At 45.2% G+C, this 72,089-nt stretch overlaps 1 pseudogene; it reads right to left on the minus strand.

Annotated features, from left to right (window-relative positions):
- Positions 1 to 2,184: 2,184 nt before the first annotated feature.
- Positions 2,185 to 34,877, minus strand: LOC125523088 (annotated as a pseudogene).
- Between the last annotated feature and the right edge of the window lie 37,212 nt (positions 34,878 to 72,089).

Genomic DNA, 72,089 nt, shown 5'->3' on the forward strand with positions numbered 1-72,089 from the left:
AAACACTCGCTGAGTCCTATAAAATGGGGAGAAGGAATGCCTGCCTCTGCACTTCAGCAAAGCCGGCCAGACTTGAAGTTCATTTCACCACCATCATTGTTGGGTGCCTGCAGTAGTACTAGACTGGAGAGGCATCAGAGAAGCCAGCGTCTCCTATATTTCAAGAAGTAGACTTCAATACAACTGAGAATCACAGCTGCAGCCCTTGTCCATGAATCACAGCTCTGCTGGGCCTGGAGCCCTGGACCTCGATCAACATATGCCAAGATTGACCCAAACAGCTTCGACCACAGCCACAGCCTATGTTGCCGGGGCCTTCCACGCCCAAAGATGTGCTCCTGAAATCAGTTGTCTCTCGGGCGTCCTTTCTTCTGGCTACCCCAGTTGTGTACTTATCATCAGTGAAAGCTGGTGGTCGGAAAACTGACATCTCTCCACCGAAGTAAGCGGCTGGCAGCGAAGGCAGGAAGCCGCCCAGTATCTTGCTACTGGGGCCGCTCTCGAATCTTACTCAAGAAGATGTGCATTTGCTACTGGGGATATTACACATGCTGAGTTCTAGCAGATTGATCGACATCTTCCTCATACCCACCAACACCTTCCACAAACTGATAAGCCACCAACACCTTCCACAAACTGATAATCAAGGGGACTGAACTAAATAGTAGTAGTATTTATGTTAAATTTCACGCACACATTCCTTTTCTTTGGGTTATTATTCAGAAAAGATGTACTGACTTCTGAATATGACTCAGTGGAGCAGTGCATATGCATACAATCAGTAAATAAAAAAAGATAACTTCTATTGCTGGCGGCAACACAGTAAATTTTCTGTTGTTCACAATGTATCTGTGTAAAATTAGCTAACATCATACTAATACTCTGCTCTCCTGCTCTTTGTTACCATGAGCATGCAAAATGGTAGGTAGTAGCAACGGACCTTTTTTCTCAAGTTGCATCTGTGGATTCTACTCACAAGAAGGAATATACTGAGATAGACGATTGGTAAAGTTGATCTACAGTATTAGGTGAATGGTGTTGGTGGGATCAAACTGATTTTCTAACTATCAGGCTCATGTGATAGTTACATACCAACTCTTTAATATACAACATTAACAATATCAACTTCTGCCCAAGGAAGGCCCAAAGAAGCGGATCTTGGACACTGCCCATGTTGCCCGTCCTTACAACAGATTCATTGCTTATTTGTAAATGAACTACATGTGTTCATCTCCGTATTGACCTGATTAACATTTGTGACTGAATTAATTGTGTTCATATCAATTGATACCCATGTCTTAGTCTCTCGAATATAAATAAAGCAGATCTTTGTCTGTCACAGGTTCTCCTGCTGCTGCAAGTTGATCAGACTGGAATTTGATCCTGCGCAGATAATCTTGAGCAGTCTGGGATCCTTTCTTGGTCGTTTGGATCTGAATACGCAGCTCAATTATTTGAGCATTTGTCATACAGCCAAGACTTCCGGTTTTTTTCAGCCACCGAGTTTGAGATCACCGAAACAAAATAGTCTCCTGAGGCATCAACACAGGCACGTCCAAAGAAAGCATAAGAGAAAGATAGAAAAAAGACCACCAAGTGACCACATCATCAGGGGGCTCGTCGCAAAGAGTGGAACCAAGCGGTGACATGTAGCGCGTCCAACATCTGCCCCAGCCGGCTGCGGTTCCAGTGCTGCAATAACGAAAGGAATTTGAGGGAGTCAGAATGCCCATGTCTTACTTCCAATTAAAGAAATTAATATACGGGATTAGGAATACCTACTCATGCCTTCTCTGCTTGCACTTGTAATCGAAGTCACGAGCCTTGTCTAAACTTGTGGTACCCTCCAGTGCAGTTCGATGACACACCTTGCCTTATACCAGTATAATTGAGCATCAGTGTGGGCCCAACCCTGTCTAGGATGCATGCATGGCTACAGCGGCAGCAGCAGCACAAGCGGTCACTTAGCTAGCATGCACAATGTGCAGGTCGGCAACAACAGCTTTTGCATTCCTTACTAGTTAAGGCAGTAGTAGTAGTAGAAACGAAGCTTACTGGATAAGCTAGTATGTGACGCAAGTGCTTACTTCATAGCTAGCAGATATTTTGCTTAGGTCGGTTCGTGACCACTATATAAGGAGCTGTGCTCCATCGATGTAACTCATTCCACTCCAATCACTTCAATACAAGGCATTTTCAGTTCCTCCTAGTACCACCGTGTGTGATCGATCAGCTCAAGTAGTACTCCAACTCTAGTCTATAGTGTGTGTGCATTACACTAGTCCGTGGCGCAGCTAGTGAGTGTGCGGCCGCTGGTTGTAGTGTTCCTCCGCTAGATTGTACCCCGAGAGAGAGCTAGCTACTCGCTAGTATTCTGGGCTAACAATCAGAATGCAAAAAAAAAAGTATAATTGAGCATAAGAGAACTTTTTCGATGGATGTGACCTCTCTCTTCAATAGTCCACAGGTAGAAGGTCAATATGATAGCCGGGCTAGAAGTCTTGACAACATGATAGGCGGCAAAAGCTCTTCTTTGTCTCCTGAGATCTTTTCCTGAAGAGGATTGGATTTGTCACATCCACGGATGGAAGACCGTAGATTTCTGCTTGATTAGCTTGCAAACAATTAACTGTCAGCAAGTGCTCGTAGTGTCACGTTTTATTCAATTATATGTCAAACAAGTGCTTCTGAACAATTAAAGGAACACAAAAACAAGACAATCATTTATCTAAGTTAATTCGATAACACAGTACCATTTTGCTCTAAGGCTTTTCACCATCAGTTTTCAGGTCGACGTGGTGAGCTTTATTTGTGCAGAGAAATCTGCAGCATGCAGATTCTTCTTATCAACCCCGTCAGAAGTTTCACCAAACAATAATCAATGCAGGCTTGAATATAATTGAGAGTCGACTAAATGGGTGGTCTTATCTGGCTGCCAGGTTGTGGAATCAGATAAAACAGAGTACATTTCCTTTGCTCTTTCTATAAAGAGGGGAGAAGGAATGCTTGCCTACTCTATACTCAAGAGAAGCTAACTGACCTGAAGTTAATTTCACCAAGGTTAATTTCGAGTGCCTTCACTAGGACTAGGCCTGGGAGACATCCGAGAATGCAGGCCTTCATGCTCTTCATGTGTCACGACGACGCTGTTTGTTCATCTAGAGACAACCGTATTACAAGGCTCCCAATGGCATTCCATTTCACTTCCTCTCTGCGAAATACGTGCAGTTTCGTTCTAGTCCTTCCTCTCAGAAAAATATGGTGAACAAAACTGTGTCATTTCTACTACACACCGATGATGTCCTGGAGCTTGGCGGTACAACTCTAGAAATCTGGTCAAACTGGCTGAGAATATAGGACAGATAGTAAGCTGCAGCCCAAATGAATCTTCCCAGTAAACTTGCCATCTCTTATAAATTTGAGAGAAGAGTATGCTATGGCATGATATCCAAAATCAATGCAAATTGATATGAGGTTTCTTTAAAAGTAACATCCAAAGCTTACATTCATTATCTTCCAGCATATGTAGTTATGTACTATGAACAGGGAGACATGTAAATATAGCAGCATGTATTCAAATGTTGCAACTGACTGATCATACCATGACCTTCAAGGAGGCTTCCAGTTGCCAAGCTACAGAGGCAGAGAACTTCTATTATCATCTCAATGCCTTTTTAGCTTTCTTTTCGTCATGTTACTAATACTATGGTTTTGTTCATGAAACAATTCTGTGTTGTTTAGCAGATCAATTTTTTTAGAGCTTGAATAGACTGACCAGCTTGTTGGTCAAGTCGGATCTACTATATGATGGGGAACAGGCCGCAATAAAGCTAGGAAGAATATTGCCATTTACTTTTATATATACTTTATTTACAGTATAATTATGGTTTATATGCGAGTGGTAGATCCTTTCAAGGTGCCTCGGCATCTTCTGTTCCTGTTGAACCGCTCACAACTCTTTGCAAAACCGAGCCGCTCTTCTTGTTGAAGGGGGGAGCCCCTCATGTTTTGCACCTTCTCTTTTTCTCTGGAGAAGCACCGGAATTGTCATCAGTAGGCTTGAATATTTCTTCCATCACTTTATGCCTCATGCCTTCCCTGTCAGCTGGCAGGCACTCTCTTCCCGATGGCAGTCTTCGGCTTCTCGGCAGCTGCCTTTCGACCTATAGTTTCCTTCTCAACTTCCATGGAAAATTCCCCATCTTCGCCATCCATGTCTTCCTCTGAAAACTCAGTCAAGGATGACAAGGCCTTCTTTGTCACGTGTCTTCTGCTTGGTTCGTTCTTTCCTTTCTCCAATTCTTTGGTCTCAGCTTCCATGGCACTCGGTTCCGTAAGGATAGAAGCAGCAAGATAGTCTCTCAGCGCAGGCAATCCCTCGTCATCATCTCTGACGGATGCACTTGCCTTCTTGGGTGGTTTCTTGTTTTGTGCTGCAGTCAGAAACGTTGATGCATGTTCTTCATTGTCACCCACAGACAAATTTGCCTTCTGAGATTTGGCCGTAGCCTTCTCAGGTTGTTGTTGAAAATATGAGCAATTTGAATGATTTTATTAACAGAAATACTAGATAAAACATGACTAATATAGTAGAGATAAAACAAGTCATGCGTTCGGACAGAGAGAAGGTAAAGAGCATTTGCATATATGAACTTGAACTAAACACATTTAGAACAGACACTAGATGAAGTTGCATATATGAAGTAGAACCTAACACATGTAGGACGGAAAGTAGAGCAAAGAACTGTGTCATGACATCTAACAGAAAGAGCAAGAACACGTGCGGGACAGCAGCAGTGGAAGTGCTGGACTTGGGGTCGGTGTCCTCGCCTGCCATGTCGTCGAGGAGATCATGGACGTCGGGGAAGAAGTCGTCGGCGACCGGATCGTCCGTGATGAAGCAGCCAGTAGTCGCGCTGAGCGCTCCCCAAAAACCTTATCACCCTTCTCCCGTACAGGACTCAAAAGGTGCGATTTCGGAGGCCTACTGTCCCGACCTGCGGTGCACGCCGCAAGCCGGGATGGGGAAGATCGTAGCAGCAGCGTAGTGGTCAGGAACTTGTGGCGAGAGGAGGAAGAGGTTCTGGTGCGTCTCTTTGGGAGGAGCTACCTCCCTTTTATAGGCGCAAAAGAAGGGGGCGAGAGGGCAACGACGGGAGGCAAAACGAACAGCCAACGCAAAAATCTTTTCAGCTTCCGTGTGACCTTTTGTATACCCGTAGTGCGTGGCAAAAATTTAGATATCAGCTCGGCTCATTCCCGCAACCCGCGGCGCGGCGCGGCCTGGCGAGGCGGGCGGCGGAGGAGGAGTGCGCGTGGATATCCCTCTTGTTCTCATGCTCGTACAAGTGGGGAAAGAACCTCCCTTATAAGGAGGTCCAACTCCCACTCAACTAGCAATGTGGGACTAAACTTTAGTAGTATCCCTTGCCTTGCACAAATGGGCTAAGTGGGCCTCTAGAATTTATTAGGAATTTTTGAAACTGCTATTGGGCTAGGCCCAAAATAGACAAAATTCCAGCAATCCCTCACCAGATCCCAGAGGCACACAGAAATTGCCTTTGGTTCCAAAACACTGTTTTATATACCGGTACTGAAGTGGAGACCGTTAAGTTAAACTTCCACCTAGAATTCTATGTTACACTAGTAAGCAACTTGAACAGTGGACTGGGCCTTGAACTGCAAGTTTTCTGCGAATCTAACTTCACATAAAGCCTTGACCGATACGTGGCTACCGTGGGTCTTCCCCGCGGGTGGAGCTTATACGTCATACTCCGTGACCTTTCTTGAGTTTACTAGAGAGAACCCTACTCTCATAGATTGCGACGTTTGACAATCAAACTCATATAGGCGTGTTCTTCAAAAGATGTTCTGCAGGATAACATCTCTACTTTAATGAGCCACATAGAACACATTAAGATACATATCAACCTGCCATGCAGATTAGGAGAGTATTGCATCTTCATGGAGTGGTATTGTGAATAGTAAGGATACTCTCCTCTCAGTTGACCAACAGCTTGTCTTCCACATCTAATTCACGGGATTTCCGATCACAAAGAATAGGTTAGCACTGTGAACAACTCATATTGTGGGTCTCATAGCCATCTCCCTCGATGCATTATCTATCACATTACGTGAAAGACCCTTAGTAAAAGGATCTGCCAGATTTTTAGACATTTGGATATAATCTAATGCGATTACTCTGGAGTTTTTCATTTTCCTGACAGACTTTAACCTTCTCTGAACATGTCTTGATAACTGCATGTTATCCTTTGAGCTGCTCACTTTCGTGATCACAGTTTGATTGTCGCAGTTCATAAGGACACCCGATACAGGTTTCTCAACAACCGGCAAGTCATTCAAGACCCGATGAAGCCAATCTGCTTCAACCGTAGCTGTATCTAGTGCTGTGCGTTCTGCTTCCATTATTGACCTCGTTAAGATGGTCTGCTTGAGAGACTTCCAAGAAACAGTGCCACCTCCATTAGTGAATACATAACCGCTCATGGCCTTTATCTCATCAGTATCTGAGATCCAGTTTGAGTCACTATACCCTTCAAGCACCTTTGGATGCCCGGTGTAGTGAATTCCATAATTTGCAGTGCCTTTCAAATAACGCAAAACTCTCTCTAGAGCTTTCTAATGCACATCTCCTGGTTTTGAGACAAACCGACTCAGTTTGCTAAAGAGATGTCAGGTCTTGTATCACTTTCTACGTACATAACCGAGCCAATAATCTGAGAATATTTCAATTGATCTCTAGCAATTCTTCGATTCTTTCAAAGTAACACACTCGCATCATATGGTGTTGGAGAGGGCTTGCAGTCATTATAGCCAAAGCGGCTCAAGATCTTTTCCACATAGTGAGATTGAAGCAATGTAATTCCACCATCATCGTCTCTCAACAACTTGATGTTCAGAATGACATCAGCCACTCCTAAATCCTTCATCTCAAAACAACGAGATAGGAAATCCTTGACCTCCTTAATAACATTCAGATTTGTTCCGAAAATCATTATGTCATCAACATACAAGCAAAGGATAACTCCCTCGCCCCCACCATGGCGATAGTACACACATTTGTCAGCTTCGTTTACAACAAAGCCTGGAGCTGTTAAAGTTCTTTCAAACTTCTCATGCCACTGCTTGGGTGCTTGCTTGATTCCATACAAAGACTTCAACAACTTGCACACTTTTCCTTCCTGACCATCTAGTACAAACCCATCTGGTTGTTCCATACAAATTTCCTCGTCCAACTCTCCATTTAGGAAAGCAGTCTTAACATCCATTTGATGAACGAGAAGACCATGTGAGGCTGCTAGTGAAAGTAGAACTCGAATGGTGGTCAGTCGAGGCACATGTGAGTAAGTATCAAAGAAGTCTTCACCTTTCTTTTGGGTATAACCCTTAGCCACGAGCCGAGCCTTGTACTTTTCAATAGTACCATCAGGCCTAAGCTTCTTCTTGAATACCCATTTGCATCCTATAGGTTTGCACCCATAAGGACGATCAGTTATCTCCCAGATTTCATTCGCCAAGATGGAATCCATCTCGCTACGAACCCCTTCCTTCCAGTAGTCAGCATCTTCAGATGCACAGGCCTCTGAAATAGAACTGAGAGTGTCATCTATGAGATACACAAGAAAATCATCACCAAAAGACTTTGCAGTCCTCTGTCTCTTGCTCCTAGTAGGAACTTCATTGTTCTCCTCCACAGGACTTTCAAAGTGTTCCATCGAAATGGCAGGTTCGGTAATTGTAACTGGTTCCTGATTCGATGAACTAGGAATCTCCTGATTAGATGAGGTAGCCATATCCTTCATGGGAAAGATATCTTCAAAGAAAGTCGCATCATTCGACTCCGTGATCGTACCGACATGCATGTCAAGTACCTCAGATTTTACAACCAAGAATCTATAGCCAATGCTATGAAAAGCATATCCCAGGAAAACACAATCCCACAGTCTTTGGTCCAAGCTTCCGCTTCTTTGAATTGGCATTGACTTTCGCCAAACAACCCCATGTTCGCAGATAAGAGAGTTTTAACCTTTTCTTCTCCCATTCCTCGAATGGAGTTATCTCTTTGTTCTTTGTGGGGACTCGGTTCAGGACATGACATGCTGTCAATATCGCCTCCCCCCACCATGCCTTGGAGAGACCCGATGTGTCTAACATGGCGTTAACCAAATCAGTTAGAGTATGGTTCTTTCTTTCGGCCACCCCATTTGACTGAGGTGAGTAGGGAGGCGTCCTCTCATGGATTATACCATGTTCCGCACAAAAAGCATCAAACTCATTGGAAAAATACTCTCCACCACGGTCGGACCTAAGCCTCTTGATTTTCCGATCAAGTTGGTTTTCCACTTCAGCTTTATAGATCTTGAAAAGGTTCAAAGCCTCATCCTTAGATTTCAAAAGATACACACGGCAATATCTAGTGGAGTCGTCAATTAACGTCATGAAATATTTCTTTCCACCTTTTGTCAATACACCATTCATTTCACAAAGATCTGAATGTATGAGCTCTAGTGGTGCAAGATTTCTCATTTCCACAGTCTTGTGAGACTTACGAGGTTGTTTAGCTTGCACACACACTTGACACTTAGATCCCTTGAAAGTGGTGAAACTAGGGATTAAGTTCAACTTTGCCAGTCGCGACATGCAACCAAATTTAACATGACAAAGACGTGAATGCCACACATTTGATTCATTATTGTTGTAAACATGATTAACAACTTTATTGCAAACGTCTGACAAGGAAACACGAAACAAGCCTCCTGACTCATAGCCTTTACCAACAAAGGTTCCATACTTGGATATTACAAATTTATTCGACTCAAAGACAAGCTTGTAGCCATATCTACACAGAAGAGATCCGCTAACAAGATTTTTATTGACGGAGGGGACATAATGCACGTTCTTCAGCCGCTCGATCTTCCCCGAAGTAAACTTCAGATCGACCGTGCCAACACCACGAACAGAAGCACTTGAACCGTTGCCCATCAGCACGGTTGAAGTCCCTGCGGTCTGATAAGACGAAAACATGGAAATATCACCGCATACATGCACATTAGCACCCGTGTCAATCAACCAATCAGGAGAATGACATACTGAAAGAATAGTGGGAAATATACCATACCCAGCATCCTTCATGTCAGTGTCTCCAATGACAACATTAGCGGTCTTGCCACCTTTCCCAGGATGACGCTTGTCATAGCGATTAGGGCAACTAGGAGCCCAATGATCAGGATCCCCACACACATGACAAGCACATTTCTTCTTGCCATTCTTCTTCTTGAAGTTCGTGTGTTGCACAGCCTTGTTCTTCCCATCAAACTTTGCTTTTCCATCAAACTTTCCCTTGTTCTTGAACTTGTGGGGCTGCAAGTTCTGCTTCTGTACCACATTGGCACTAGATCCTCCCTCAATACCTCGAGCACGTGTGTCCTTTGCTCTCGCCTTTTCTTCCACATCAAGAGTGCCAATGAGATCCGGGACGGAAAACTCCTGCCTCTTTTGCTTCAGCAAGGTAGCAAAGTTCCTCCATGAAGGAGGAAGCTTAGTGATGATACCTCCGGCAACAAACTTGTCCGGTAGCATACAACTGAAGTGCTCAAGTTCTCTAGCAAATTACTGTATCTCATGAGCTTGCTCAACCACGGAGCGCTCTTCAGTCATCCTGTAATCATAGAATTGCTCCATGATGTACAGCTCAGTGCCAGCATACGAGACCCCAAACTTGGCCTCGAGTGCATCCCACATATCTTTTCCATTATCAATTGACGCATAATCATCAACTATGTTCTCACCAAGAAAACTCAAGAGAGCAGCCTTAAACAGAGTATCCATTTTCTGAAAAGCTTGTGCCTATTGAGCATCAAGCTCTCCGTCAGGTTTGCCGAGAGTGGCGTCATAGCAACTCATGGTTTGAAACCATAAGACTGCTCTCACATGCCCCCTCTTATAGTGGATACCCTCAAACATAGGAGGTCTCATGGAAGCAGCAAAACCACTCGGGGTAAATTGCCTATAATAAGGTTTTTGGATTGTTGGAAATATGAGCAATTTACCGAATGATTTTATTAACAGAAATACTAGATAAAGCATGACTAATATAGTAGAGATAAAACAAGTCATGCGTTCGGACAGAGAGAAGGTAAAGAGCATCTGCATATATGAACTTGAACTAAACACATCTTGAACAGACACTAGATGAAGTTGCATATATGAAGTAGAAGCTAATGCATGTAGGACGGAAAGTAGAGCAAAGAACTGTGTCATGACATCTAACAGAAAGATCAAGAACACGTACGGGATAGCAGTAGTGGAAGTGCTGGACTTGGGGTCGGTGTCCTCGCCTGCCATGTTGTCGAGGAGATTGTGGACGTCGGGGAAGAAGTCGTCGTCGGGGAAGTAGTCGTCGGTGACCGGATCGTCCGTGATGAAGCAGCCAGTAGTCGCTCTGAGTGCTCCCCAAAAACCTTATCACCCTTCTCCCGTACAGGACTCAAAAGGTGCGATTTCGGAGGCCTACTGTCCTGACCTGCGGTGCATGCCGCAAGCCGGGATGGGGAAGATCGTAGCAGCAGCGTAGTGCTCAGGAACTTGTGGCGAGAGGAGGAAGAGGTTCTGGTGCGTATCTTTGGGAGGAGCGACCTCCCTTTAATAGGCGCAAGAGAAGGAGGCGAGAGGGCAATGACGGGAGGCGAAACGAATAGCCAGCAGCCGAAGGGCTGCACCGTTTGCATTCGAACCCCACTTTTGCAAAAATCTTTTCAGCTTCCGTGTGACCTTTCATATACCCGTAGTGCGTGGCAAAAATTTAGATATCGTCTTGGCTCATTCCCGCAACCCGCGGCGCATAATGACGAGCGTGGCATGGCGAGGCGGGCGGCAGAGGAGGAGCGCGCGTGGATATCCCTCTTGTTCTCATGCTCGTACAAGTGGGGAAAGAACCTCCCTTATAAGGAGGTCCAACACCCACTCAACTAGCAATGTGGGACTAAAGTTTAGTAGTATCCCTTGCCTTGCACAAATGGGCTAAGTGGGCCTCTAGGATTTATTAGGAATTTCTGAAACTGCTATTGGGCTAGGCCCAAAATAGACAAAATTCCAGCAATCCCCCACCAGATCCCAAAGGCACACAGAAATTGCCTTTGGTTCCAAAACACTATTTTATATACCGGTACTACAGTGGAGACTGTTAAGTTGAACTTCCACCTAGAACTCTATGCTACACTAGTAAGGAACTTGAACAGTGGACTGGGCCTTGAACTGCAAGTTTTCTACGAATCTAGCTTCACATAAAGCCATGACCGATACGTGGCTACCGTGGGTCTTCCCCATGGGTGGAGCTTAATTATACGTCATACTCCGTGACCTTTCATGAGTTTACTAGAGTGAACCCTACTCTCATAGATTGCGACGTTTGACAATCAGACTCATATAGGTGTGTTCTTCAAAAGATGTTCTACAGGATAACATCTCTACTTTAATGAGCCACTTAGAACACATTAAGATATATATGAACCTGCCATGCAGATTAGGAGAGTATTGCATCTTCATGGAGTGGTATTGTGAATAGTAAGGATACTCTCCTCTCAGTTGACCAACAGCTTGTCTTCCACATCTAATTCACGGGATCTCCGATCACAAAGAATAGGTTACCACTGTGAACAACTCATATTGTGGGTCTCATACCCATCTCCCTCGATGCATTATCTATCACATTACGTGATAGACCCTTAGTAAAAGGATCTGCCAGATTTTTAGACATTTGGATATAATCCAATGCAATAACTCCGGAGTTTTTCATTTTCCTCACAGACTTTAACCTTCTCTGAACGTGTCTTGACGACTTCATGTTATCCTTTGAACTGCTCACTTTCGTGATCATAGTTTGATTGTCGCAGTTCATAAGGAGACCCGGTACAGGTTTCTCAACAACCGGAAAGTCATTCAAGAGCCGACGAAGCCAATCTGCTTCAACCGTAGCTTATCTAGTGCTGTGAGTTCTGCTTCCATTTTTGACCTCGCTAAGATGGTCTGCTTGCAAGACTTCCAAGAAACAGCGTCACCTCCATGAGTGAATACATAACCGCTCGTGGCCTTTATCTCATCAGCACCTGAGATCCATTTGAGTCACTATACCCTTCAAGCACCTTTGGATGCCCGGTGTAGTGAATTCCATAATTTGCAGTGCCTTTCAAATAACGCAAAACTCTCTCTAGAGCTTTCCAATGCACATCTCCTGGTTTTGAGACAAACCGACTCAGTTTGCTAACAGCAAAAGAGATGTCAGGTCTTGTAGCGCTTGCTAAGTACATAAGTGTAACACCCCGGATGTAATTTACCTTTTATGTATCCCAACTCTTGCCGTTTCCGGCACTAAGTTATTTTATTTCCTCATTGTTGGCTTTTTGCCTTCGTGTGTTTTTGTCTTTGTCATGCATCTCATACCATATCATCATGTGCATTGCATTTGCATATGTGTTCGTCTCTAGCATCCGAGCATTTTCCCCGTTGTCCGTTTTGCATTCCGGTGCTCCTATGTCCTCCGGTGTCCCTTTCCACCTCTTTTCGTGTGTGGGTGTTAAACGTTTTCGGATTGGACCGAGACTTGTCATGCGACCATGGTTTACTATCGGTACACCGCCTGCCAAGTTTCATACCATTTATTTGGACTTCGTTTGATACTCCAACGGTTAACCGAGGGACCAAAAAGGCCTCGTGTGTGTTGCAGCCCAACACCCTTCCAAACTGGCCCAAAACCCACCTAAAACTCTTCTATCATCCAGAGCGTTCGATCATGATCGCATGGCCGAAAACCGCACTCCATTTGGAGCTTCCTAGCCTCCTCTACCCCTATTTAAAGACCTTCCCCGAAATTTCCGGATCAAAACACCCCTAACCCTAGCCCCGCTCCTCTCCGCGTGGGCGGACATGTCCGCCGCCGCCAGACATTCCCGCCGCCGCCACTCACGTCGCGCCACGTGGCACCGCCGCCCCACATCGCCGCCTCCTCCGCGCGGGCCCGCCGAGCCCGTGGCCGGCCCCCGCGTCCCATCGCGTCCGCCGCTGCCTGCCTCTTCTCCTCGCCCGAGCCGGCGAGCTCCCGCTGCTGCACCGCCGCGATCGCCATTGCCGGCGACCTCGCCGCCCCGGGTGCCACCGCTCTCCTCCGGCGCCGCCCCGCCTCGCTCCGGCCGGCCTCCTCCGACCTCCGGCCGAGCCCCGCCGCCGTCCTCCTCCACGCAGCCAAGGCCGACGCGCCTCCTCTCCTCCAAGTCCGGCGATGTCTCGCAGCTCCGGCGAATAGTAGCTCCCCGGTGAACCTCGGGTCACTTGCACCCCGGATCTGGATCTGGATCATCATGAGGGTTGACTTTTTCCCCTCCAACCCTAATTTTCTTGCATACTTTGACATGCCATAACTCTGCATCCATAGCTCCGATTTGTGCGTGTAGCAGATCAAAATGTTTGTCTCGACGAGTATATCATTTCATCTCATTGCATCATTTTCATTTGAGTTCATCTTGATGCCCGAAATGCTGTTGGAAGAGGGCTATGTGATGAATATGTCGGATCTGTTTCAGCAAATAGCCTTTTGTCATTTTTGCCATGATTAATGTGTGCATGCTATCCTGAGCTCTACATGTGTTTTGATGTATGCCTTGCCATCTTTACAAGGGTGTATGCCATGTATTTTTGTGATCTTTGTGGTGACTAGCACAAGCATGCAAAGTAGCTTACTCAATGATGCTGATTTCAGGGACTTAGAATTTCACAAAGTCCTTGTCCTGTTATTGTTTTTATGCCATATGTTCATGTTGTTTCCTAGTGATCCGTGCCTCTTTTGAGCATGATCAGTAAGGATGTTTTGTAGATAATGTTGAGCTCTTTCCATCAATGTCTTTGTTTGCATTTATGGAGCACCTTAGCTTGAGTCAATCGAGCTCTACTTTTTCTATAAAATGTTCCTGGCAGATTGTTAACATGTTTAGCGATTTTGCCGAGCTTGTTGTTGTTGATCCGTGCATGCTATGTTGTTGTTCTTGCCATGTCTTCTTGCTGGGTGTATTCTTAGATTATCATGCAATGCCTCGTAGTGAGTGCATCGGGCTCGTAAACATGCCTACTTGTTAATCTGTTTTGCATGCTCTAGTTTTTCACTAAGTCTGAATCTGTTTGTGTTTTTGCTATATTCACATGCTTGCAAATGTATTTTCTGACCCCTTTTGGCTCAAGGTCACTAAGGGACTTTTGTTATATGCTTTGAGTGGCTTCATGCCATGCCTTTCTTTGCCATGATATGTTCCTGTAGCATGTAGTTATTATGCTCTAAAGTTTGCTTCCTGGTGATAAATGCCTGATTTGTTGTTATTTCACTAAGTCTGAAACCTGTTATCTTTTGCACTTTTGCCATGCTTGTTTGAACTTGTTAATGGATGAATTAGCCATAGCTCAGTGTTCATATTTTGTCAAGCATCATGGGTGAATCCCTGCCATGTATTTTTTTGCTATGTTTGGGTGTTGTAGCATATTTATCTTGATGCATTTAGAGGGCTACTTGCTGATTATCGCAGACCGGTGCCACATTTGTTTTGCTTGCCATTTCCAGACCGTGCATCCGGTTCCGGTGATCTTTATATTGATTTCAACCGAAATCATCTCCTCTTTCCAGTGGCACTCTTGGTTTTCCAAGTTGAGGCCAGGTTCATTCATTCCTTTCCAAATCATGCATATGCATTACATACTGCATCCCGCATATCATACCATGTTTGCATCATGATTGATCGAGCATTGCACATGGTTGATTGTGTTCCCTTGTGCTTGTTGTTCTTGTTTGGGTAGAGCCGGGAGACGAGTACGTGATCGAGGAGCCCGTTGAGTACGCTTACGAGGATCAAGGCAACTCTGAGAACTTTGCAGGCAAGATGACCATACCCTCGAAATCACTTCTATCTTTGCTTGCTAGATGCTCGCTCTTTTGCTTTGCCTATGCTACGATACCTACCACTTGCTTATCATGCCTCCCATATTGCCATGTCAAACTTCTAACCCACCATGTCCTAGCAAGCCGTTGTTTGGCTATGTTACCGCTTTCCTCAGCCCCTCTTATAGCGTTGCTAGTTGCAGGTGAAGATTGGAGTTTGTTCCTTGTTGGAACTTGTTTATTGTTGGGATATCACAATAATATCTTGTTTATCTTAATGCACCTATATACTTGGTAAAGGGTGGAAGGCTCAGCCTTATGCCTGGTGTTTTGTTCCACTCTTGCCGCCCAAGTTTCCGTCATATCGGTGTTATGTTCCCAGATTTTGCGTTCCATACGCGATTGGGTTATAATGTGAACCCCTTGACAATTCACCTTGAATAAAACTCCTCCAGCAATGCCCAACATTGGTTTTACCATTCGCCAGCTAGCCTTTTTCCCTTGGGTTTCGCGGACTCAAGGGTCATCTTATTTTAACCCCCCCCCCCCCCCCGAGCCATTGCTTCTCTAAGTGTTGGTCCAATTGAGCGATGTCCGGGGCTACCAGGGGCAACTCTGGGCTAGCCTACCCGACGTCTGGCTCATCCGGTGTGCCCTGAGAACGAGATATGTGCAGCTCCTATCGGGATTTGTCGGCACATCTGGGTGGTGTTGCTGGTTTAGTTTTACCATTGTCGAGATGTCTTGTAACCGGGATTCCGAGTCTGATCGGTTTGTCTTGGGAGAAGGAATATCCATCGTTGACCGTGAGAGCTTGTGATGGGCTAAGTTGGGACCCCCCTGCAGGGATTTGAACTTTCGAAAGCCGTGCCCGCGGTTATGGGCAGATGGGAATTTGTTAATGTCCGGTTGTAGAAAACCTGAAACTTAACTTAATTAAAAGGCATCAACCGCGTGTGTAACCGTGATGGTCTCTTCTCGGCGGAGTCCGGAAAGTGAACACGGTGTTGGAGTAATGCTTGACGTAGGTTGTTCTAGGATCACTTCTTGATCATAGTTGTTCGACCATGCCTTTGTCTTCTCTTCTCGCTCTCATTTGCGTATGTTAGCCACCATATATGCTAGTTGCTTGCTGAAGCTACACATCATACCTTTGCCTTTCCTATAAGCTTAAATAGTCTTGATCGCGAGGGTGTGAGATTGCTGAGTCCCCGTGACTCACAGATTCCTTCCAAAACCAGATGTAGGGCCCGATGATTCCGCTCCAGGTGACGCGTTTGAGCTCAAGTGGGAGTTCGATGAAGACTCTCGTCGTTACTACGTTTCTTTCCCAGATGATCAGTAGTGGTGCCTAGTTGGGGCGATCGGGGACTTTGTCGCATTTGGGGGTTGATCTTTATTTTGGTTCCGTAGTCAGACCCTGAGTGTATTGGATGAATGTAATGACTTATTTATGTATTTGTGTGACGTGGCGAGTGTAAGCCAACTATGTACCTTTCCCCTTTATTTATTTACATGGGTTGTTGTGAAGATTACCTCACTTGCGACATTGCTTTCAATGCGGTTATGCCTCTAAGTCGTGCTTCGACACGTAGGAGATATAGCCGCATCGAGGGTGTTACAATAAGCGAGCCAATAATCTGAGAATATTTCAATTGATCTCTAGCAATTCTTCGATTCTTTCGAAGTAACACACTCGCATCATATGGTGTTGGAGAGGGCTTGCAGTCACTATAGCCAAAGCGACTCAAGATCTTTTCCATGTAGTGAGATTGAAGCAATGTAATTCCACCATCATCGTCTCTCAATAACTTGATGTTTAGAATGACATCAGCCACTCCTAAATCCTTCATGTCAAAACAACAAGATAGGAAATCCTTGACCTCCTTAATAACATTCACATTTGTTCCGAAAATCAGTATGTCATCAACATACAAGCAAAGGATAACTCCCTTGCCCCCACCATGGTGATAGTACACACATTTGTCAGCTTCGTTTACAACAAAGCCTGTAGCTGTTAAAGTTCTTTCAAACTTCTCATGCCACTGTTTGGGTGCTTGCTTGAGTCCATACAAAGACTTCAGCAACTTGCACACTTTTCCTTCCTGACCATCTAGTACAAAGCCATCTGGTTGTTCCATATAAATTTCCTCGTCCAAGTCTCCATTTAGGAAAGCAGTCTTAACATCCATTTGATGAACGAGAAGACCATGTGAGGCAGCTAGTGAAAGTAGAACTCGGATAGTGGTCAGTCGAGCCACAGGTGAGTATGTTGGGGAACGTAGTAATTTAAATAAAATTCCTACGCACACGCAATCTCATGGTGATGCATAGCAACGAGGGAAGAATGTGATCTACGTACCCTTTTAGACCGAAAGCGGAAGCGTTATGACAACGCGGTTGATATAGTCGTACGTCTTCACGGCCCGACCGATCAAGCACCGAAACTACGGCACCTCCGAGTTCTAGCACACGTGCAGCTCGATGACGATCCCCGGACTCCGATCCAGCAAAGTGTCGGGGAAGAGTTCCGTCAGCACGATGGTGTGGTGACGATCTTGATGTACTACCGTCGCAGGGCTTCGCCCAAGCACCGCTACAATATTATCGAGGATTATGGTGGAAGGGGGCACCGCACACGGCTAAGAATATGATCACGTGGATCAACTTGTGTGTCTAGGGGTGCCCCCTGCCCCCGTATATAAAGGATCAAGGGGAGGAGGCCGGCCGGCCCCTATGGCGCGCCAAGGAGGAGTCCTCCTCCTAGTAGGAGTAGGACTCCTACTAGGAGGGGGAAAGAAGTGGGGAGGGAGAAGGAAAGGGGGGCGCCGCCCCCCTCTCCTAGTCCAATTCGGACCAGGGGGAGGAGGCGCGCGGCCCACCTATGGCTGCCTCTCTCTCTCTCTCTCCACTAAGGCCCATATGGCCCACCTATGGTTCTCCGGTTTTCTCCGAAATCACCCGGAACACTTCCGGTGTCCGAATATAGCCGTCCAATATATTAATCTTTATGTCTCGACCATTTCGAGACTCCTCGTCATGTCCGTGATCACATCCAGGACTCTGAACTAACTTCGGCACATCAAAACTCATAAACTCATAATATAACTGTCATCGAAACCTTAAGCGTGCGGACCCTACGGGTTCGAGAACAATGTAGACATGACCGAGACACGTCTCCAGTCAATAACCAATAGCGGAACCTGGATGATCATATTGGCTCCTACATATTCTACGACGATCTTTATCGGTCAAACCGCATAACAACATACGTTGTTCCCTTTGTCATCGGTATGTTACTTGCCCGAGATTCGATCGCCGGTATCTCAATACCTAGTTCAATCTCGTTACCGGCAAGTCTCTTTACTCGTTTCGTAATACATCATCTTGCAACTAAGTCATTAGTTGTAATGCTTGCAAGGCTTATGTGATGTGCATTACCGAGAGGGCCCAAAGATACCTCTCCGACAATCGGAGTGACAAATCCTAATCTCGAAATACGCCAACCCAACATTCACCTTTGGAGACACCTGTAGAGCTCCTTTATAATCACCCAGTTACGTTGTGACGTTTGGTAGCACACAAAGTGTTCCTCCGGTAAACGGGAGTGGCATAATCTCATAGTCATAGGAACATGTATAAGTCATGAAGAAAGCAATAGCAACATACTAAACGATCGGGTGCTAAGCTAATGGAATGGGTCATGTCAATCACATCATTATCCTAATGATGTGATCCCATTAATAAAATGACAACACATGTCTACGGTTAGGAAACATAACCATCTTCGATTAACGAGCTAGTCAAGTAGAGGCATACTAGTGACGTTTGGTTTGTCTATGTATTCACACAAGTATTATGTTTCCGGATAATACAATTCTAGCATGAATAATAAACATTTATCATGATATAAGGAAATAAAATAATAACATTATTATTGCCTCTAGGGCATATTTCCTTTAGAGTAAGTATCAAAGAAGTCTTCACCTTCCTTCTGGGTATAACCCTTAGCCACGAGCCGAGCCTTGTACTTTTCAATACTACCATCAGGCCTAAGCTTCTTCTTGAATACCCATTTGCATCCTATAGGTTTGCACCCATAAGGACGATCAATTATCTCCCAGGTTTCATTCGCTAAGATGGAATCCATCTCGCTACGAACCGCTTCCTTCCAGTAGTCAGCATCTTCAGATGCATAGTCCTCTGAAATAGAACCGGGAGTGTCATCTATGAGATACACAAGAAAATCATCACCAAAAGACTTTGCAGTCCTCTGTCTCTTGCTCCTAGTAGGAACTTCATTGTTCTCCTCCACAGGACTTTCAAAGTGTTCCATCGAAATGGCAGGTTCGGTAATTGTAACTGGTTCCTGATTCGATGAACTAGCCATCTCCTGATTAGATGAGGTAGCCATATCCTTCATGGGAAAGATATCTTCAAAGAAAGTCGCATCATTCGACTCCGTGATCGTACCGACATGCATGTCAAGTACCTCAGATTTTACAACCAAGAATCTATAGCCAATGCTATGAAAAGCATATCCCAGGAAAACACAATCCACAGTCTTTGGTCCAAGCTTCCGCTTCTTTGAAATTGGAGCATTGACTTTCGCCAAACAACCTCATGTTCGCAGATAAGAGAGTTTTAACCTTTTCTTCTCCCATTCCTCGAAGGGAGTTATCTCTTTGTTCTTTGTGGGGACTCGGTTCAGGACATGACATGTTGTCAATATCGCCTCCCCCCACCATGCCTTGGAGAGACCCGATGTGTCTAACATGGCGTTAACCAAATCAGTTAGAGTATGGTTCTTTCTTTCGGCCACCCCATTTGACTGAGGTGAGTAGGGAGGCGTCCTCTCATGGATTATACCATGTTCCGCACAAAAAGCATCAAACTCATTGGAAAAATACTCTCCACACGGTCGGACCTAAGCCTCTTGATTTTCCGATCAAGTTGGTTTTCCACTTCAGCTTTATAGATCTTGAAAAGGTTCAAAGCCTCATCCTTAGATTTCAAAAGATACACACGGCAATATCTAGTGGAGTCGTCAATTAACGTCATGAAATATTTCTTTCCACCTTTTGTCAATACACCATTCATTTCACAAAGATCTGAATGTATGAGCTCTAGTGGTGCAAGATTTCTCATTTCCACAGTCTTGTGAGACTTACGAGGTTGTTTAGCTTGCACACACACTTGACACTTAGATCCCTTGAAAGTGGTGAAACTAGGGATTAAGTTCAACTTTGCCAGTCGCGACATGCAACCAAATTTAACATGACAAAGACGTGAATGCCACACATTTGATTCATTATTGTTGTAAACATGATTAACAACTTTATTGCAAACGTCTGACAAGGAAACACGAAACAAGCCTCCTGACTCATAGCCTTTACCAACAAAGGTTCCATACTTGGATATTACAAATTTATTCGACTCAAAGACAAGCTTGTAGCCATATCTACACAGAAGAGATCCGCTAACAAGATTTTTATTGACGGAGGGGACATAATGCACGTTCTTCAGCCGCTCGATCTTCCCCGAAGTAAACTTCAGATCGACCGTGCCAACACCACGAACAGAAGCACTTGAACCGTTGCCCATCAGCACGGTTGAAGTCCCTGCGGTCTGATAAGACGAAAACATGGAAATATCACCGAATACATGCACATTAGCACCCATGTCAATCAACCAATCAGGAGAATGACATACTGAAAGAATAGTGGGAAATATACCATACCCAGCATCCTTCATGTCAGTGTCTCCAATGACAACATTAGCGGTCTTGCCGCCTTTCCCAGATGACGCTTGTCATAGCGATTAGGGCAACTAGGAGCCCAATGATCAGGATCCCCACACACATGACAAGCACCTTTCTTCTTGCCATTCTTCTTCTTGAAGTTCGTGTGTTGCACAGCCTTGTTCTTCCCATCAAACTTTGCTTTTCCATCAAACTTGCCCTTGTTCTTGAACTTGTGGGGCTGGAAGTTCTGCTTCTGTACCACATTGGCACTAGATCCTCCCTCAATACCTCGAGCACGTGTGTCCTTTGCTCTCGCCTTTTCTTCCACATCAAGAGTGCCAATGAGATCCGGGATGGAAAACTCCTACCTCTTATGCTTCAGCAAGGTAGCAAAGTTCCTCCATGAAGGAGGAAGCTTAGTGATGATACCTCCGGCAACAAACTATTGGAAATATGCCCTAGAGGCAATAATAAAAGGTTTATTATTATGTGTTATCCGGAAATCGTAATACATGTGTGAATAACAGACACCAACATGTCCCTAGTAAGCCTCTAGTTGACTACCTCGTTGATCAACAGATAGTCATGGTTTCCTGACAATGGACATTGGATGTCATTGATAACGAGATCACATCATTAGGAGAATGATGTGATGGACAAGACCCAATCCTAAACATAGCACAAGATCGTATAGTTCGTTTGCTAGAGTTTTCCAATGTCAAGTATCCTTTCCTTAGACCATGAGATCGTGTAACTCCCGGACACCGTAGGAGTGCTTTGGGTGTACCAAACGTCACAACATAACTGGGTGACCATAAAGGTATACTACGGGTATCTCCGAAAGTGTCTGTTGGGTAGACACGGATCAAGACTGGGATTTGTCACTCCGTATGACGGAGAGGTATCACTGGGCCCACTCGGTAATGCATCATCATTATGAGCTCAAAGTGACCAAGTGTCTGGTCACGGGATCATGCATTACGGTGTGAGTAAAGTGACTTGCCGGTAACGAGATTGAACGAGGTATTCGGATACCGACGATCGAATCTTGGGCAAGTAACATACCGATTGACGAAGGGAATTGTATACGGGGTTGCTTGAATCCTCGACATCGTGGTTCATCCAATGAGATCATCGAGGAGCATGTGGGAGCCAACATGGGTATCCAGATCCCGCTGTTGGTTATTGACCGGAGAGCGATCTCGGTCATGTCTACATGTCTCCCGAACCCGTAGGGTCTACACACTTAAGGTTCGGTGACGCTAGGGTTGTAGGGATATGTATATGCAGTAACCTGAATGTTGTTCGGAGTCCCGGATGAGATCCCGGACGTCACGAGGAGTTCCGGAATGGTCCGGAGGTAAAGAATTATATATAGGAAGTGCTATTTCGGCTATCGGGACAAGTTTCGGGGTCACCGGTATTGTACTAGGACCACCGAAAGGGTCCCGGGGGTCCACCGGGTGGGGCCACCTATCCCGGAGGGCCCCATGGGCTGAAGTGGGAAGGGATCCAACCCAAAGTGGGCTGGGGCGCCACTTCCCCTAAGGCCCATGCGCCTAGGGTGGGGGAAACCCTAAAGGGGGGGTGCCCCCTTGCTTGGGGGGCAAGCCCCCCACCCCTTGGCCGCCGCCCCCCTAGGAGATTGCATCTCCTAGGGCCGCCGCCCCCCCCCTAGGCCCCCTATATATAGTGGGGGGAGGGAGGGCCTCTAACCTACGCCATTGGTGCCTCCCTCTCCCTCTCCAACACCTCCTCCTTCTCCATAGAGCTTGGCGAAGCCCTGCCGGAGTACTGCAGCTCCATCACCACCACGCCGTCGTGCTGCTGCTAGAGCCATCTTCCTCAACCTCTCCTTCCCCCTTGCTGGATCAAGAAGGAGGAGACGTTACGCTGACCGTACGTGTGTTGAACGCGTAGGTGCCATCCGTTCGGCGCTAGGATCTCCGGTGATTTGGATCACAACGAGTACGACTCCCTCATCCCCGTTCTTTGAATGCTTCCGCTCGCGATCTACAAGGTACGTAGATGCATCCAACCACTCGTTGCTAGATGAACTCATAGATGGATCTTGGTGAAACCGTAGGAAAATTTTTGTTTTCTGCAACGTTCCCCAACAGTGGCATCATGAGCTAGGTCTATGCGTAGTTCTCTATGCACGAGTAGAACACAATTTGTTGTGGGCATTGATGTTGTCAACTTTCTTGCCGCTACTAGTCTTATCTTGCTTCAACGGTATTGTGGGATGAAGCGGCCCGGACCAACCTTACACGTACGCTTACGTGAGACCGGTTCCACCGACTGACATGCACTAGTTGCATAAGGTGGCTGGCGGGTGTCTGTCTCTCCCACTTTAGTTGGAGCGGATTCGATGAAAAGGGTCCTTATGAAGGGTAAATAGAAGTTGACAAATCACGTTGTGGCTTTCACGTAGGTAAGAAAATGTTCTTGCTAGAACTCTATTGCAGCCACGTAAAATATGCAACAACAATTAGAGGACGTCTAACTTGTTTTTGTAGCAAGTGTTTTGTGATTTGATATGGCCAAAGTTGTGAGGAATGATGAATGATATATATGTGATGTATGAGATGTTCATGCTATTGTAATAGGAATCACGACTTGCATGTCGATGAGTATGACAATCGGCAGGAGCCATAGGAGTTGTCTTTATTTTGTATGACCTGCGTGTCATTGAGAAACGCCATGTAAATTACTTTACTTTATTGCTAAATGCGTTAGCCATAGTAGTAGAAGTAATAGTTGGCGAGCAACTTCATGGAGACACGATGATGGAGATCATGATGATGGAGATCATGGTGTCATGCCGGTGACAAGATGATCATGGAGCCCCAAGATGGAGATCAAAGGAGCTATGTGATATTGGCCATATCATGTCACTATTATTATTTGATTGCATGTGATGTTTATCATGTTTTTGCATCTTGTTTACTTAGAACGACGGTAGTAAATAAGATGATCCCTCATAATAATTTCAAGAAAATGTTCCCCCTAACTGTGCACCGTTGCGACAGTTCGTTGTTTCGAAGCACCACGTGATGATCGGGTGTGATAGATTCCAACGTTCACATACAACGAGTGTAAGACAGATTTACACATGCAAACACTTAGGTTGACTTGACGAGCATAGCATGTACAGACATGGCCTCGGAACATAGAAGACCGAAAGGTCGAGCATGAGTCGTATAGAAGATACGATCAACATGAAGATGTTCACCAATGTTGACTAGTCCGTCTCACGTGATGATCGGACACGGCCTAGTTGACTCGGATCATGTTATACTTAGATGACTGGAGGGATGTCTATCTAAGTGGGAGTTCATTGAATAATTTGATTAGATGAACTTAATTATCATGAACTTAGTCTAAAATATTTACAATATGTCTTGTAGATCAAATGGCCAACGTAGTCCTCAACTTCAACGCGTTCTTAGAGAAAACCAAGCTGAAAGACGATGGCAGCAACTACACGGACTGGGTCCGGAACCTGAGGATCATCCTCATAGCTGCCAAGAAAGATTATGTCCTACAAGCACCGCTGGGTGACGCACCTGTTCTCCCTGCAGAACAAGACGTTATGAACGCTTGGCAGGCACGTACCGATGACTACTCCCTTGTTCAATGTGGCATGCTTTACAGCTTAGAGCCGGGACTCCAAAAACATTTTGAGAGACATGGAGCATATGAGATGTTCGAAGAGCTGAAAATGGTTTTCCAAGCTCATGCCCGGGTCGAGAGATATCAAGTCTCCGACAAGTTCTTCAGCTGTAAGATGGAGGAAAACAGTTCTGTCAGTGAGCACATACTCACTATGTCTGGGTTGCATAACCGCTTGACTCAGCTGGGAGTTAATCTCCCGGATGACGCGGTCATTGACAGAATCCTTCAGTCGCTTCCACCGAGCTACAAGAGCTTTGTGATGAACTTCAATATGCAGGGGATGGAAAAGACCATTCCTGAAGTATTTGCTATGCTGAAATCAGCAGAGGTAGAAGTCAAAAAGGAACATCAAGTGTTGATGGTAAATAAAACCACTAAGTTCAAAAAGGGCAAGGGTAAGAAGAACTTCAAGAAGGACGGCAAGGGAGTTGCCGCGCCCGGCAAGCAAGCTGCCGAGAAGAAGCCAAAGAATGGACCCAAGCCCGAGACTGAGTGTTTTTATTGCAAGGGAAGTGGTCACTGGAAGCGGAACTGCCCCAAATACTTAGCGGACAAGAAGGCCGGCATCACAAAAGGTATATGTGATATACATGTAATTGATGTGTACCTTACCAGTACTCGTAGTAGCTCTTGGGTATTTGATACCGGTGCAGTTGCTCACATTTGTAACTCAAAGCAGGAGCTTCGGAATAAGCGGAGACTGGCGAAGGACGAGGTGACGATGCGCGTCAGGAATGGTTCCAAGGTCGATGTGATCGCCGTCGGCACGCTACCTCTACATTTACCTACGGGATTAGTTTTAAACCTCAATAATTGTTATTTAGTGCCAGCTTTAAGCATGAACATTGTATGGGATCTTGTTTAATACGAGATGGCTACTCATTTAAATCCGAGAATAATGGTTGTTCTATTTATATGAGAGATATGTTTTATGGTCATGCTCCGATGGTGAATGGTTTATTCTTAATGAATCTCGAGCGTAATGCTACACATATTCATAGTGTGAGTACCAAAAGATGTAAGGTTGATAATGATAGTCCCACATACTTGTGGCACTGCCGCCTTGGTCACATAGGTGTCAAACGCATGAAGAAGCTCCATGCAGATGGACTTTTAGAGTCTCTTGATTACGAATCATTTGACACGTGCGAACCATGCCTCATGGGTAAAATGACCAAGACTCCGTTCTCAGGAACAATGGAGCGAGCAACCAACTTATTGGAAATCATACATACTGATGTGTGCGGTCCAATGAGTGTTGAGGCTCGCGGTGGCTATCGTTATGTTCTCACCCTCACTGATGACTTGAGTAGATATGGGTATATCTATTTGATGAAACACAAGTTTGAGACCTTTGAAAAGTTCAAGGAATTTCAGAGTGAGGTTGAAAATCAACGTGACAGGAAAATCAAGTTCCTACGATCAGATCGTGGAGGAGAATACTTGAGTCACGAATAAGAAAATGTGGAATAGTTTCACAACTCACGCCGCCTGGAACACCTCAGCGTAATGGTGTGTCCGAACGTCGTAATCGCACTCTATTAGATATGGTGCGATCTATGATGTCTCTTACCGATTTACCGCTATCTTTTTGGGGCTATGCTTTAGAGACTGCCGCATTCACTTTAAATAGGGCTCCGTCGAAATCCGTTGAGACGACACCGTATGAATTATGGTTTGGGAAGAAACCTAAGCTGTCGTTTCTAAAAGTTTGTGGATGCGATGCTTATGTCAAGAAACTTCAACCTGAAAAGCTCGAACCCAAGTCGGAAAAATGCGTCTTCATAGGATACCCTAAAGAAACTATTGGGTATACATTCTACCTAAGATCCGAAGGCAAGATCTTTGTTGCCAAGAATGGATCCTTTCTAGAGAAAGAGTTTCTCTCGAAAGAAATAAGTGGGAGGAAAGTAGAACTTGATGAAGTATTACCTCTTGAGCCGGAAAAGGGCGCAACTCAAGAAAATGTTCCTGAGGTGCCCGCACCGACTAGAGAGAAAGTTAATGATGATGATCAAGATACTTCTGATCAAGCTCCTACTGAAATTCGTAGGTCCACAAGGACACGTTCCGCACCAGAGTGGTACGGCAACCCTGTCTTGGAAATCATGTTGTTAGACAACGGTGAACCTTCGAACTATGAAGAAGCGATGGCAGGCCCCGATTCCGACAAATGGCTGGAAGCCATGAAATCCAAGATAGGATCCATGTATGAAAACGAAGTATGGACTTTGACTGACTTGCCCGTTGAGCGGCGAGCCATAGAAAATAAATGGATCTTTAAGAAGAAGATAGACGCGGATGGTAATGTGACCATCTACAAAGCTCGGCTTGTCGCTAAGGGTTATCGACAAGTTCAAGGGGTTGACTACGATGAGACTTTCTCACCGGTAGCGAAGCTAAAGTCCGTCCGAATCATGTTAGCAATTGCCGCATTCTATGACTATGAGATATGGTAAATGGACGTCAAAACGGCATTCCTTAATGATTTCCTTAAGGAAGAATTGTATATGATGCAGCCGGAAGGTTTTGTCGATCCTAAGAATGCTGACAAGGTGTGCAAGCTCCAACGCTCGATTTATGGGCTGGTGCAAGCATCTCGGAGTTGGAACATTCGCTTTGATGAGATGATCAAAGCGTTTGGGTTTACACAGACTTATGGAGAAGCCTGCGTTTACAAGAAAGTGAGTGGGAGCTCTGTAGCATTTCTCATATTATATGTAGATGACATACTTTTGATGGGAAATGATATAGAACTCTTGGACAGCATTAAGGCCTACTTGAATAAGAGTTTTTCAATAAAGGACCTTGGAGAAGCTGCTTATATATTAGGCATCAAGATCTATAGAGATAGATCGAGACGCCTCATAGGTCTTTCACAAAGCACATACCTTGATAAGATATTGAAGAAGTTCAATATGGATCAGTCTAAGGAGGGGTTCTTACCTGTGTTACAAGGTGTGAAATTGAGCTCAGCTCAATGTCCGACCATGGCAGAAGATATAGAAGAGATGAGTGTCATCCCCTATGCCTCAGCCATAGGTTCTATTATGTATGCCATGCTGTGTACCAGACCTGATGTAAACCTTGCCGTAAGTTTGGTAGGAAGGTACCAAAGTAATCCCGGCAAGGAACACTGGACAGCGGTCAAGAATATCCTGAAGTACCTGAAAAGGACTAAGTAAATGTTTCTCGTTTATGGAGGTGACGAAGAGCTCGTCGTAAAGGGTTACGTCGACGCTAGCTTTGACACAGATCTGGATGACTCTAAGTCACAAACCGGATACGTGTATATTTTGAATGGTGGGGCGGTAAGCTGGTGCAGTTGCAAGCAGAGCGTCGTGGCGGGATCTACATGTGAAGCGGAGTACATGGCAGCCTCGGAGGCAGCACATGAAGCAATTTGGGTGAAGGAGTTCATCACCGACCTAGGAGTCATACCCAATGCGTCGGGGCCGATCAAGCTCTTCTGTGACAACACTGGAGCTATTGCACTTGCCAAGGAGCCCAGGTTTCACAAGAAGACAACGCACATCAAGCGTCGCTTCAACTCCATTCGTGAAAATGTTCAAGATGGAGACATAGATATTTGTAAAGTACATACGGACCTGAATGTAGCAGATCCGTTGACTAAACCTCTCCCTAGAGCAAAACATGATCAACACCAGAATTCCATGGGTGTTCGATTCATCACAATGTAACTAGATTATTGACTCTAGTGCAAGTGGGAGACTGTTGGAAATATGCCCTAGAGGCAATAATAAAAGGTTTATTATTATATTCCCTTGTTCATGATAATTGTCTTTTCTTCATGCTATAATTGTGTTATCCGGAAATCGTAATACATGTGTGAATAACAGACACCAACATATCCCTAGTAAGCCTCTAGTTGACTAGCTCGTTGATCAACAGATAGTCATGGTTTCCTGACTATGGACATTGGATGTCATTGATAACGAGATCACATCATTAGGAGAATGATGTGATGGACAAGACCCAATCCTAAACATAGCACAAGATTGTATAGTTCGTTTGCTAGAGTTTTTCAATGTCAAGTATCCTTTCCTTAGACCATGAGATCGTGTAACTCCCGGACACCGTAGGAGTGCTTTGGGTGTACCAAACGTCACAACGTAACTGGGTGACCATAAAGGTATACTATGGGTATCTCCGAAAGTGTCTGTTAGGTTGACACGGATCAAGACTGGGATTTGTCACTCCGTATGACGGAGAGGTATCACTGGGCCCACTCGGTAATGCATCATCATTATGAGCTCAAAGTGACCAAGTGTCTGTTCACGGGATCATGCATTACGGTACGAGTAAAGTGACTTGCCGGTAACGAGATTGAACGAGGTATTGGGATACCGACGATCGAATCTCGGGCAAGTAACATACCGATTGACGAAGGGAATTGTATACGGGGTTGCTTGAATCCTCGACATCGTGGTTCATCCGATGAGATCATCGAGGAGCATGTGGGAGCCAACATGGGTATCCAGATCCCGCTGTTGGTTATTGACCGGAGAGCGATCTCGGTCATGTCTACATGTCTCCCGAACCCGTAGGGTCTACACACTTAAGGTTCGGTGACGTTAGGGTTGTAGGGATATGTATATGCAGTAACCCAAATGTTGTTCGGAGTCCCGGATGAGATCCCGGACGTCACGAGGAGTTCCGGAATGGTCCGGAGGTAAAGAATTATATATAGGAAGTGCTATTTCGGCTATCGGGACAAGTTTCGGGGTCACCGGTATTGTACTAGGACCACCGGAAGGGTCCCGGGGGTCCACCGGGTGGGGCCACCTATCCCGGAGGGCCCCATGGGCTGAAGTGGGAAGGGATCCAGCCCAAAGTGGGCTAGGGCGCCACTTCCCCTAGGGCCCATGCGCCTAGGGTGGGGGAAACCCTAAAGGGGGTGTGCCCCCTTGCTTGGGGGGCAAGCCCCCCACCCCTTGGCCGCCGCCCCCCTAGGAGATTGCATATCCTAGGGCCGGCGCCCCCCCTAGGCCCCCTATATATAGTGGGGGGAGGGAGGGCCTCTAACCTACGCCATTGGTGCCTCCCTCTCCCTCTCCAACACCTCCTCCTTCTCCATAGAGCTTGGCGAAGCCCTGCCGGAGTACTGCAGCTCCATCACCACTACGCCTTCGTGCTGCTGCTGGAGCCATCTTCCTCAACCTCTCCTTCCCCCTTGCTGGATCAAGAAGGAGGAGACGTTACGTTGACCGTACGTGTGTTGAACGCGGAGGTGCCGTCCGTTCGGCGCTAGGATCTCCGGTGATTTGGATCACGTCGAGTACGACTCCCTCATCCCCGTTCTTTGAACGCTTCCGCTCGTGATCTACAAGGTACGTAGATGCATCCAACCACTCGTTGCTAGATGAACTCATAGATGGATCTTGGTGAAACCGTAGGAAAATTTTTGTTTTCTGCAACGTTCCCCAACACAAACTTGTCCGGTAGCATACAACTGAAGTGCTCAAGTTCTCTAGCAAATGACTATATCTCATGATCTTACTCAACCACGGAGCGCTCTTCAGTCATCCTGTAATCATAGAATTGCTCCATGATGTACAGCTCAGTGCCAGCATCCGAGACCCCAAACTTGGCCTCGAGTGCATCCCACATATCTTTTCCATTATCAATTGACGCATAAGCATCAACTATGTTCTCACCAAGAACACTCAAGAGAGCAGCCTTAAACAGAGTATCCATTTTCTGAAAAGCTTGTGCCTATTGAGCATGAAGCTCTCCTTCAGGTTTGCCGAGAGTGGCGTCATAGCAACTCATGGTTTGAAACCATAAGACCGCTCTCACGCGCCAACTCTTATAGTAGATACCCTCAAACATAGGAGGTCTCATGGAAGCAGCAAAACCACTCGGGGTAAATTGCCTATAATAAGGTTTTTGGATTGTTGGAAATATGAGCAATTTACCGAATGATTTTATTAACAGAAATACTAGATAAAGCATGACTAATATAGTAGAGATAAAACAAGTCATGTGTTCGGACAGAGAGAAGGTAAAGAGCATCTGCATATATGAACTTGAACTAAACACATCTAGAACAGACACTAGATGAAGTTGCATATATGAAGTAGAACCTAACACATGTAGGACGGAATGCAGAGCAAAGAACTGTGTCATGACATCTAACAGAAAGAGCAAGAACACGTACGGGACAGCAGCAGTGGAAGTGCTTGACTTGGGGTCGGTGTCCTCGCCTGCCATGTCGTCGACGAGATCGTGGACGTCAGGGAAGAAGTCGTCGTCGGGGAAGTAGTCGTCGGCGACCGGATCGTCCGTGATGGAGCAGCCAGTAGTCGCGTTGAGCGCTCTCCAAAAACCTTATCACCCTCCTCCCGTACAGGACTCAAAAGGTGCGGTTTCGGAGGCCTACTATTCCGACCTGCGGTGCACGCCGCAAGCCGGGATGGGGAAGATCATAGCAGCAGCGCAGTGCTCAGGAACTTGTGGCGAGAGGAGGAAGAGGTTCTGGTGCGTCTCTCTGGGAAGAGCGACCTCCCTTTTATAGGCGCAAGAGAAGGAGGCGAGAGGGCAACGACGGGAGGCGAAACGAAGAGACAGAGACGAAGCGAACAGCCAGCAGCCGAAGGGCTGCACCGTTCGCATTCGAACCCCTCTTCGCAAAAATCTTTTCAGCTTCCGTGTGACCTTTCGTATACCCGTAGTGCGTGGCAAAAATTTAGATATCGGCTCGGCTCATTCCCGCAACCCGCAACCAGTGTCGTGGCGAGGCGGGCAGCGGAGAAGGAGCACGCGTGGATATCCCTTTTGTTCTCATGCTCGTACAAGTGGGGAAAGAACCTCCCTTATAAGGAGGTCCAACTCCCACTCAACTAGCAATGTGGGACTAAACTTTAGCAGTATCCCTTGCCTTGCACAAATGGGTTAAGTGGGCCTCTAGGATTTATTAGGAATTTCTGAAACTGTTATTGGGCTAGGCCTAAAATAGACAAAATTCCAGCAGTTGTATCCTGGGTGCTGTTGTAGATGCCTTCGCACGTTCAGAAAAAATATGCTGGCGCTCATATCTTCTTTGCTGCTGTTGAGCTTCAAATTTTGCATCAAGCACATCCAGTTCCTTCTCAAGAGCATCATGATCTCTCAGCCAAAGAATTTCCGGTTCTGTATTAAGCAGGCTTTCAAGTTCGCCCTCTAACTTCTCCTGTTGCGTAATGAGGTCCTCCACATTCTCCGTAAACAAGGCAACGAAAAGATAATGATAATCACTTGCATTAACCCCTGCTGCAGCTTCAGCAAGTCTGTTGTCAATTATTTCTTCTATGGGGTTTTTCTCTGGGAAAGGAGGATACTCCTTCCGCTTCAGCTCCAGCAATAGGTCTACCCTCTCCCTGTTAATGATAATGATGTCCCTAGAAATATAAGCAAGAATAAACCTAACTTTATTCTTAACCTTCAGCACCTCTTTCCTAATATTTTCCACTATTACCGCCTTTCTTCTCGCATAGAATTCGAGCCTCAGGGTGAAGAACTCTTCAAGTACGTCTTCTGGGCTGTCATATTTTCTGATTTTAACTTTATTCTTAACCTTCAGCACCTCTTTCCTAATATTTTCCACCATTACCGCCTTTCTTCTCGCATAGAATTCGAGCCTCAGGGTGAAGAACTCTTCAAGTACGTCTTCTGGGCTGTTATATTTTCTGATTTTACCATGTGAGTCAAACAAGTACATTGTTGGTCCTATTGTGGTTGTCAGTTTGAATTTCTTCTCAAGGCCCTCTTGCTTAGCAATATTCATGTTTTGCTCACTCAATATAACCTCAAAATCCACATCTGCATGACTACATCGCGACCTATATCCCTCTAGAAACGGTGGCTCCTTGTCCTTATCCATGCCCTTACCATTTTCCTTTTCCTTATGAGGACACATGGATTTAAGAAAATGTTCGTAATCTGCCGACCAGCAGCGGACGGGAAGCTCAGTAATTGTAAGCATGGTGCAATCAACTTCCTCTATAACACCAGTGATGGTATATGTCACACCAGTTTCCTTTGATCTTGTCTTAGTCAAAGAACCCTGGAACCCCTTGTACCAAGGGTCCATTGGTATAATAGGCTCTTTGTTTAGCATCCTTTTCAGATTAGCAATGATGTCTCTTGGATTATAGTTTGGGACATAACCAGTGCCAACATCTTCACTTCCATTGACCAAAACCATGGGAATGATTGGTATATACCAACTGGGTTCAATTGACTGTCCATCTTCATTCAAATAGTTCAGAAGAATATCATCATCCTTTGGAAAAATTAAACGGGTGACAGGTGGTAATCTGGTGTAGAGGTCCTTAGTACTACCAGCATCTTTTCCCCCCAAATTTCTGGTCCCAAACAGGCCACCAGGCTCCAAAAGACTAATATTATTGCTGCCAACAAATTCCTGAGCCATTCCTATAATTATGCTTGCTAGACTCTGCTTACTATATGCTGAGTGTGCTGACACATAACCAATGAGCTCGGTGACAAAAGCTTCTTCAACAAAATTCCTCTTGAATGAGCAAAACAAAACTTTCCTCTGTCCTCGTTTAAGGCCGTCAACCATTGAAGGTACAGACGATTCAAGGTCTGCCATCGGGAAGAGTATCAGCTCTTTGTTGATAAAATCACTGTATTTGATGTGTTGCCATTCCTTCCTCCCAGCGATCCATTCACCATCTTTGTCATCTGCCCAAACAAAATCCTTGTGATGGCAGATATCTTCAAAGCAATCCCGACCTTCTTGTGTTGTGCTGGTTCCAAATCCCTTGTAGTACTTTATAGACCACAAACTTGAATTCCCTCCTAACTTGTCTTTGCATGCTTCATAGTCTAGCAATGAGTAAAATGACTTGACAGATTTGCTCATGTTACTGGTTTTCTTGATAATTGGACTGATGAACTCAACCAAGAAAGAAGGAACTTTGAGGAGAGATGGCCAGGATGAGTGAATGAAATTGAGCAGCAACCCTTTGATGTGGGAACCATCGTGGTCAGCAAAAGCCTTCGCTGAATCTCGTTCAGTAAGTATCAAGGTGCACTTTTCAGAGTCCCTCCCACCAGCGTCATCTGCATTCTCCAGCTTAGGGATGGCAACAAAACTTGTCCTCTTGCTTCCATCAGTCTTATTTAGTCCCTTGCTTAGTCTGAACTCAGCAAAAGAAAGGAGCTTGCTGACAACCCCCGAGTTGGAGACTCTGTTAAGGAAATCTTCAGAGAGCTCGCACATGGAACCAAAGCTTCCTTGATGAGTGATCAAGGTCTCTTTGGTCTGTAAATCAAATGCAGGGTTGTCAATGAGCGCATTAACAAATACCCATAGGTAGCCCTTCACCGTATGCAATTTCATGTTAGGATGCATGCTTGTTTCTCTTGTTCACAACGCCCATCACATGATTGGCAATTTGGTCTGCAACATAGTCAACATGAGTTCCGCCTCTTATGGTCGCAATTTGATTTACAAAACTGACCTGCTGAAACTGGCCTTCACTTAAACTCACGCACACCTCCCAACGATCGTTTACCCTTTGGTAAATTCTTGGTAGCTCGACTCCTTCCTTGGAAGCAGAGTCAATATACAGTTGCACGTAATCTGAGAAGCTTTTTTCTGACAACTTCTCACCATTCAACTCAACCTTCACCGTATCGCCGAGGGTGCCCGCCATATCAACAACTCGCTTCCTCATGAGTGCCACGGCATCATCGTCGAGCTCGGTCATGTTGAATTTTGCAAGGTCGGGCTTGAAGGTAACTCTGGTCCAGTTATCTGACGGCTCACACTCTGTAATCTCAGGTTCAGACTTCTTCCCCATGTTTTCAGAGAAAACTTGCTTGTAGTTCTTCTGTCTGCGGCCATCAGCAGTCTCAATGACGAATTCCGTGGAGAAGATGTTGGCGAGTATGACGCATAGTTTTAAATAGCCGGCTAGCTATAGCCTTTTCAGCAAGGTGCCGCTAAATGCTCGCCTTCATAAATAGCCCGCTTTAGCCCGTTATAGCTGATTTGAAGGCCCGCCGCTATTTTCCATAGCCCGCTATTTAAAACATTGGTATGACGCCGTAGCTGTTCCTCCTACCAGTGGTCTTCCGTTCGTTCGCATCATAGTTGCTGCTGGTGAGGAGGTGGCCGAAGATCATCTCCGGCATGTAGAGGTCCTCCTCCTGGTGGATCTCAATGGGCACTCCGTTTCCGTTGTTGTAGACAGAGATACAACACCGCTCGACGTCGATGTCGACCCGGAGGGAGTCCATGGAGGGGTCGCGCTGCAAGTTATCGGCGGCCTGGACGAGGATCTCGTCGAAGATGTTGTAGAGGGCGGGGACGTAGGTGACGGGCCTATATACCATGGCACCTTCCTCATAGACCCAGAGCGTCTGCGTGTGCTTCTCGACCGAGCCGACGTGGGTGTCCGGGCGGAGCAGGATTTGCTCCAGCGGCGTGTTCTTCCTCTGGTGCATCTCCTCGATAGTGTTCTCGGCGCCGCCGGCCGCGGCGTAGTTGTGCGAGAAGCTGGGGTTCGCCGGCAGCGGGGGACGATGGCAGCACACAGAGGTGAGGTTGTGTGTGCGCTAGGGTTTTGGGTGGTGGGATTGGGGATTTGAGAATTTGGCCAAAGGACGTATTTTTGAGAACTCGATTCTGGGGACTTCCCTTTTTTGAGAACTCGATTCTGGGGACCTATTCGGCGCTACAGTCGACGAAAAGGATCCCTGGCGCTCGCTAGCTCAGTTCGTGGACTGCAGCACAAGAACTCCATCTCATGTTCGTATAGCTTCAAGAGGTCTTCTGGTATGTCTCATAAAAACAACGACGTCTTCTGGTTCAAGCCGTTCTTTTTCTTCATTTGCTATTTCCTACTATGATGGCCACCGGTTTTTACATAGTTTATTCAAAATAATTTGAGCATTAGGAAACTTTAAAAATTCAAGCGATTTTAAAAATGCAAATTTGAAAAAAGTTCATTGATTTTTAGAAAAAGTTCATTGATTTTTAGAAAAAGTTCATATGTTTTGAAAAATGACAAATTTGAAAAATTCATAATTTTTTTACAAAAGTTCATCAAATATTAAAAAGGTCATCGAATTGAAAACATGTTCACAATATTTGAAAAAAGTTCATGGATTTTGAAAAATAAACTTGATCACAATTTAAAAAAATCATTGAGTTTGAAAAAGGTTAACAGTTTTTTAAAAAAACACGGCTTTAAAAAGAATAATAATAAAAGAAAAAAATAAGAAAGAAGAAAAAGGGGAGCAACTGAACACAACATGTGTGGTTTCCCTCGGCTGCAACGCCGTTAATACAGAATAAAGAGATTTTGGGTTCAAGTTGTTGGGAAACCAGGGCCACCGAGGGGTGGCGGCAGCCTCGTGCGTATCGCACGGGGTAGCTCCTCCCGTTTCCTCACTTTATATTAAGTGGGTACTTATTCCTTGATCCTGGAGTCTCTATATAAAACAACGAGAAGCTATCATTGTAATCTCTGATCATTGATTAATAAAGCTGGTCTCCTCCATATTTCTCTGTGTCATTTATTTTCGCGTATTCGACTACTTCATCTACGACGCTCGCCCTCGCTCCGCAATCTCGGACCGGACTCGCCGACGGAGTTGCGGAACACGTTATCAGTATGCTTCGCTCCATCAACTCTCCGTTAAGCCTGCATCAAGTCTGCATCATGCAGGCTTTCGTCGATCCCGCGAAGGTATAAGATGCGATCCTTTTTGCAAAAGTGGATTCCTCTCGTTACCGTGATTCCGTTTGTGCGATTAGTTTATTTTTTGGATTTCATCTACCTATGGTGTGCATTTTCCTCTCAAGAACCAAGCTGACGAATACGTCGCCGACCAATGTCGATGTTCTTGGACTAAGGGGAACTTGTTGAGTGCACTATAGGGAGTCGGTACGCATCACGATCCAGATGGTCGCGGTACCAGCGCAAAAGCACCAGATGTGCCATGCACCGTCGGAGTTCCGGATGAACGCAACGAAGATCGCATACCGAGACGTACTGGCAGCGACCCCGCTGGTCGCCGGCGTCGCGCCGCTGGCTGCCGCCGCCACGTCCTGCTAACGCCGTGCTCACGTGCCCTGCTGGCTGCCGTCGCCGTGCTCGCGTGCCCGTTGCACGCGCATCCGCCATGCCCTGCTTCAAGGGCCGCCGTGCCTACGCAGGCCTGATGGCCGCGCCGTGGCCGCTAGTCGCGCCAGCCGCGCCGCGCCGGCCACGCCATGGCCGCTGGCTGCACTGGCCGGCCCTGGTCGCCGCTCCGGCGAGCCGCGCGCGCCTGGCCAGCCCCGGCCGCGCCCGCATGCGCGCCGCCGCCGCACCCTGATGTGGGCGCTAGGGGAAACCCTAGCGTCGCTACGGGAAAGGCCGCTGAGTGGCTCCTGGGCCGGATGGGCCGCGGCAGTGGGGATCCCTTCATAAAAAAAGGGGGCGCCGGCTGTAGCGTGGGATTTTTGCAATTTAGCCCCCGTAGTTTCCGGATTTTACGCAAGTTTTATTCCTGCTGTAATATTTCGCGTAGAAGCCCCTGAAACTGTCTGTTTTCACTGAAAACACGTATTTGGACTTAAAAGTGCCTCGGGAATTCAATTTTTGGGCTAGTTTTGACATACGAGATGCGCTTAACATGCTATCCTTTGTAACATGATATTATTATATGATTTTACTGTTGTAGATTAATTGTTTAGCACACTTAATCATTTAGTAAGTCATATAACAACATGTTTTAGATATTGGAACATCATTTTAATTGAATAAGTTTATCAACATCGCATTTGTGCAAAAGATTACTGTAACACCCCGGGTGACATGCTACAGTAAAGTCCTTTTAATGAGGCCACGTCATCATAATTAAAATTTTCTGATCATCACTTTGTCCCAAACCGACCTCAAATTCAAATTTAAAATAAAGTGAAATTATTAATTCCTCAAATAAAATAAACTAAAATGTTTGAATTATTCTAAAAATTCCACCAACCATTATGATGTAGAATCCAACATCATTTGGCTCAGAGATAAATCCCTAGGAAATTATAAGTGGTCCAAAATAACAAAAAATAACATTTTCAAAAATAAACAAATGGTTATATATTTCCAAATGCCCTCAAACTTTCTTCAAAGTATTGCATTTGATCTATGTGCCAAGTCTTGATGCGAACAAAAGTCTTTTACTACAGAAATAAAATGCGAACAGGAGCAAACAGACAGAAATATGATTTTTAAAAGAAAGAAAGATCAAAATATGGATCCTGATCTAGTGGAAGTGTTAGCCCATCTAGCACCATGGCCGGCCCAACCCGACTCCCCCGTCCTCATCTTCTTTCTCTGTTCACCAGGACGCCGTGGCAGGCATCCGGCAGGCATCCTCCGTCGAATTCGTCGTCACCGGGCCTCCCCCGAGCTCGCTATGCACCTCTACAGGGCCCCTGTGAGCTGCCGCCTCCCCCCTCCGTCATTCTCTTAAATTCGTCGCCGTAGACGCTGCTGCCTACCTGGCCCGTGCTCTTTCCTCCCGCGCGTGCACTGCCTGCGGCTACGAACGCTACGGCTCGCGCTCGGCGCGCTCGCTGCCCGCTCACCCGCCGTGGCCTCACAGCCGCCCGCCCGCCGTGTTCTGCCTCGTCCGCACCGCCGCTCCTCGTTGGCCGCTGCGCTTCCCCGGTGAGAGCCCCGCCCCCGCCGCTGCTTCCGGCCGCCCCGCCGCCGCAGCTGAACGCGCGCCGCCGCCCCCCTGTTGCTCGCCTACTGCCGTCGCTCGCCGCACCGGTCGTCGTTGCCGGCCGCGTCGTGGCCGGCCCCTGCCTGCTGGTGCGTGAGCACGCCCCGGCCATGGCCTTGGGCCACCGCAAGTTGGGGTTGGTCCTCTGCTTAAGGTCAGGGGCTAATCCCCTATTAGCTTTTAATCATTGAGTTAGGTTAATTAACTAGAGACCCTATGGCATGTGGGTCCCCCTTAATGAGATTAAATAAAAAAATCATTTAGAAATCATAAGACACCGACGTGTGGGACCATCGGGCCCTGTTGACCGGTCAATGGGTCAACGTTGACTGCTGACTGGGCAGTCAACGGGGCCCATTGTCATCTGCTGGTGCACTGGTGGGTGCACTGCACCGGGTGCACCTAGCAATTTCCCGTTTAATTTACGAATTAAAATTAATTCTAAGAATTCCAGAATATGTTTTAAACTTGTAAAAATCATAGTAATTAAACCGTAACTCTGATGAAAATGTCTTCTATATGAAAGTTGCTCAGGAAAATGAGACGAACCCGGATACGCAGCCCGTTCGTCCGCCACACATCCCTAGCATAGGAAACTCGCAACTTTCCCCCTCCGGCTTCTCTGCCCGAAAACGCGAAACACCGGGGATACTTTCCCGGATGTTTCCCCCCTTCCCCGGTATCACCTCTTACCGCGTTAGGGCACCCCTAGCACCGGTACTTGTCATGTCATGCATCGCCATGCATCTGTTTGCTTAAATATTTATTGTTTCTTCCCCCTCTTATCTGGCTAGACACCGAGACCGACGCCGCTGCTACCCAGTACGACTACGGAGTTGACGACCCCTCTCTCTTGCCAGAGCAACCAGGCAAGCCCCCCCCCCCCCTTGATCACCAGATATCGCCTACTCTCCTCTATACTGCTTGTATTAGAGTAGTGTAGCATGTTACTACTTTCCGTTAATCCTATTCCGATGCATAGCCTGTCATTGTTGCTATAACTATTGATACCTTACCCGCAATCCTAAATGCTTAGTATAGGATGCTAGTTTATTATCAGTGGCCATACATTCTTGTTCGTCTGCCATGCTATACTATCGGGCCGTGATCACTCGGGAGTTGATCACGGGTATATACTTATACATAATATATGATACTTGTGGTAACTAAAGACGGGTTGGCTCGTAGGAGTACCCGCGAGTGATCCACGGATTGGGTCCGAAAGGACGTTTGTCCCGACGGCCCTCTGAGTGGATCTTGGTGGCGAAGCGACAGGGCAGGTTGAGACCACCTAGGAGAGAGGTGGGCCTGGCCCTGGTCGGTGTTCGCGGTTATTTCAATATAACACGTTTAACGAGATCTTGGTATTTGATCTGAGTCTGGCTACTGGCCTATACGCACTAACCATCTACGCGGGGACAGTTATGGGCACTCGACGTCGTGGTACCAGCCGAAGCCTTCGTGACGTCAGCGACTGAGCGGCGCGCGCCGGATTGCACTGGAACGCCTGCTAGGCTAGGTCTGCTTCCGGCCGCCCACGCAACGTGCAGGTGTGCTAAGGGCGATGGGCCCAGACCCCTGGGCACTTAGGTTTAGACCGGCGTGCTGACCTCTCTGTTGGTCTAGGTGGGGCTGCGACGTGTTGATCTTCCGAGGCCGGGCATGACCCAGGAAAGTGTGTCCGGCCAAATGGGATCGAGCGTGTTGGGTTATGTGGTGCACCCCTGCAGGGAAGTTAATCTATTCGAATAGCCGTGATCTTCGGTAACAGGACGACTTGGAGTTGTACCTTGACCTTATGACAACTAGAACCGGATACTTAATAAAACACACCCTTCCAAGTGCCAGATACAACCGGTGATCGCTCTCTCACAGGGCGACGAGGGGAGGATCATCGGTTAGGATTATGCTATGCGATGCTACTTGGTGAACTTACCATCTACTCTCTTCTCCTGGTGCAAGATGGAGGTTACCAGAAGCATAGTCTTCGAAAGGACTAGCTATCCCCCTCTCATTCCGGCATTCTGCAGTTCAGTCCAGATATGATACCCTTATTCCATTTGATACCAATGCATACATATGTAGTGTAGCTCCTTGCTTGCGAGTACTTTGGATGAGTACTCACAGTTGCTTTTCTTCCCCTTTTCCCCTTTCCTATATCCGATTGCTGCAACCAGACGATGGAGCCCAGGAGCCAGATGCCACTGTCGATGACGACTACTACTACTCGGGAGGTGCCTATTACTACGTACAGCCCGCTGACGACGACCAGGAGTAGTTTAGGAGGATCCCAGGCAGGAGGCCTACGCCTCTTTCGATCTGTATCCCAATTTGTGCTAGCCTTCTTAAGGCAAACTTGTTTAACTTATGTCTGTACTCAGATATTGTTGCTTCCGCTGACTCGTCTATGATCGAGCTCTTGTATTCGAGCCCTCGAGGCCCCTGGCTTGTAATATGATGCTTGTATGACTTATTTTTATTTGTAGAGTTGTGTTGTGATATCTTCCCGTGAGTCCCTGATCTTGATCATACACGTTTGCGTGTATAATTAGTGTACGATTTAATCGGGGGCGTCACAATTACCTGCTGTAATCTCATGATTTTTGCATAAATTGCAGATGGCCGGAATTGTCCACAAGGAGTTTGCTGAGTTGGCCCAGACGGGGATGAACTACCTGTCATGGGCTTCGGACTGTGAGATTTGTCTCCAGGGCAGAACCCTCCTAAGGGCGATCGGTAAGGGGACCCAGCTGGCCCCCACCGATCCCAAGTTTGAAAATGAGAATGTGCAGGCTCTGCATTTTCTCCGTCATCACCTGTCACCTACTCTGAAAGATGAGTATATGGCTGAACGGAGTGCTTCTGGCCTTTGGACCGCTCTTAAGCAGCGGTTTGAGCGGCTGAAGTACACTGTTAAGCCACGTGCAGAGGATGAGTGGATCCGTCTGAGGTTTGCGGACTTCAAGACGGTTGGGGAGTACAATTCGGCTCTACACCGGATTTGTACGACTCTTCAGATGTGTGGTACTCAGATTACCGACAATCAGAAGATTGAGAAAACCCTATCCACTTTCCACCCTGACGCGGTCCTGTTCGCACGGAACTACCGCCAGGGCAACTACACGAGGTATTCAGAGTTGATTGACGTCCTCCAGGTGGCAGAGGCGCAGGACGAGGTTTTGAAAAGAACTTTGCCGCGCAACCACTTGGGGGGAGTTCTCCCCAGGCGGTGAATGCTCTCAAAGTTCGCAAGCCTCAACAGAAGAAGAGGGGCCGCAAGGGCAAGAAGAAGGGCCCTCAGCCCTCTGCCCCGGCTAAGCAGCAAAAGCTGGGCAAGGGGGGCAGAGGCCTCAGGACTGCTTTCGGTGTGGCTCGGTGGAGCATTTCTCCCGCCAGTGTCGCGCACCACAGGAGGTCGTTGATGCATATAAGGCCCGGAAGGCGCATGATACGCACCTCGCCTTGGTTCAGGAGGGAGCACCACTAGCGCCCATGGCGGCACCCGTGATGATCTCTACGCCCCCTGCCGCGCCCATCGCGGCGAACCCCGTGGTGCCCATCGCGACGACTTTGGCTGTCTCTAGTGACGCCAACGTTGCCATGGAGGCTGGCCACATGGTGGCCTCGGCGGTGCCGCAACTAGATGTTGATGCTGCCTCCAAGATGATTTCTAAGGAGGATCAGCTCACTAGTATGGAGATTGCGGCTGATGTCACTGGCTTCTTCACCGAGTCTACTTAGCATACCCCTTTGGTTATCATGATTCCGTGATTTGATACAATAAATTCGAATAAATTCGATTTGGTTGTAAGGTCTATGAGAGCATAAACTTATTCTTTACTTTGGGGATTGGATGACATTTATTCATTTATTCCATTATTTATACATGATAGTATGTTATGTTCTGCAATGTGTGCATTTATTATTAATGTAGCGTCTTCCTCATTACATTAATTATATGTCATATTTTAGAACGCGTGTGGCACCCGAATGGAAGAAACGTGCCTTGCCGATAGCACAACTACACATACCATTTTACGAGAAACTAAGTACTTTGAGTCTATTAAAAAATCTCTGGGAAGTATTATGACAATCGCCGGCTGCGGTTCGCACATAGTTGGCTCCGGACGAGCCACTATTATACTTCCTATGGGAACAACTTTGATCATTAATGATGCGTTGTTGTACCCCGAGTTGACTCATACTCTTTTGAGCTTTAGAGACATCCGCGCCAATGGTTTTCATGCTGAGACCGATGATGAGAACGGCAAGGAGTGCCTACTTATCACAAAGCGGGATGCAAATGGTAAAGATGTTATCGAAAGGCTTCCTTCGTTCGACATACGGCTATACTACACTAAAATAGTAGCACCGCCTGTGTACACTACCCTCAAGACAGTTTTTAGAAGCTCTAAACTCTTCTGCCTCTGGCACGATAGGTTACGCCACCCCGGACTTAGGATGATGAGAAATATAATTAATAACTCGCATGGCCATAATGTTAACGTGAAGAACTTCCCGAATCCCGATGATTTCGTGTGCTCCGCATGCGCTAAGGGGAAGTTAGTCATTAGGCCATCGCCCCTCAAGGTGAGGGATGAAATCCCTGCATTTTTGGAACGTATCCAAGGGGACATATGTGGTCCAATTCACCCCCTCACGGGGCCGTTTCGGTACTTCATGGTGCTCATTGATGCTTCCTCTAAATGGTCCAATGTTTGCCTACTGTCAACACGGAACCATGCCTTTGCAAATTTGATCTCACAGATCATACAAATGAGGAATAATTTCCCGGATTATCGTATAAAGTCTATTCGGATGGACAACGCCGGAGAATTTACTTCAAAGGCGTTCGATGATTATTGCATGGCAATGGGAATCAAAGATGAGCACTCGGTACCGCATGTTCATACACAAAATGGACTTGCCGAGGCATTAATTAAAAGAATTAAATTCATTGCCCGACCGCTCCTTCAGGGTTGTAATTTACCAACTACATGTTGGGGCCACGGAGTGTTACACGCGGCCAATCTCATCAACTTTAGACCGTCGGCCTACAACATCCACTCTCCTGTTCAGCTTGCGCAAGGGTCGGCACCGAAAATTTCCCACCTTCACAGGTTCGGTTGCCAGGTATATGTACCAATACCACCCCCTCAGTGATCGGCGATGGGCCCGCTCCGTAAGTCGGGGATATACGTTGGTTATGAGACTGTGTCCATAATCAGGTATCTGGACCCCATGACAGGTGACTGTCACACGGCCCGTTTTGCTGATTGCATTTTTGACGAGGATCTTTTCCCGACTTTAGTGGGAGAGAATCAACCCCTTGATGATAAAAGTCGAGAAATCACGTGGCAAGCCACGGGGATCCACGCTCATGACCCGCGCACTGCTGAGACTTAGAGAGAAGTCCAAAAGATAATAGATTTGCAGTCATTAGCAAATCAACTGCCTGACCACTTTAGTGACTCAAAGACTGTGACAAAATTGCATGTGCACGCACACAATGCACCGGAAAGGGTTGAAATACCGAAGAAAAATGATGGTATACCCGCTCCCGTCCAAAGGCCTAAAAGGGCGAGAGATCCGGCTTCTCAAATCCCAGGTACTCGGGGACGCCCGACGAAAAAGGATAAGAGAGATTTATTACAGCCTGTCCCAAAGTACCCCAAAGTGAAATGGGGTGCCAGTCGAGACCTGGCACAAGTACGGAAAATTCAGTGCACGAAATTCCGAACTAAACTTTCCCATAGGGGAAACACCCAGCGGAGATGTGAGCACACATCGGCGCGGGAAATCTAAAGGACCTTGCTCCCATAATGGGAAATTTGGTAGAGCAAGTGTTAGCGCCGGATGCGCTCCATGACGAAATGGCCATAAATTATATTTATACGGGGGAGTCCCTGAACTGAGCAACGGTGGTTGTCGACATTAACTTTGCTATGAAAATTGCCTCAATCATAGATCTTGACCCTGAGCCTAACACGCTCGCTGATTGCAAGAAAAGGTCGGATTGGAAAGATTGGCAACATGCAATTACTACCGAATTATTATCTCTCAACAAAAGGAAGGTGTTCGGACCAGTTTGTCGAACTCCTCCCCACATTCGCCCTGTTGGCCATAGGTGGTTTTTGTTCGAAAGAGAGATGAAAATAATAAGGTAGTACGGTACAAAGCAAGGCTCGTCGCTCAAGGGTTCACTCAACGACCAGGTGTCGATTTTGAGGAGACTTATTCCCCGGTCATGAATGGAGTTACCTTTAGATACTTGATCTCGATTGCAGTAAACATGGGCTTGAAAATGAAACTAATGGATGTTGTCACTACTTACCTGTATGGTAACTTGGATTCGAACATATACATGAAGGTTCCAGAGGGTATCCCTGTTCTGAACCATGATAGAGCAAACAGAGGTCTATACAGTGTTCAACTTTAAAAGGCACTGTACGGACTCAGACAGTCTGGTAGAATGTGGTACAATCGCTTAAGTGATTTCCTTCATGAGAAGGGCTACACGAGCAATAAAGATTGCCCATGTGTTTTTATACGGCGATCCCAAGATGGATTCTGTATAATCTCGGTGTACGTGGAAGATTTAAACATAATCGGTACGCCTGAGGATATTGAGGAAGCGAGTTCCTACCTGATGTCGGAATTCGAGATGAAGGATTTGTGTAAAACTAAGTTCTGTCTAGGTCTGCAACTTGAACATTCCCCTGATGCGATTCTAGTGCACCAGTCGGCCTACACCCAGAAGGTGTTGGAGAGATTTGGATTTGATAAGGCATATCCTTCTAAGACCCCGATGGTCGGAAGATCTTTACAGCCAGACAAGGACCCGTTCAGGCCAAAGGAAGAGGGGGAGGAAACTCTGGAACCAGAGGTTCCTTACCTGAGTGCAGTTGGAGCACTCATGTATCTTGCAAACTGTACACGGCCAGACATTGCGTTCGCCGTTAGTTTGCTTGCGAGGTACAGTTCTGAACCTACCAAGAGGCATTGGAAAGGTGTCAAGGACGTCTTCCATTACCTGCAAGGTACCAAAGATCTTGGCCTGTTTTATAAAAGAAATCAAGACCTATCTATTATAGGCTATGTCGATGCTGGGTACCTATCGGACCCGCATGATTGCAAATCGCAGACTGCATATGTTTTCCTTTGTGGTGGAACTGCGTTTTCCTGGAAATTGTCCAAGCAAACACTTGTGTCGACTTCCACGAACCACTCGGAAATCATGGCACTATTCGAAGCATCAAAAGAGTGTGTATCGCTTCGGCGGATGATCGGCCACATTCAGCAGACATGTGGGCTGAACACCGTACAAACCCCTACCATTATCTATGAAGATAATGCTGCTTGTGTTGCACAAGTCCAGATGGGTTATGTGAAGAGTAACCTCACAAAGCATATTAGTCCCAAGTTCTTCTATGCACATGAGCTGCAACAGTTGAACGAGGTGAGAGTTTTGCATACTAAGTCCTGTGACAATCTTGCTGATGTGTTCACTAAATCATTACCGGCATCAACCTTAGAGAGGTGTGTGCGTGGAATCGGTATGATGAGACTTAGAGAGATGCAAGGTTCAGGGGGAGAAACTTCACAAACTCGTCGCTAAAATCTCAATCCTGATGATCGAGTACTCAACTCGATGGTTGAGTGGATTGTAATCTTTTTCTCTTGAGTGAGTTTTCCTGATGTTTCTCACACGAGGTTTTTGACGAGGCAATTAGTGCAATACAACAACGTATACTATGTGCTCTTTCTCCATATTTTTTCCCACTGGGTTTTTCGGAGTTTTGAGGCATGGATATACGGATAATTACCCAAGGGGGAGTGTTGGGAAACCGGGGCCACCGAGGGGTGACGGCAGCCTCGTGCGTATCGCACGGGGTAGCCCCTCCCGTTTCCCCCACTTTACGTTAAGTGAGTACTTATCCCTTAACCCTGGAGTCCCTATATAAAGCAACGAGGAGCTATCATTGTAATCTCTGATCATTGATTAATAAAGCTGGTCTCCTCCATATCTCTCTATGTCATTTACTTTCACGTATTTGACTACTTCGTCTACGATGCTCGGTGTCACTAGTATACCTCGGACCGGACTCGCCGCTCGCCCTCGCTCCGAACCTCGGACCGGACTCGCCGGCGGAGTTGCGGAACACAAGCCACCCCACGCACTTGTCTTTTGCGTCTTAATGGGACAAAAAAACCTAAAGCAGGTCGGCACAACGGGGAGGGCGGTTGCACATCGGTTTGCAGTTTATACGTTAATTGCACCAAATAGGAAATGTCTCGGTTCTGTTTCTTGGGAACTGAAGGTTTGAAGGCGATTTTTTTATTTTTTGGAAAAATTTAGAAGCGAATTAACACCAACAGGCCGAGCTGGCACAAAATATATCCGTTTGGATAGCTAAATTGACACAAAATTTATCCATGGTCAGGCAAACTCCAACACAGCACGCCATTTCGTCTGTTTGTGTCGTTTGTGTCCATGTGGAAAAGAACGTGGACCAATCCAGAGAGCCATCTCATTTTTCTGTGTGTTGTGTGTCGGCTTGGACCTATTTTCTCTTCAAATTTGGGGAGAAACTGGGTATGAACGGACACAAAACAGATGTTATGTTTGTCCTTATCGTGCGCTACATGTCCGGCATGGTTCATATGTCATCCACCCACACCCATCCCTACCTCTCTCTCTCATCCTCCTCCTATTCTCTCTCTCTCAACCACCCACCCACCCACGCATGGCCTGCAAATGGAGCACACCCCGTCGCCGCGTTAGGCACCGGCTGCTGCTTGCCACCGCCGCCTGCCTTCGCCACCGCTTCTGCCCCCACATTGGCCGGATCCATAGCTAGTAAGTCAGCGCCCCCTCCTTTCCTTTCTCCATAGCCAGCAAGAACTCGAGAGAGAGGCCAACTATAGAGTAGGATGTCGTGTGCTACTACCTCGGCTGCAATGACTGGGACCTCAACACCGTCATGCGTTACACCTACTACCCACGCATCGAGCCGCCACCCAGGCAAGAGCAGCGGGAGTGCCATCGTCCCCTTGGGCGTGGTTGCGGGCTCATGGCAACCATGGCGGTTAGGTCGCAGGGGAGGGGCACAGGTGGATGGTAAGGAGTCAGCTGGTGATGATGAGTGGGCCATAGAGTGAGCGAGGAGGGTCGGACAGTCGTTCTGGGAGGGCAAAAATGTCGGGAGGGGGGTGGGGTGGTTCATGGTCTACCGGACTGGATATTTCACAATCAGGCGCATGCAAAACTATGAACATCTACCTCCTTTTTGTTGCGATCTGGCACTATGAACACCGCACTTTAATTTGCTCGTATTTCTATGAACTTGAAATGAAGAATGACTGGATCGGACCGGACATTTAGGGGATGTGGTTGGATGCCGCTCTGTTATTCGTGTCCATAGACTGATCTGGACCAGTCCGCTGACAAATCGTATGTCCTTTTTAGAAGACGCCGTTCGGATGCCCTTAAAGGATTAAAACCGTCAAAATTCTCCTTGATATTTAACGATACTTCTCAATCCCTTTGTGGGGGAAACAGATTAACCGAACAAGCCACAGGTGAATATAAAATTATTATTTTGTGATTCACTAGTAAACCTGTTTTAAATGAATGTGCCTATGTTATTTTGTGGATCCTTTTGTGAAGATAATATGTCCTAGAGGCAATAATAAAGTTATTATTTATTTCCTTATATCATGATAAATGTTTATTATTCATGCTATAATTGTATTAACCAGAAACATAATACATGTGTGAATACATAGACAAACAGAGTGTCACTAGTATACCTCTATTTGACTAGCTCGTTAATCAAAGATGATTATGTTTCCTAACCATAGACATGAGTTGACATTTGATTAACGGGATCACATCATTAGGAGAATGATGTGATTGACTTGACCCATTCTGTAATACATGTGTGAATACATAGACAAACAGAGTGTCACTAGTATACCTCTACTTGACTAGCTCGTTAATCAAAGATGATTATGTTTCCTAACCATAGACATGAGTTGACATTTGATTAACGGGATCACATCATTAGGAGAATGATGTGATTGACTTGACCCATTCTGTAATACATGTGTGAATACATAGACAAACAGAGTGTCACTAGTATACCTCTATTTGACTAGCTCGTTAATCAAAGATGATTATGTTTCCTAACCATAGACATGAGTTGACATTTGATTAACGGGATCACATCATTAGGAGAATGATGTGATTGACTTGACCCATTCTGTAATACATGTGTGAATACATAGACAAACAGAGTGTCACTAGTATGCCTCTACTTGACTAGCTCGTTGATCAAAGATGGTTATGTTTCCTAGCCATAGACATGAGTTGTCATTTGATTAACAGGATCACATCATTAGGAGAATGATGTGATTGACTTGACCCATTCGTTAGCTTAGCACTTGATCGTTTAGTATGTTTCTATTGCTTTCTTCATGACTTATACATGTTCCTATGACTATGAGATTATGCAACTCTTGTTTACCGGAGGAACACTTTGTTTGCTACCAAACGTCACAACATAACTGGGTGATTATAAAGGTGCTCTACAGGGGTCTCCGAAGGTACTTGTTGAGTTGGGGTATTTCGAGATTATGATTTGTCACTCCGATTGTCGGAGAGGTATCTCTGGGCCCTCTCGGTAATGCACATCACTATAGGCCTTGCAAGCATTGTAACTAATGAGTTAGTTGCGGGATGATGCATTACAAAACGAGTAAAGAGACTTGCCGGTAACGAGATTGAACTAGGTATTGAGATACCGACGATCGAATCTTGGGCAAGTAACATACCGATGACAAAGGGAACAATGTATGTTGTTATGCGGTTTGACCGATAAAGATCTTCATAGAATATGTGGGAGCCAATATGAACATCTAGGTTCCGCTATGGGTTATTGACCGGAGACGTGTCTCGGTCATGTCTACATAGTTCTCGAACCCGTAGGGTCCGCACGCTTAAAGTTCGGTGACGATCGGTATTATGAGTTTTTGTGTTTTGATGTACCGAAGGTAGTTCGGAGTCCCGGATATGATCACAAACATGAAAAGGAGTCTCTAAATGGTCGAGACGTAAAGATTGATATATTGGATGACTATATTCGAACACCAGAAGTGTTACAGGTGATTTCGGAGAAAATCGGAGTGCCGGAGGGTTACCGGAACCCCCCTCGGGAGAAATAATGGGCCTTATGGGCCTTAGTGGAGAGAGAGGGCTGGCCTAGGGCAGGCCGCGCGCCCCTCCCTCTCTAGTCCGAATTGGACTAGGAGAGGGGGGCGGCGCCCCCCTTTCCTTCTCCCTCTCCCCCTTCCTTTCCCCTCCTAGTAGGAGTAGGAAAGAGGGGAGTCCTACTCCTACTAGGAGGAGGACTCCTCCTCCTGGCGCGCGAAGAGGGCCGGCCGGCCTCCCCCTTGCTCCTTTATATACGTGGGCAGGGGGGCACCTCTAGACACACAAGTTGATCATTTATCTCTTAGCCGTGTGCGGTGCCCCTCCACCATAATCCACCTCGATCATATCGTAGCGCTGCTTAGGCGAAGCCCTGCGTCGGTAGCAACATCATCACCGTCATCACGCCGTTGTGCTGACGGAACTCTCCCGTGAAACTCTGCTGGATCGGAGTACGCGAGACGTCATCGAGCTGAACGCGTGCTGAACTCGGAGGTGCCGTACGTTCGGTACTTGGATCGGTCGGACCGTGAAGACGTACGACTACATGAACCACGTTGTGCTAACGCTTCCGCTTTCGGTCTATGAGGGTACGTGGACACACTCTCCCCTCTCGTTGCTATGCATCACCATGATCCTGTGTGTGCGTAGGAATTTTTTTAAAATTACTACGTTCCCCATCATTTTGAATGTATTGTGTTGGAGTGTTGTAAACTTTGTCTTCTAGCCGTTGATAAACTGCTTGGTTCGGCACCAAAGTTTGACTTTTCATGCCACTATCTTTCAACAATTAGTAATATATGGTTATGTGCATCTACTATGAAGAGGTTCAGATTTTATCCCCCATTTGAAAAAATACCTAGTGTAATTAATTAGCTAAAGCTTTGTTTCACCTCCTTGAGAATATATTAACAGTTCTCGAATTGGTAACTTTAACTAATAATCCAAGCTTAGTAGAACACACTAGTAAAAAACAAGGCTTTGATCACAGCGCAATATACACATTAGTCCCGATTGCATTATGAACCGGAATTAATGTGAGCATTAGTCCCGGTTCAAGCGGCTAAAGACATTAGTTCCGGTTCAAGCGGCTAAAGACATTAGTCCCGGTTCAAATGGGTCCTTTAGTCCTAGTTTGAGACACGAACCGGGACAAAAGGGCATCACACCTTTTCCCGTTTTGAGACACCACTACTAGGAAAAGGGCTATAGATAGGATTGACACTAATGGCGCACCAGGGATGTAGTGCGCCACTATTATATACTAATGACGCACCAGTTGGTGATGCGCCATTAGTGTCTTCCACATTAATGGCGCACCAGAAAATAGGTGCGCCACTTTTACATACATACTAATGGCGCATCCTACCAAAGTGCGGCATTACTAGTTCTAACTAGTAATGGCGCACCAGACAGGGAGTGCGCCAGTACTGAATTTTTTTATTCTTTCTTTTTGCAAAACTAGTAATAGCGCATCGCCTCACAGTGCGTCATTACTAGTTTAAACTACTAATGGTGCATCCTGTAGAAGTGCGCCATTAGTATATATTTTGATATCATAAATATTTTTAAATTTCATGGATACCTTTTGATATCATGAATATTTTTAAATTTCATGAGCATTTTTTGAATTCATGAATATTTTTTCAAATTTGATGATATTTTTTCATATTCAATATGATAAAATATTGAATATTCATGAGGACACTCGATCTCGATCCCCCTCCATCTCGATCTTGATTCCCCCTCCATCTCGATCTCGATCCCACCCGCGCCTCCTCTTCCCTCCTCATTTTTAAAAAAATAATAATAAAAAAGTGTAGAATACAATTGTTGTTAAACAACAATTATTACTATTTTTATAAAAAATATTACTGTTTCATATTCATATTCATTTTCTAAAAAATTATTACATGCAATAAAAAAAATTACTTATGGCGCACCTCTAGCTGGTGCGCCATTGCTATATATAAAAAAAGATTACTAATGGCGCACCTCTGCCTGGTGCGCCATTGCTATGTAAAAAAAAGATTACTAATGTCGCACCTCTGCTTGGTGCGCCATTGCTATGTAAAAAAAAAGATTACTAATGGCGCACTGACCGTAGGTGCACCATTAGTAAGATTCCCCCTAGCTAATTCCCTCCCTCTCGCCAGATCCCCTTCATCCTTCTCCCTCGCCCCCTAGCTAATTCCCCCCGCTGCCCCGACCCACGCCGCCGCCGTCGACCCCCCGCCCACCCTCCCCCGCTCCCCCCACCGCCGCCGACGACCCACCGCACCCTCCCCCTCTCCACCGCCGCGACGACCCCCCGCACCTCCCCCGCTCCACCGTCACAAATGAATGCAACTAAAAATCCAAAAAAACAAAATTTGTTTATATTTTCAAATAACAAATTTGATGATATTTTCAAATAATAAATTTGATGATATTTTTTCGATTCATAAATATTTTCAAATAACAAATTTGATGATATTTTTTAAAAAATATTACTGTTTTTATAAAAATTTATTACTGTTTCATATTCATATTCATTTTCATATTCATATTCATTTTCATATTCATATTAATTTTCTATTAAATTATTAGATGCAACAAAATAATATTAAAAAAATCTTACTTATGGCGCACGGCTGGCTGGTGCGCCATTGCTATCTAAAAAAGAATACTAATGGCGCACCGTCTCGGGGGTGCGCCATTGCTATAAAAAACATACTGATGGCGCACCGCCAGGGGGTGCACCATTAGTAATCTTTCCCCCTAGTCGCCCGATCCCTTCGTCCCTCCCGCTCACCAAATTCACTCCCCCCTCGCCAGATTCATTCCCCCCTAGTCGCCCGACGACCCCCCGTGCCCCGCCTCGCCGTCTCGGTCCTCGCCGCCGACGGCCTGCCCCGCTCCTTCCCTCCACTCCTCAATTTCCCTCTCAGTCCTCGCCGCTGACGGCCTGCCCCGCTCCTTCCCTCCACCCCGAGCGCCGCCGCCACGCGTCACCGCGGCCACCGACCGCCCCATCCTCCGTCGTCGTGCCTAGGAGCTGCGCCAGGAGCAACACCATCATCACCTTCATCGCCTACGTCCATGGATTGGAGCCGGGTCATCAAGGATCGAGCGCATCGACCTCTTCTTCCTCATCACCGACCACTGCTTCTCGGCGTCGATCCGCGCTGGCCCAACCACCCTCAGCCTCGCCGTCTCCTTCCCCAGCTCCGCGGTGAGCGTCTCCATCGATTCCCGTGTTTTTCTCCTTGTTTAGTCACCGTTTGTGCATGCGGGCTCGTGCTCACCGCGCCGGCCGCCCCTCCCTGTAGATTCTCTGATGTCCTTACCTGAAACTGAATATAAAGCCAGTTTAAAGGTCAGTCTCCTGATCTAAATATAAACTTTATCTAAAACTGGAATTGAAACAGATGCAGTCATAAAAATTCAGTTAAAAATTCAATTTTAGAGCTTGGCTCCTGATCTAAATATAAAGTGTACGGCAAGCTTATATTGCAAGAAAGTTTAAAATTCAATCTAAAACTCAATGTAAAATTCAGTTAAAGTGATCTGAATATAAAAACTCTTGGAGTAAAAATTCAGCCTAAAAGTCAGTTAAAGTTTCAGTTTTAGAGTATTTTTCAGTTTGTAAAACTGAGAAGTGTATTTTTTATTTTGAAACTTAGTGTAACTATTTTCAATTTTGATGGAAAATCAGTCTAAAAGTCAGGAGGGGGATCTCTGTAGATTGCATATACAGATTTCTTGAACAGTGCTATTAATTACAAATAGAGCAATGTTGAAAATGAAACAAAAGGAATTGGAAAACCAGAAAGATAGGCATTCTGTTGTAAGTAAGCTAAGATAAAAAAGTGTTTACTTTAAGTAATTATTTACAACAAGCATTGTGTAGGAAAATGTCATGCAGGCTGTAACTTGAACTTGAAGAACTCCTTAGATAGTTTTTTAGTCTCCTTATACAAAGCAAGCTGAAGTTTGAAACCTATTTCTCCTAAGCAGACACTGAAAAATTGCAGATAAGTAGACACTAAAAATTGCAGCCATGTCAAAGTGTCATTTCATTTGGGAGCAGTAACGAAAACTGTACGTGCTGTCATAGGTGCTGTGCTGTCAAAAACTGTATGTGCAATCTCCAGAACAATTATGCTTATGTGAAAACTGTATGTGCAATCTCCAAATGTATCATCATAATGTAGGTGCTGTGTTGTGTGATTCTTCATGCTAAGAACTTCAGCTTTTTTAACTTGCTGGACTATATGTTCATTGGTACTACTTGTGATGCTGCTGCTGTACTACTTGGGAATTTTGTCAACTTGTGATGCTGCTGCTGTACCCCGAGAGGCCCTTGAGTTTGCCGGAATGTCGATTAACTTCCGTTCCGGCAAATTCGGGTACTCCATATGTCCTATTTTCAGCAAAGGTCATGCTGAAATTTTCCATGAATTTTAGCATGACTTTGCTAAAAATAGGACATATGGGGTACTTGTGACTAATGCATGGGCCGGGGTATCTTAGTACTTAGTTAAGTAGGATCAACTGCCCCGCCATTCTTGCTGCATTAAACCATAGGTGGCAATAGAGCCAAGTGATTAGGCCCAACTTAGAATTCTCGTTAGCATCGATAAACCCTAGATGATAAACCCAACATAGGTGGCAGTAGAGCCAAGTGATTAGGCCCAACCTAGGGTGCCTCGGCATCAATAAACCCTAAATGATGAAAATTTAACTTCGCTTCTATAGGGTGCCTCGGTGTCGACGAGAACCTAAATGATGTACGCTTAGGCTTTTAGGGTGCCTCGGCGTCGACAAAACCTAAATGATGAAAGCTTAGGCTTTTAGGGTGCCTCGACGTCGACAAACCCTAAATGATAAAACCTTGTCTTTTAGGGTGCCTCGGTGTCGATAAGAACCTAAATGATGAAAGCTTAGGCTTTTAGGGTGCCTCAGCGTCGACAAACCCTAAATGATAAAAGCTTAGCTTTTAGGATGCCTCGGTGTCGACAAACCCTAAATGATGGAGTTTTGAATTATGAACGTAGGATATGTCGTCATCATCATCGGGCGATGAAAGTCTCCCGGCGGAGTGCGACTTGTGCCACGGCGATCGAGGTCTGTGCGACATGCCTCACCTGGACGATGATCGGCGCTTCAGCATTAAGCTCGAGGAGACCTTCGAAGTTGAAATGGTACACAATGACGACAAGTGTTATTTTCATAATTAAGCATGACTTCAACTATTTCAACGTGTAATTTTCATCTTTTACAATTCGAGTATAGCTTATCCCATGCCATGCAAGACGCTATGTCTTGGAGAGGATGGATTTTGAAGACCATGAAATTTCTGAAACAAAGAAAATTCACCTAAGGACTCATCACGATGTGGACTTTGAAGTAAATCTATATAATTCTGAGAGCGTAACCCATTTTGGTTGCAAAAATTGGGAAGCATTTTGCAAGATGTATGGTTTTGATGAGGGTATGCTTATCACCATGGATCTTGGTAATCCTAACATCAACCAAGACAATATGGACATTTGGGTCCTTGTTGATATGCCTCCAGTTCTACCGCTATGTGAGTTTTTCAAACATAGTTATTAGCTAATTTATATTGTTTATTTCAAAATAGTTGACAGCTTATTTTTATTGTTCAAAGAATGTGTGGGAGATGGTAGACAAAACCCACTACACTGATGGCTCCGAATTAACAACTTATAAGGAGAAAAATCATCTGGTCGGATTTTGTAATGACATTGAGAATTACATTATCCACAAAAAAACTCCTCAACATTATGGTAAATACGTGCCACTAGTGCATGTGTTCAACTACGGTAACTACCATGGAGATACCCTGGTAAGATTTTTACTATTGCGACATCCATGCTTCTTTTGCATACTTCTAAAACTAGTACATCATTGCTAACTATGAAGTTTTTGCTATGTTTTTCAACAAATAATCCCAGAGAATTGTGTGCCTCATATGATGTATCAGAAAGGTAGTGTTAATGTTTTGAACATACAGTCAGGTCGTCCTACGATTCTCAACAGTCCATACGAGATTTCTAAAAGAAGTGGAGACGTGAAAATCAAAGGATGGAAAAAATGTATGGACAGTCGTAAGGAGCTTCTTGGAAGCAAAAGGAAGCGAAGCGCAAGAATTGGAGACAGGATGTTCTCCATTCTCCATAATGGAGAGTCAGGGTCTATATTGTTTTATGCTATTTTAGCTTAAATAGGGTATTTAGGTCCTGCCTAATACTGATGATCATGTGCTAAGAACAATTAAGTAGGGTTGGTTCGATGACTATCAAGATGATGATCGTATGACTTGTTATGAATAACGAATAGAAGTTGTATGATGATGATTAGTAGGACTTGTTAGGATTAGTATTACTTCCGACAAACTCGATACTCGCGGTCTCGAGACTTGTAATGTTTTATCTTTGTTCGGTCTTTTGAATTTTGAGACTAATATGATGAATTGTATTCGGAGACTAATCTTCTATTGTATTCAATGAATCTGCTGTTGTTGTGTGCTACTGTCTATATTCTGTCAAATAATATATTTTGTAACATGTGCAAAAATCAGAAAAGTAAAAAAAATAAAACCTAATATTCATACTAATGGCGCATCACTACAGAATGCGCCATTAGTATGCCAAGTATACTAATGGCGCATCCATCCGCAGTGCGCCATTAGTGTGCCAAAGCACATGGTTAAATATGGCCCCGGTAGGCATACTAATGGCGCATGGTGTTATATACTAATGGCGCACTGGGGGGTGCGCCATTAGTAAAAAATACTAGTGGTGTGATACTAATGGCGCACCAGTCATGCGCCATTAGTAGGCAAAACTGGTGCGCCATTAGTAGGCCTTTTTCTAGTAGTGCACGAACCGGGACTAAAGGGTGTGATTCCCTTTTGTCCCGGTTCGTGTCTCAAACTAGGACTAAAGGGCCCATTTCTTAAACTCTACCCCCCCCCCCCCCCTCCGTGTATCGCCATTTCAGTTTAAAAAAAGAAAATGATAAAAACTTCAAAAAATAAAATCCTTCGAGATGTAGGTATATTAGTACATCTACTAGTTAGGAAAATTAAAAAACTTAAATTTGGACATGTTTTGCGAAAAAGTGTCATGAAAAAGTAAAACGGCCATAACTTTTACATACAATGTCAGAAAAAATGTATAATATATCAAAATGTTCAGCACGAAAATCCGCATCCGCATCCGTATAATATATCAAAATTTTAGAATCCTCAAATTCCAAAAGGAAAAAAGATATGCTCAAATTTTAGTTTTTTTTAATTTTGGTTAAATCTATTCAAACTATTTATTCAAGAAGTATTAGTGTTACTACATAATTATTCAAGAATATGAGTGTTACTAAATAATTATTTCATTTTTTTTGAATTTTGATCAAATATGGTCAAACTATGGTCAAACTACTTACCAAGAAATATATGTGTTACTAAATATGTATTGTTTTTTAGAATAAGAGTTTCAAACTCAAACAGTGAAACGTGTGACTTCATGCTCAAGCTAAACTCCCGAGGGTTAATAGGATTGACATCTTACTATTGTGAGGAAAACAACAAGTGTAGACTTGGAAACGAGGGGGAATAGAACCCGGAAGTTAAGCATGCTCAGGCTGGAGTAGTGAGAGAATTGATGACCGTTCGAGAAGTTAGATGATTTGAAATGATGAGGGGTGATTAGAGATTAGAGATTAAATTGAGTAGTGATGAGGGGTGATTAGAGATTAAATTGTAAAATAATTCGGAAATTTAAAAATAAGAAAAAAATCATTTTTTTTAAAACTCATAAAATTTCATTTAGTCCCGGTTGGTGTTACCGAGACTAAAGGTGGAGCTCCAAACAACAGCCACGTGAAGGGCATTTAGTACCAGTTCGTATAAGAACCGGGACTAAAGACGAGGGGCCTTTAGTACCAATCCTTTAGTCCTGGTTCCAGACCCTTTAGAACCGGAACAAATGACCATTTTTCTACTAGTGACAGACAACTTTTTCTTGAGCATTTTTTCTCTAAAGCTTTTGCACAACGAGTTTTCCAGTCGACGTAGTGAGCCTTATTGATGCAGAGAATCTGCTGCATGCAGTAACCTCTTTATCTACCTATAATTTTCATCGCCAAACAGTATAATCAATGTAGATTTAAATACAACCGAGAATCAGTAATGTGAAATGTATGGTTGTGAGAATGACTAACCGAGTACATCATTCTGGGACCATCTATGGTCGTGTGTTTGTTGAACCGAGTACATCATTCAAACGTGTACAATTCCATTGTTCGTCCTATAAAATAGGAAACAAGGCATGCCTCTCCACTTCAGTAAAGGTGACCGGCTTGAAGTTCATTTAGCCACCACTATCCTTGGGTGCATGTAGTTATACCTAGGAGGCATTAGAGAAGGCAGCGTTCCATGCCGTTCAGGAATAACGATGCGCTTCATTAGCGCGTCTAGAGATAACGACACAAAGTCCGGCACAATGCCCTACATCAGTAGTAGCAGTTGTTGTACGGCTTTGTGTGCCTCTTGGATCTTCCATATTCGTGGCCAACATCGATATGGTTTTCCTATAGGGTGAGATCGGATCTGGTATTATCCAACTGGAGCACTTATTTTGTTAGTGGTTGGGGGCGCTTAACCGGTGATAATTTGGCCCAAGAAGAATAGTGAGCATGTCACGCCCGGCACTGGACCCCAAACCAGCGCGTGCTTCCTCGAACAGGCGGGCCCAAGCGACAGCGAGCCGGGCAAGGGCAAGACAGACTATTTCGAGATGAGCTATGGCCGATTGGGTTAGCTGAGCTATGGGGTGCATGCATGGGTGGAGAGGAGCATATAGGCTCGGTGGGTGTGAGCCAAAAAAGGCATCGATTGGAATCTGAACCAGACTGACCAGGAGAGCTGCTCTCTCTCTCTCTTAATATTTATCCCCTCCTCCTCTACCTACCCTGCTGTTCTTCCTCCCCTTCCTACCCCGATCCAATCTCACCGCTAGTGGTACGTTACAACTTGGTATCAGAGGTCAGTCGATCTGGAGACGGCATACCCGAAACCGCGCTACACCACCAAGCAGGCTAGCAAGACGGCGGCGATGGAGGAGCAGTTGGCGGCGCTCATCAAGTTCGTCAACGACAGCTGGGCGGCAACAGATGCAAGGCTAGATGCGATCCAGACCTCCCTGGAGCTGTGGCGGCCAGCGGTGACACACATCCAAAACCAAGTCAACGAGCTGCGGTCACGAGTCGGGCACATCGCAATCCACCCGGCGCTGGCGGCGCCTTCGGATCCAGATCCAGTTCTGGAGGGCGACGCGGTGGGGCACAAGGCTTCCTCCTCGACGCGCAACAGCCTGGGGCCCCACGGGCCAGATGGCCACGGCGAGATCCACAACTCCGGAGGACAGGTTCATGGGATTGTCACCATCCTGGAACTGCCTCCGGTCAATGGTGCGTTCCACTCCCGAAACTTCCCCCGCGCTCTGTCTGGTCTCGATCTGGTAGAACAAGGGCGAGGAATGGAGAGTAGGGGGTACCAGCCAGGGGGCATGTCAATTGGGCTCTCCCCAAAGTGGATTTCCCTCCATTCGATGGGGATAACCCACAATTCTGGAGATCGCGTTGTGAGAAGTATTTTGAAGTTTATGGGGTGCAGCCAGAGTTATGGGTTTGTGCTACCTCTTGAGCTTGCGTTGGATTTCCCCGAAGAGGAAAGGATGATGCAACAGAATAGCGTAAGTATTTCCCTCAGTTTTTGAGAACCAAGATATCAATCCAGTAGGAGGCCATGGTCAAGTCCCTCGTACCTGCACAAAACGATAGCTACTCGCAACCAACGCGATTAGGGGTTGTCAATCCCTTCACGATCACTTACGAGAGTGAGATCTGATAGATATAATATTTTTGGTATTTTTGGTATAAAGATGAAAAGTGAAAAGTAAAGGCAAAGTAAAAAAGCAAAGCAAGGTTAAAGTGATAGAGATTGATATGATGAGAATAGACTCGGGGGCCATAGGTTTTACTAGTGGCTTCTCTCAAGAGCATAAGTATTCTACGGTGGGTGAACAAATTACTGTTGAGCAATTGACAGAATTGAGCATAGTTATGAGAATATCTAGGCATGATCATGTATATAGGCATCACGTCTGTGACAAGTAGACCGAAACGATTCTGCATCTACTAGTATTACTCCACTCATCGACCGCTATCTAGCATGCATCTAGAGTATTAAATTAAAAACAGAGTAACGCCTTAAGCAAGATGACATGATATAGAGAGATAAATTCATGCAATATGAAATAAACCCCATCTTATTATCCTCGATGGCAACGATGCAATATGTGCCTTGTTGCCCCATCTGTCACTGGGAAAGGACACCGCAAGATCGAACCCAAAGCTAAGCACTTCTCCCATGGCAAGAACTACCAATCTAGTTGGCCAAACCAAACGGATAATTCAAAGCGACTTGCAAAGATAACCAATCATACATAAAAGAATTCAGAGAAGATTCAAATATTATTCATAGATAGACTTGATCATAAACCCACAATTCGTCGGTCTCAACAAACACACCGCAAAAAGAAGATTACATTGAATAGATCTCCACAAGAGAGGCGGAGAACTTTGTATTGAGATTCAAAGAGAGAGAAGAAGCCATCTAGCTACTAACTATGGACTCGAAGGTCTGAGGTAAACTACTCACACTTCATCGGAGAGGCTATGATGATGTAGAAGCCCTCCGTGATGACGGCCCTCTTCCGGCGGAGCTCAGGAACAGGCCCCAAGATGGGATCTCATGGATACAAAAAGTTACGGCGGTGGAATTAGGTTTTTGGCTCCTCCTCTGTTCGTTTGGGGGTACGTAGGTATATATAGAAGGAAGGAGTACGTCGGTGGAGCTCCGAGGGGCCACCGAGGCAGGGGGCGCACCCTAGGGGGGGTCCCACCCTCATGACCGCCTCTTTTGTTCCTTGGAGCAGGGTCCAAGTCTCCTGGATCATGTTCGGTGAGAAAATCACGTTCCCGAAGGTTTTATTCCGTTTGGACTCCGTTTGATATTCCATTTCTTCGAAACACTGAAATAGGCAAAAACAACAATTCTGGGCTGGACCTCCGGTTAATATGTTAGTCCCAAAAGTAATATAAAAGTGGAAATAAAACCCAATATAGTCCAAAACAGTAGATAATATAGCATGGAGCAATGAAAAATTATAGATACGTTGGAGACGTATCAGTTCGCCTGGCAACTCTTCACTTCTCTGGCAACGCAGCTCGCTGGTTGCAGTTGCAGGAAGCGAAGAATGCGAACCTTACATGGGAGGATCTTTGTTTGGGGTTGTGTGACAAGTTTGGGCATGAGCAGTATCAAGCCCACATCCGCCACTTTAACATGTTGCGGCAGAAGGGTAGTGTGAGCGAGTACATGAACAAATTTGAAGAGTTGATGCATCAAATCCTAGCTCATAATCCAGGTTTCGATGCTGTGTATTTCACTACACAATTCCTCGAAGGTGTCCGGCACGACATTCACGTTGGGGTCATGTTGCCTCAGCCCAAGGATCTGCATACTGCCTTCTCTTTGGCCTCGAAGGAAGAGCTCTTGGAGGCGATGCCGCGATGGAATTTCAGACGCCAAGACCCAGTGCCTCCACCCACGAAGGCGGCACGGCCTCTCCTCGCGTTGGGGGCTCCTCCGGCGCGCCCCTTGCTGTAGGTGCCACCTGCAGCCGCGGAAGATAGCTGAGCCTTGGACGCAGCCAACGCTCCAGACCGGGCGGCGCGCGGCGAGGATCGTGTGGCGGTGCTGCGAAATTACAGGCGTGCACGCGGCCTGTGCTTCAAGTGTGGTGAAAGATGGGGGTAGGTGCATCAATGTGCTCCTGCAGTCCAATTGCACGTCGTTGAGGAACTCCTCGAGTTACTGCAAGCAGAGAAAGCAGTGCTATCAAACCAGGCAGACGATTCAGTTGAAGAAATTCTCATGTCCATATCCAAGGTGGCAACGATTGGGAAAACAACGCCACATGATTCGCTTGTTGGGAGAAGTGGCTGGGCTCGAGGTTCTAATCTTGGTGGACTCAGGGAGCTCGCACAGCTTCGTGAGTACATCAGTGGCCGCGCATATGGCCAACCAGATCAGGCCTATCGAGCAAGTATCTGTGAAGATCGCTGATGGGGGTACTCTGCTCTGTTCGGGTTTTTTGCCAAACTGGAAGTGGCGTACACAGGGTTAGGAGTTTCAGACTGACTTGTGGGTTCTTTCGATTGGCTGCTACAACATGGTGGTTGGCATGGACTGGTTAGTCCAGTGCTGGCCAATGTGGGTGGATTGGGCAGATAAGATCCTCCAATTCCACCACAATGGGGACACTATCCTGCTGCGCGGGGTCCAAAACAACTTGTTTAAGGTAGAACCAATCTCAGCAATGGAATTGCACAGGTTGGAGCAGAGCAATGGCATGGCTCATGTCATGGTTCTATGTGCGATGACAGAAGGATAGAGGAAGCAAGACTTGCCATCGGAAATTGTGGAGCTTCTGGACCAATTTTCCTTGGTGTTCTCGGAACCAAAAACTCTTCCCCAGCATCGTTCGTGGGATCACACAATTCCTATGATCCCAGACACGAAACTAGTAAATATATGGTCGTACAGATATACCCCAAAGCAGAAGACAGAGATTGAACAAAAAGTTAAAGAGATGTTGTTGGCCGATCTGATTGTTCCAAGCTGCAGTCCTTTCGCGTCCCTAATGCTATTGGTGAAGAATAAGGATTTTACTTGGAGGTTTTGCGTGGATTTCTGGCATCTCAATGCTATCACGATTCATAACACATACCCTCTTCCAGTTATAGATGAATTGTTGGATGAATTGAGTGGCTCTAGCTGGTTTTCCAAACTGGACTTAAGGGCAGGATATCACCAAATACGACTCGTGGAAGAAAATGAAGCAAAGACGGCCTTTAGAACATACAACGGCCACTACCAATTCCGTGTGTTGCCATATGGTGTGTCAGGTGGCCCGAGAACCTTTTAGAGTGGCATGAACACAGTGTTCTCCCCCCTCTTGAGACACGGGGTCTTGGTCTTTATGGACGATATCTTGGTTTATTCGAAAACCCTCAAGACACATATCCGGCTGCTCAGACAAGTGTTGACGCTCCTCCGGGGCAACACTCTTCATGCAAAGCGCTCCAAATGTGAGTTTGCACAACGGCAAGTTAAGTACTTGGGACATTGTATCAGTGAGTGAGGGGTGGCCACTCTCGATGAACACGTGCAAGCAGTTCAGACATGGGAGCATCCAACGCCAGTTAAACAATTGAGGGGATTCTTGGGCCTCGCAGGGTACTATCGCAAATTTGTTCGCAATTTGGGAGTGCTCACGGACATGCTTAAGAAGAATGTGCTCTTTGTTTGGACGCTGAAAGATCGTGGATGTCGCCTAGAGAGGGGAGGGGTGAATAGGCGCTTTAAAATAATTACGGTTTAGGCATGAACAAATGCGGAATAAAACTAGCATTTAATTTGTCAAGCACAAAACCTAAAACAACAAGGCTCACCTATGTGCACCAACAACTTATGCTAAGTAATATAAACAACTATGTGATAGCAATATATATAACATGAAACATTATGGCTATCACAAAGTAAAGTGCATAAGTAAAGGGCTCGGGTAAGAGATAACCGAGGCACGCGGAGACGACGATGTTGAAGGAAATATGCCCTAGAGGCAATAATAAAGTTGTTATTTATATTTCCTTATATCATGATAAATGTTTATTATTCATGCTAGAATTGTATTAACCGGAAACTTAGTACATGTGTGAATACATAGACAAATAGAATGTCACTAGTTTGCCTCTACTTGACTAGCTCGTTGAATCTATGATGGTTATGTTTCCTAACCATATACATGAGTTGTCATTTGATTAACGGGGTCACATCATTAGAGAATGATGTGATTGACTTGACCCATCCGTTAGCTTAGCACGATGATCGTTTAGTTTGTTGCTATTGCTTTCTTCATGACTTATACATGTTCCTATGACTATGAGATTATGCAACTCCCGAGTATCGGAAGAACACTTTGTGTGCTACCAAACATCACAACGTAACTGGGTGATTATAAAGGTGCTCTACAGGTGTCTCCGATGGTACTTGTTGAGTTGGCATAGATCGAGATTAGGATTTGTCACTCCAATTGGCGGAGAGGTATCTCTGGGCCCTCTCGGTAATGCACATCACTATAAGCCTTGCAAGCATTGTGATTAATGAGTTAGTTGCGGGATGATGCATTACGGAACGAGTAAAGTGACTTGCCGGTAACGAGATTGAACTAGGTATAAGGATACCGATGACCAAATCTCGGGCAAGTAACATACCGATGACAAAGGGAACAACATATGTTGTTATGCGGTTTGACTGATAAAGATCTTCGTAGAATATGTAGGAACCAATATGAGCATCCAGGTTCCGCTATTGGTTATTGACCGAAGACGAGTGTCGGTCATGCCTACATAGTTCTCGAACCCGTAGGGTCCGCACGGTCATATCGCAGCGGTGCTTAGGCGAAGCCCTGCGTCGGTAACATCATCATCACCGTCATCATGTCGTCGTGCTGATGGAACTCTCCCTCGAAGCTCTGCTAGATCGGAGTTCGTGGGATGTCACCAAGCTGAACGTGTGCTGAACTCGGAGGTGCCGTACGTTCGGTACTTGGAGCGGTCGGATCGTGAAGATGTATGACTACATCAACTGCATTCTCATAACGCTTCCGCTTATGGTCTATGATGGTACATGCACGACACTCTCCCCTCTCGTTGCTATGCATATCTATGATCTTGCGTGTGCGTAGGAAAATTTTGAAATTACTACATTCCCCAATAGTGGCATCCGAGCCAGGTTTATGCGTAGATGTTATATGCACGAGTAGAACACAAAGGAGTTGTGGGCGTGGATATATACATATTGCTTGCCGTCAGTAGTTGATTCTTGGTTCAGCGACATTGTTGGATGAAGCGGCCCAGACCGACATTACGCGTACGCTTACGCGAGACTGGTTCTACCGATGTGCTTTGCACACAGGTGGCTAGTGGGTGTCTGTTTCTCCAGCTTTAGTTGAATCGGATTCAATGAACTGGGTTCTTTCTGAAGATGAAAAAGCAATCACTATACCGTGTTGTGGTTTTTGATGCGTAGCAGCCACGTAAAACTTGCAACAACAAAGTAGAGGACGTCTAACTTGTTTATGCAGGGTATGTTGTGATGTGATATGGTCAAGACATGATGCTAAATTTTATTGTATGAGATGATCATGTTTTGTAACACAGTTATCAGCAACTGGCAGGAGCCATATGGTCATCGCTTTATTGTACGAAATGCAATCGCCATGTAATAGCTTTATTTTATCACTAAGCGGTAGCGATAGTCATGGAGGCAATAGTTGGCGTGACGACAATGATGCTTCGATGGAGATCAGGGTGTCAAGCCGGTGACGATGGTGATCATGACGGTGCTTTGGAGATGGAGATCACAGGCACAAGATGATGATGGCCATATCATATCACTTATATTGATTGCATGTGATGTTTATCTTTTATGCATCGTATTTTGCTTAGATCCACAGTAGCATTATAAGATTATCTCTCACTAAATTTCGAGGTATAAGTGTTCTCCCTGAGTATGCACCGTCGTGAAAGTTCGTCGTGCCGAGACACCACGTGATGATCGGGTGTGATAAGCTCTACGTTCACATACAAACAGGTGCAAGCCAGTTTTGCAGATGCAGAATACTCGGGTTAAACTTGACGAGCCTAGCATATGCAGATATGCCCTCGGAACACTGAGACCAAAAGGTCGATCGTGAATCATATAGTAGATATGATCAACATAGTGATGTTCACCATTGAAAACTACTCCATCTCACGTGATGATCATACATGGTTTAGTTGATATGGATCACGTGATCACTTAGATGATTAGAGGGATGTCTATCTAAGTGGGAGTTCTTAAGTAATATGATTAATTGAAAATTAATTTATCATGAACTTAGTACCTGATAGTATTTTGCATGTCTATGTTATTGTAGATAGATGGCCCGTGATGTTGTTCCGTTCAATTTTTAAGGTGTTCCTAGAGAAAGAAAAGTTGAAAGATGATGGTAGCAATTACACGGACTTGGTTCGTAACTTGGGGATTATCCTCATTGCTGCACAGAAGAATTATGTCCTAGAAGCATCGCTAGTTGTACCACCCGCGCCAGCAACTGCAGACCTTGTGAATGCCTGGCAGTCGCGTGTTGATGACTACTCGATAGTTCAGTGTGCCATGCTTTATGGCTTAGAACCGGGACTTCAACGACGTTTTGAACGTCATGGAGCATTTGAGATGTTCCAGGAGTTGAAGTTAATATTTCAAGAAAATGCCCGGATTGAGAGATATGAAGTCTCCAATAAGTTCTACAGCTGCAAGATGGTGGAGAATAGTTCTGTCAGTGAATATACACTCAGAATGTCTGGGTACCACAACAACCTGTCTCAACTGGGAGTTAATCTTCCTGATGATAGTGTCATTGACAGAGTTCTTCAATCACTTCCACCAAGCTACAAGAGCTTTGTGATGAACTATAATATGCAAGGCATGAATAAGATGATTCCTGAGCTCTTTGCAATGCTAAATGCTGTGGAGGTAGAAATCAAGAAGGAGCATCAAGTGTTAATGGTCAACAAGACCACCAGCTTCTAGAAAAAGGGTAAAGGGAAGAAGGGGAACTTCAAGAAGAACGGCAAGCAAGTTGCTGCTCAAGTGAAGAAACCCAAGTCTGGACCTAAGCCTGCGATTGAGTGCTTCTACTGCAAAGGGACTGGTCACTGGAAGCGGAACATCCCCAAGTATTTGGCGGATAAGAAGGATGGCAAGGTGAACAAAGGTATATGTGATATACATGTTATTGATGTGTACCTTACTAATGCTCGCAGTAGCACCTGGGTATTTGATACTGATTCTGTTGCTAATATTTGCAACTCGAAACAGGGGCTATGGATTAAGCGAAGATTGGCTAAGAACGAGGTGACGATGCGCGTGGGAAATGGTTCCAAAGTCGATGTGATCGCGGTCGGCACGCTACCTCTACATCTACCTTCAGGATTAGTTTTAGACCTAAGTAATTATTATTTGGTGCCAACGTTGAGCATGAACATTATATCTGGATCTTGTTTGATGCAGGATAGTTATTCACTTAAATCTGAGAATAAAGGTTGTTCTATTTATATGAGTAATATATTTTATGGTCATTCACCCTTGAAGAGTGGTCTATTTTTGATGAATCTCGATAGTAGTGATACACATATTCATAATATTGAAGCTAAAAGATGCATAGTTGATAATGATAGTGCAACTTATTTGTGGCACTGCCGTTTAAGTCATATTGGTGTAAAGTGCATGAAGAAACTCCATTCTGATGGACTTTTGGAATCACTTGATTATGAATCACTTGGTACTTGCGAACCATGCCTCATGGGCAAGATGACTAAAATGCCGTTCTCCGGAACTATAGAGCGAGCAACAGATTTGTTGGAAATCATACATACTGATGTATGTGGTCGATGAATATTGAGGCTCGCGGCAGGTATCGTTATTTTTCTCACCTTCACAGATGATTTGACCAGATATGGGTATATCTACTTGATGAAACATAAGTCTGAAACATTTGAAAAGTTGAAAGAATTTCAGAGTGAAGTGGAAAATCATCGTAACAAGAAAATAAAGTTTCTACGATCTGATAGTGGAGGAGAATATTTGAGTTATGAGTTTGGTCTTCATTTGAAACAATGCGGAATAGTTTCGCAACTCACGCCACCCGGAACACCACAGCGTAATGGTGTGTCCGAACGTCGTAATCGTACTTTACTAGATATGGTGCGATCTATGATGTCTCTTACTGATTTACCACTATCGTTTTGGGGTTATGCTTTAGAGACGGCTGCATTCATGTTAAATAGGGCACCATCTAAATCCTTTGAGACGATGCCTTATGAACTGTGGTTTGGAAAGAAACCAAAGTTGTCGTTTCTTAAATTTTGGGGCTGCGATGCTGATGTGAAAGAGCTTGAACCTGATAAGCTCGAACCCAAATAGGAGAAATGTGTCTTCATAGGATACCCAAAGGAGACTGTTGGGTACACCTTCTATCACAGATCCGAAGGAGTTTCTCTTGAAAGAAGTGAGTGGGAGGAAAGTAGAACTTGATGAGGTACCTGTACCTGCTCCCTTATGGGAAAGTAGTTCATCATAGAAATCTGTTCCTGTGACTCCTACACCAATTAGAGAGGAAGCTAATGATGAAGATCATGTAACTTTAGATCAAGTTATTACCGAACCTCGTAGGTCAACCAGAGTAATATCCGCACCAGAGTGGTACGGTAATCCCGTTCTGGAAGTCATGTTACTTGACCATGACGAACCTACGAACTATGAGGAAGTGATGATGAGCCCAGATTCCGCAAAATGGCTTGAGGCCATGAAATCTGAGATGGGGTCCATGTATGAGAACAATATGTGGACTTTGGTTGACTTGCCTGATGATCGGCAAGCCATCCAGAATAAATGGATCTTCAAGAAGAAGACTGACGCTGACGGTAATGTTACTATCTACAAAGCTCGACTTGTTGTGAAAAGTTTTCGACAAGTTCAAGGAGTTGACTACGATGATACTTTCTCACCCGTAGCGATGCTTAAGTCCGTCTGAATCATGTTAGCAATTGACGCATTTTATGATTATGAAATTTGGCAAATGGATGTAAAGACTACATTCCTGAATGGATTTCTGGAAGAAGAGTTGTATATGATGCAACCTGAAGGTTTTGTCGATTCAAAGGATGCTAAAAAAGTGTGCAAGCTCCAGCGATCCATCTATGGACTGGTGCAAGCATCTCGGAGTTGGAATAAACGTTTTGGTTGTGTGATCAAAGCATATGGTTTTATACAGACTTTTGGAGAAGCCCGTATTTACAAGAAAGTGAGTGGGAGCTCTGTAGCATTTCTAATATTATTTGTGGATGACATATTGCTGATTGGAAATGACATAGAATTTCTGGATAGCATAAAAGGATACTTGAATAAGAGTTTTTCAATGAAAGACCTCGGTGAAGCTGCTTATATATTGGGCATCAAGATCTATAGAGATAGATAAAGATGCTTAATTGGACTTTCACGAAGCACATACCTTGATAAAGTTTTGAAGAAGTTCGAAATGGATCAAGCAAAGAAAGGGTTCTTGCCTGTGTTACAAGGTGTGAAGTTGAGTCAGACTCAATGCCTGACCACTGCAGAAGATAGAGAGAAAACGAAAGATGTTCTCTATGCTTCAGCCATAGGCTCTATCATGTATGCAATGCTGTGTACCAGACCTGATGTGTGCCTTGCTATTAGTTTAGCAGGGAGGTACCAAAGTAATCCAAGAGTGGATCACTTGACAGCGGTCAAGAACATCCCGAAATACCTGAAAAGGACTAAGGATATGTTTCTCGTTTATGGATGTGACAAAGAGCTCGTGGTAAACGGTCACGTCGATGCAAGCTTTGACACTGATCCGGATGACTCTAAGTGACAAACCGGATGCGTGTTTTTATTGAACAGTGGTGCTGTCAGTCGGTGCAGTTCTAAGCAAAGCGGCGTGGCAGGATCTAAGTGTGAAGCGGAGTACATAGCTGCTTCGGAAGCAGCAAATGAAGGAGTTCATATCCAATCTAGGTGTCGTACCTAGTGCATCGGGTCCAATGAAAATATTTTTTGACAATACTGGTGCAATTGCCTTGGCAAAGGAATCCAGATTTCACAAAAGAACCAAGCACATCAAGAGACACTTCAATTCCATCCACGATCAAGTCAAGGACGGAGACATAGAGATTTATAAGATACATACGGATTTGAATGTTGCTTACCCGTTGACTAAGCCTCTCTCACGAGCAAAACATGATCAGCACCAAGACTCCATGGGTGTTAGAATCATTACTATGTAATCTAGATTATTGACTCTAGTGCATGTGGGAGACTGAAGGAAATATGCCCTAGAGGCAATAATAAAGTTGTTATTTATATTTCCTTATATCATGATAAATATTTATTATTCATGCTAGAATTGTATTAACCAGAAACTTAGTACATGTGTGAATACATAGACAAACAGAGTGTCACTAGTTTGCCTCTACTTGACTAGCTCCTTGAATCAATGATGGTTATGTTTCCTAACCATAGACATGAGTTGTCATTTGATTAACGGGATCACATCATTAGAGAATGATGTGATTGACTTGATCCATCCGTTAGCTTAGCATGATGATCGTTTAGTTTGTTGCTATTGCTTTCTTCGTGACTTATACATGTTCCTATGACTATGAGATTATGCAACTCCTGAGTACCAGAAGAACACTTTGTGTGCTACTGCTACCTCTTGAGCACTGCGTTGGATTTCCTTGAAGAGGAAAGGATGATGCAACAAAGTAGCGTAAGTATTTCCCTTAGTTTTTGAGAACCAAGGTATCAATCCAGTAGGAGGCTGCACGCAAGTCCCTCGTACTTGCACAACACAAATAACTCCTCGCAACCAATGCGATAAGGGATTGTCAATCCCTTCACGGGCACTTACGAGAGTGAGATCTGATAGATATGATAGAATAATATTTTTGGTATTTTTGTGATAAAGATGCAAAGTAAAATAAAAGCAAAGTAAAAAGCAAAGGAAATAACTAAGTATTGAAATATTAATATGATGAAGATAGACCCGGGGGCCATATGTTTCACTAGTGGCTTCTCTCAAGAGCATAAGTATTTTACGGTGGGTGAACGAATTACTGTTGAGCAATTGACAGAATTGAGCATAGCTATGGGAATATCTAGGTATGATCATGTATATAGGCATCACGTCTGAGACAAGTAGACCGACTCCTGTCTGCATCTACTACTATTACTCCACTCATCGACCGCTATCCAGCATGCATCAAGAGTATTAAGTTCATGAAAAAGAGTAATGCCTTAAGCAAGATGACATGATGTAGAGGGATAAATTCATGCAATATGATCAAAACCCCATCTTCTTATCCTCGATGGCAACAATACAATATGTGCCTTGCTGCCCCTACTGTCACTGGGAAAGGACACCGCAAGATTGAACCCAAAGCTAAGCACTTCTCCCATTGCAAGAAAGATCAATCTAGTAGGCCAAACCAAATTGATAATTCGAAGAGACTCGCAAAGATAACCAATCATACATAAAAGAATTCAGAGAAAATTCAAATATTGTTCATAGATAATCTTGGTCATAAACCCACAATTCATCGGTCTCAACAAACACACCGCAAAAAGAAGATTACATCGAATAGATCTCCACAAGAGAGGGGGAGAACATTGTATTGAGATCCAAAAAGAGAGAAGAAGGCATCTAGCTAATAAGTATGGACCCGAAGGTCTGAGGTAAACTACTCACACTTCATCGAAGAGGCTATGGTGTTGATGTAGAAGCCCTCCGTGATGGATGCCCCCTCCGGCGGAGCTCCGGAACAGGCCCCAAGATGGGATCTCGTGGATACAGAAAGTTGCGGCGGTGGAATTAGGTTTTTGGCTCTGTATCTGATCGTTTGGGGGTATGTAGGTATGTATAGGAGGAAGGAGTACGTCGATGGAGCAACAGGGGGCCCACGAGGGTGGAGCGCGTGTCTGGGGGGGGGGGGTAGGCGCGCCCCCTACCTTGTGGCTTCCTCTATTTCTTGACGTAGGGGTCCAAGTCTCCTGAATCATGTTCAGTGAGAAAATCACGTTCCCGAAGGTTTCATTCCGTTTGGACTCCGTTTGATATTCGTTTTCTTCGAAACCCTAAAATAGGCAAAAAACAACAATTCTGGGCTGGGCCTCCGGTTAATAGGTTAGTCCCAAAAATAATATAAAAGTGGATAATAAAGCCCAATAACTTCCAAAACAGTAGATAATATAGCATGGAGCAATTGAAAATTATAGATACGTTGGAGACGTATCAAGCATCCCCAAGCTTTATTCCTGCTCGTCCTCAAGTAGGTAAATGATAAAAACAGAATTTTTGATGCTGAGTGCTACTTGGCATAATTTTAATGTACTTCTTCTTAATTGTGGTATGAATATTCAGATCCGAAAGATTCAGGATAAAAGTTCATATTGACATAAAAATAATAATACTTCAAGCATACTAACTAAGCAATTATGTCTTCTCAAAATAACATGGCCAAAGAAAGTTCATCCCTACAAAATCATATAGTTTAGTCATGCTCCATTTTTGTCACACAAGAATGCTCTCATCATGCACAACCCCGATGACAAGCCAAGCAATTGTTTCATACTTTAGTAATCTCAAACCTATGAACTTCCACACAATATATGAGCGCGAGCCATGGACATAGCACTATGGGTGGAATAGAATATGATGATGGGGGTTATGTGGAGAAGACAAAAAAGGAGAAAGTCTCACATCAACGAGGCTAATCAATGGGCTATGGAGATGCCCATCGATTGATGTTAATGCAAGGAGTAGGGATTGCCATGCAACAGATGCACTAGAGCTATAAATGTATGAAATCTCAACAAAAGAAACTAAGTGGGTGTGCATCCAACTTGCTTGCTCACGAAGACCTAGGGCACTTGAGGAGGCCCATTGTTGGAATATACAAGCCAAGTTCTATAATGAAAATTCCCACTAGTATATATGAAAGTGACAAAACAAAAT

The sequence above is a fragment of the Triticum urartu genome, chromosome 7 (assembly GCF_003073215.2).
Source record: "Triticum urartu cultivar G1812 chromosome 7, Tu2.1, whole genome shotgun sequence".
NCBI lineage: Eukaryota > Viridiplantae > Streptophyta > Magnoliopsida > Poales > Poaceae > Triticum > Triticum urartu.